The following is a 64,663-nucleotide window of genomic DNA, read 5'->3' as shown; positions in this document are numbered from 1 at the left end:
TATGAAAAAAAAAAAAAAAAAAAATTTTAATAGAAATTTTTAAAAAATACAAAAAAAACAAGACAACAAAAAACAAGACAATACGTCAACAAAAATTAAAAGATTGGAAGAACCGTAGGACAAGAAATATTGTAAAAGAAAAGATGTTATGGATTATGTTTATTCACTTTCATCGAGATTACCATGCATTGAGATTATCTTTATGATTGTCATCAATTTTGTGGCACAAAATGGTGTGGTGTCATATTCTCGGTGATATTTTTACAAAGATGAATTTTTGTGATTTTTACTTTATGTTTATGTAGGAATAACTATATATTTTTTCGTAAGTGGAACAATATTTTTTTTACCACCTTTTTTTATGTCAAGGTTAACAAAACTTTTTTCAACCAACCTTTTTGTCATTGGAGTAACGATGCTTAATTTGGCCATCTTTTTTCAGTGGTATACAAAGATTTTACCACATTTTTTGTTGCCGTGATAAGCCTTTTTGGACCAATTTTTTTTTCATCAGCATAAAACTTTTTTGACAATGTTTTTCATTGGAGTAACATGACTTACCACCTTTTCCATCTTGACTATTACTTACCCAAAAATTTTTTTTGTTTTGAGTAAATATAAATATTTGTACAATCTAAAGGGTGTTCTGAAAGGTTTGTTATTCTGAATAAAAAATAACAATAGGGGAACAAGTAATACAGCAGTACAAAATACAGCAAACATTAAAGATCGCAACCAGAGCAGAAAGTGATAAAATTCCCGTATACTCATTAAAAATGATTTTATGTTGTTTTCCTTACATATTATTAAATAAGAAATCGTTTCAATTTAAAATCAACTTAGTATTATGAACGGAAACTTGAGAAAAGCAGTGTCAACATTAAGTGAAATCAAAATAAGATGGCAACTGAATTTAACCTGACATGTTATTTCATTATTGAGATAATGGATTAAAATGATCCCCATTAAAAACATAAAATTGTTGCCCTAAAGAAAACAACACTACAGCTTTATTTTAAAGCTTTTATTGAAAAAAAAACAATTTTGGTAACTTGATTATGTAATAGCACTAACATCTTCAGCCTCAATCATCACCTCGATACGAGTCCAGGACTAGAAGCATGCCTTATCCACAATCGCCAGTGGGAACTCGGTAAATAGTCAGCAGATGGTGGCAATCAGGCTGGCTTTGGTGTTGTGGGAAGTCATGTTGGTGATGTTCTCAATGTATGACCGAATGAAGTAGTCTAGCAGTTTCAGGTCAGAGAAGGAGGTGGGGGCAGTGAAGGAAGAATACAAAATCATAGTACTCTTTCTGAGATCAAGCCTGGGTCTTTTGAACTTGTGGGCTAGCGGCAAGTTCTGCTGCCACACGTAGTGTGTGCTAGCGGCAAGTTCTGCTGCCACACGTAATGTGTGCCAGAGGTCACGTGATTGCACCAGGGGATGACCACACTCTTTGGCACATCCAGTTACACTTTGTTGACTTTCAAGCCGACTTCAAACATGTGAGGTGGCATGATGTGGGCCTCACTTGAAACCACACCAAAGACTATGCCTGGAAATTTTGTTTTCATCACCCTGGGCACATTCCTGTTATTTGTGACAATCCAGCAATGCATTTTGAGGGTGCTGGCAATGGTCCTGTTGTTATAACTTGGATTGGTACAGAGCATGAGTTGTACAGTGGGGCATCTCTGATCTCGCTCGTTCAACATTGTGTCACTTTCAGACATAATAGAAGGCTCTTATCGCTCTTGGGATTTGTACATAACTGGCCAACTAGTAGAGTAAGCAATAAAAACAAAAGGAAACCGGTTTTCATCAAACGGAAATAAGTCGTGTTTTTTAGGGCGACAATTTTATTGTTCCACTCTATGCAAAAAAACATCAACATAAATAATTTTTAATACGGAAGCTTTCTCATATTGAGCTCTAGCTGTGACCTTTAAAAACACATTTGTTTGGATTTTATTTAAGAATCATGGTCATGGTTACGGCATTCCCCCTGGGTCAGCTCTTTCCAACAAGTTCATCACGTCCTGAACGCTGGTTGACCAGGCATAGCGATTCAAGACTGCTTCTGTCATGAGTGTAAACCATTCATGATTCAAGCAACAGACCCTGAAAAGGTGATGACCCAGAATCAGTTCAACATCCTGTTTCACTATCTTGAGTCAGGTTTTGAGTTGGCTGCCGCACGATTTCTTCCAGCCTGGTGGCGATGCTGGATCGATAACTTCTCAGATGAAGTCACCTAGGCATCATCGAAGGGTGTGGCTGAACTAACAAAAGTGTTTGATTAAGAGAGATTTGGATCTTACAACAAGTGCGAATTGTACTGTCGGGGATAAATTTAGATTTAAAAAAAAAAAAATTTGCACAAACATTAATCATGGTAAAAGGGAGTTTTTGCCAGAACGGATTTTCTGGGATAACTCTGGTTGCACTTCTAGGGTAAATTATAGGGGTAAAATTGCCCCAAATCGTTCATCCGTTCACATTTTTTCATTAACCATACCTTCTATTTTTTTTTTTTTTTTTAAATTTTGCACAAACATTCGTCATGGTGAAAGTAAAGTTATCATTTATGGATGGGGACCCTGCATGCTCAGCTTGTTTTGTTTATTATTAGTCGTTTACTTATTGTTCCAAATGCAAAATATTTTTTTACGGTTTTCCAAAATCGAACAGCCAATTTGTTGAAAGGTTCGAGATTCACATTAAATACAAGGCTGGTTTCACAAAATAGACATATTGTTTCCTATTAGAACAGATACTACACATTGATCTTACCAAAAATACTGCAGAAGCACTCAGGATCATAGCGTTCTAAATCGACATTATAAAAATATCCACTCCCTGCAAAAACTAACATAATTGAAAATCTTGCGACTGCTTGTGAATTTTATATCCCTTGAAACTTCATCCTTCAGAAGAAGTCAGCTAAGTTCAATCAAGATAGGATTCCTGAATGTGGAAGAGTTGATTACTAGCTAAAGTTATAGCATAGATCCAGAGCATGACATGCAAGTTGAAATATAACACGAACGTGTTCATATATTAACGATCTTTCCACATTCTTTGTTTTTTGTTTATTTCTTTACTCTTTCACACCAAGCAAGACATATTGTCACTTGGATATAAAAGACGATCTGAAATAGTAGCCTAACAGTGGACTGTTGGGAGTTGATGAGCAGGATATCTATTCATATTCAGCCTCAATCATTGCCTCGATACGGGTCTGGAACTGGGAGCATGCCTTTTCCACAAGCGCTAGCGGGAGCTCAGCAAATACTCGGCGGATGGCAGCGATCAGACTGGCTTTGGTGTTGTAACAGATCTGTTGTAACAGATAAGAGGGCATGACTTTCGAAAATATCGGTAAAAAAAGCGACCTCTCCTTGTAGAAAAGTGCCCAGTTGAGGGTGAAAGAATTAATGTTCTTCGTTAATTTTTTGATATTTGTTGTCTGAAGGGTCGAGCTTCAAAACGATACCAATCTCGTGAAAATTTGTCACTTCTGTCGAAAGTTTTAGGCATACAGATGGTACTTGTACAGTTTAGTCAAGACATTAAAAAAAATGAAAATATCGAAAAAAGGTTATATTTCACATATCCGTTATGAAATGAAGTTCTCCGAAAAAAAAATGTCACTCAATTTCATCAAGTAGTTTGTTTTTTTTTACAGCGAAAAAACAATTTGTTATGATACCGAGCAAAAGTTCGATTTTTAGGAAGAAAAGCTAGAATTAATGATGGGAAGGGAGTGTCAGCACTTTACATTGAGTTATCTCCCCATGGCATGTTGTTGTTTCAGCAAATTTCACAATGGCTGACTTCAACGCGTTCTCATAAGAACGTGTTTTTCCGCTGTAAAAAAAAACAAAAAAAAACTACTCTATCAAATTAAATTTAATTTTTTTTTCAGAGATCTTCAGTCCAAAACGGATACGTGAAATATAACCTTTTCTCAATATTTTCATTTTTTAATGTCTTTACTAAACTGTACAAGTGCCATACATACATACATACATACATTTAAACAGACAGGTGAGATTTATATAATAGATATCCACACATTAAAAAAAACGCTTTGTCTATTGACCAGTTTGAACTATTAATAAATGTCCTCATTCTTAGATAGTTAAGGCATAGAAAGTATTTTTATGTAGTTCTATATCTGAGCTTTTTATTTATTTTTTTTTTACAATCTGGTGTTTTTTGTTCTTTTTTTTACATTTTGTCTAGATATTCTTATTGGCACAATTGCTGCTGGCAATTTTTATGAGCAAAGTGTGTCATTTGTCGAAGTGATAATCAAATAAAAATTTAATTTAAAGAAAACAAAAATAATTTCATTAGTGCAATACTTTTTCTAGTTATTGTTTTTTAGCATTTTATCCACAATGACACGTTATTGCAACTTGTTTGCTTTTGTGTTGGAAATTTTTCTGAAACTTAATTTTTCCTTCTTTAGTTTGATGTTGGTTGGTTGGTTGTTTTACAGCATATCAATCCTTTTCAGGTTATTTAATGCCGAATCCAGTGATTTTGAAGAAATTTTTTTAATACAATATATTTGCTGTTTTCAAATCCGTTTCTATTTAACCCATAGTTGGGACCCTAACAGGTACTACCACTCCGGGTCAGAGTGGACCTGGGAGCAATGGCAATTAAACGGTGGCTCCACACTCCCCAAAGCCCGCAGGCTGGGGCCTCACCACTGGATATAGTTTAAGGTCATATCCAGGACCTGCTTTAGTTTGACTCAGTACAATTGATACAGTAAGTTAAAAATTTTGCAAATGGCATGCCTGAACTGCTTGTAAAAATTATAAATACTGATTATCGTTTTTGTGGACAGACATCCGTACATAAAAAGCAAAACGAATAAACTAGCAAATTTCTCAAACAAGGGAAATAAATCAATTGCTTCGACAAGTTACCTCCCGTTTTTCCTTAATTATTTATTTTTTTCTATACATATGGAATGAAGATAACGTCAAATGGTAATGCGGCCAAAGAGAATCACAAGATAAGTTAATATCAAATAAATTTGAAATATTCAATTATATGCAGATAATGAGTGTCCATCACATTAAAAGAAAATTAGGGTAAAAATGTCCTAAAAAAAAAAAAAAAAAAAAAAAAAAAAAAATATATATATATATATATATATATAGAATACAATGTCCAGTCTGATGTTGGATTTATGATCGATAAAATAATATTGCAAAATAATTTATCTCATGGGGATTCTAACTACACAAGATGATATAACAATGCGTAGAATGAAGAATAAAGTGGGTTGAATATCTTCCTCCAAAGGATAAAGCTTCTAGGGAATATCAAATTCACAAACAGTTCCCTGTTTGCTGCATATCTCGGCCAGGAGAGATGGCAACCTTTTTTTAGTTTTTGTAGTTCTTGCAGAGAGGTGTCAATGTCCTCTAACATACAGCACCTGGTATTCTCAAATGGTTACCCATCTGGTACTGACCAGACGCGACATTGCTTAATTCTGGTGATCTAACATGAACCGGTGTGTCAACATGATTATGTCGTATATGACTTGACACATGGGGACAATAATGACAAGACTATTTCTGCTGCAAAATCTGAAAAGCTCAAAACAAGGACAAATGACCACCAAACACGACAAAAAAATTATAGATGACAGAAGGCATACTTACCTTAATGTGACCTTTGACCTTCTTCAGGTGCATTTGGTTGAACTTGGAATCTGTATAGAATTTCAAACAGAATCCTACATAATCCGCAGGGAGATCTTGTTCTCATTGTGGCAGCCATGATCAAGTAGAAGTGTTAAGTAATTAGTAATTGTATTCTTAGTATCACTCGCACTGAGGATTGAGCCTTCAACCTTCAGAAGACTGTCACTTAAGTTTCAAAGTCATTGTGGACATAACTTTGTAAAAAAAACATCCAAGATGAAAACAATAGTCCAAATTTCTACTATTCTATAAAAGTTATGTTGACACATCGGTTCTTGCCAGATCACCAAAGTTAAGCAACATTGAGCCTGGCTAGTACCAGATGGGTGACCATTTGGGAATTCTAGGCGCTGTATGTGCTCTCCGCTCATCTCGACATTGTTTCCAGTCGTCCTGTAACTTCACTTGCCACTGGTATGCAACAATGTTGACTCAGGAGAGGCGTGGTTGGTGACTGCATAACTCTTGCCACACAAATTTCACACACAGGCACCTTTACAGTGGATATCCATAATCTGTCAAGACTGAAGGAAGCCACCACTCTGTGTGTGTGTGTGTGTGTGTGAGAGAGAGAGTTCCTTCCTTATAGGTTCCGAAACAGGCGAACCTATCTTTTTCAAATTTCGCACAAAGGTATAGAGTAGAAAGATAAAATTGTCGCACTAGATAAAACAACATAATTCCATTTCCATTTGATAAAAACTGGTTTTCTTTTTTTGCATCTACTAGTTGTCCAGTTGTGTACAAATCCCAAGAGTGATAGGAGCCTTCTATCATGTCTGAAAGTGACACAATGTTCAACGAGTGAGGTTGGGAATACGCTGCTGTACAACTGATCCTCTCTATCGATTTAAATTAGGATTATTGTCAGTACTCTCAAACTGCATCGCTGGATTGCCACAAATAACAGGAATGTACCTAGGGTGATGAAAGCAAAGTTTCTGGCCACGGTTATGGTCTTTGGTGTAGTTTCCAGTGTGGCCCTCATCATGCCACCTCACATCTTCGAAATAGGATTGAAAGTCAACACCAAAGTGTACCTGGATGTGCCGAAGAGTGGCAGACCCTGGGTGTGGCAGTGGGACTCGGCCCTGCCCACAAGTTCAAAGAAACCCAAGCTTGGCTTCAAAAATAGTGTTACGACTTTGTACACTTTTACTGGCCCTCCCTCTTCTCCTGACATGAATCCGCTGGACTACTTCGTTTGATCATACATCAAAAACATTACCTCTTTTCGATTGACTAGCCTTAATTTAAATCTACGTCACTTCCGGTTTGGTGATGGGCACAACAGCAAAGATGCCACTTTTTTTTTTACATTCTTTTTCTCCTTTGTTCAGGTTCGAGCCTGCCTGCCTAATACCACATTTTTTTTTTTTTTTTTTGCTCAACACACACCTCCAAACACCCAGGCTAGTATAACACAAAAGGAAAGGAAAATAGAAGAAAACAATCAAAATATATAACTTTACTTTTATTAAATATATTTTTAACAGATAATTTTTCTGATGCAAGAAACATCAACAATTTTCACATTGCAGCAGCATTAAGTACAAATAATAAAAAATGACATGGCTCAAATTTTTGATCATGGTTTCTTTAGGGTGGTGGGGTAATTCTAAATATAAAATTTTTTAAAAATAAAAAAATTTATAAAACAAAATCATCTTTCATTCTTATAATTCTTAAAATGTTAGAATTTTTATTAATTCTATTTTAATCAAAAAATATTCCTTTTTTTTTTTTTTGTTTATTGCAAATTACTCTAAATCACCATATAAAAAAGATATATACTTTTTTAATAAATTAATAAAAAATCCTAAAAAACAAATCTACTTGCGTCTTATGATGCAAAGGTTTATGCAAGGATTTATACATCGACATTTTGAGTGGCAGAGAAAATGAGGGCCACATTCAATATTTTTTTTAATTAAATTCTAATTTTTTCTGAAAAAGAAAAATTCTAATTTGTTTTCTTAAAAAAATTTCAATAGAATTTTTTTTTAGAAAAAGCAACAGAAGGTTTTTTTTTGCTTAAAAATAATTTTTTTTTTGAAGAGATTCTTTAGTATAAAACAATTGTTATCACGCTAGTTGTTGTTGTCGAAATGTCTTAAGGCATATGATCAATTTGAAACATGATAAATAATGATCTTTAAGCAGAAACGCAGGCACTTTTTTCTGTAAGAACAATTTGGCAGAAGGCAGCAAAAATATGAGTATTTTTTTTGTTATTAATATAATGGCAGTGTTGCAAATAATAATAATAATGCTGAGTATTGTAAATAAGCCCCATAGTACACATTGGCTTAAGACTAACAGTTATGATTTGCATGCATAAACAATAGAGCAGGTCGATTTTGGAACTTTACATTTGGACGCATCTTGGTGGTTGGCACACAAAGGCTTACAAAATATTTTATTTTGAATTTCTAACATCATTTGAGGAAATTAAAAAAATAAAATGTTCAAAGTTGATAATATTGCAGGAGGGTTACTTAAAACGTGGACCAGACCAAAAAGAATACAATAGGAATAATCATACTCAGTTTAACATTTATTTTTGTATGCTGGTATGTGTTGGATGGAATAGCAGAAAACAATTATCAAAAAAATGTTATGTATGAAAACCCTTAGAAAATGTCGATGAAATTGAACACTTTTCATCCAATAAAACAGGATCAATGTTTCAACAAAACAAATGGCTGCTTGTTAAGATAGATGTTTTTTTAAATATGTCGTTTTAAGCAAAACAATATCACATCTTAAAACAAGTTCTTGAGGAGCCGTTTCGCATATGTTAACAAATTTACCGAATTTCCATTACTAACGATTACTATATTGTCCAATTGACTACTGTACACTCTTTAACCCCTATCCTCGAGTGGCCTCTGGGCCTTGATAAGTAGTGACGCCTATGCAAAAAAAAAAATAAATAAATAAAAAATTACATAACTGTCATGCCGAAAATAGTAATATATCCAAAAATGAAAATTCATTGCAGAGAAAGTTATTTATAGTTAAAAGTAATTTTTTTTTTTAAATTTGGTAAAATTGCATTTTTCCTAAACGTTATAAAGTAGACGTTAAGAGTCTACACCTGGAAGGAATATTTTAGATTATTTGTTCATAGCTGCAATATTTGTGGTGCATAGCAATAGACTTTTTTTTTTTTTACTAAAAACACAATAACAGTTGTTCTACTCGAATTTTCATAATTTTTGGATATATTACTATTTTCGACATGACAATTAAGTAATAATATTGCTTTTTCTTCAAACGAGATATTTTAAAAAAATCGATTTGTTGACAATCTTAACAAGCACCAATAAAAGAAAAACATTTTTTAAATGCATTTTAACTGTTGATTATTAATTTTCATTATTAGGTTTCTTCAAATGATGGTAAAGATTTTTCGTTATCAGTTATCTCATTAAGCCCTTCTACTAAATCGACTTGTCCAAAATAGATTTATATAAAAAAAAAAAAAGGTGTAAAATTGACCTGCCCTAATTAACAATAAGATATTTGGTGGGAGGGGGTGGAGCTGTCATGTTTCTTTTGTCCGTTTTACCTCCCCCACCTTTGAAAATAAACAACAAAATGGCCAGCAGTCGATCTCTAGTAATTGGATATACACAAGTCATTAATTATCTGATACAACTAATTACTAGTTTAACAAAAGAAAAATTTGGAACTTCTATTTCTTTCCAAATCGCTTAGCACGTTCTGTTTTTCTTGCAGCTGGTTCCGGCTCAGCTTCTGTATGACGTTCATACAAACTGAAAACAAGACAGAAAAAAAAGTTATTGGTGATATATATTTTTATTTATATAGACAAATATTACATAGTCGCTACACTGAACATGCTAATGTTTCGGAAAATTGGTTGGCAAAAACCAAGAGTCCTATATATATATATATATATAGATAGATATGTTAGAAAAGCATTTTATCCAAGGCATGAAAATTATTCAATAAAATGTTTTTACTATAGGCTTTAAAAATAAAGGTATAAGATTCAATTTGAAATTTATTTATCTTCAAAGTGCACTTTTATAAATTTTACAAAGTAAGGCATAAAAATTTAATTTAAATTGAATCAAAAAAATTACCTTGGATTTATTTTATGTAATGTACATTCTGTTGCACTTTTAAAAAAAAATCATTGAAAATTTTATATCTATATCATTAATTGCTAGATGAAAGATAATGTTTTTAAATTGCAACAAAATATACAAATTGAATCTTGTACCTTTATTTTTAAAGCCTGTAGTAAACACATTTTGTTTAATAATTTTCATGCCTTGGATGAAATGCTTTTCTAACTTGTATCTGATCTTTTTACGATTATATTTTAAAGCTCTCCTTCTCTCTATTTCAGTTTGTATTTCTCCTCACACCACAAATCATTTTTGCAACCCTGTATTATTATAGGTCTGAATATTCTCTGTTTCAGTTTGTATTTCTCCTCACATCACAACTAATTTTTTGCAACCCCCTTTGTAATACAGGTCTGAATAATGAGAAAATCTGAATTTTTTTTTAACAAAAACTTTAAAATAACTTTTTTAGATTAAATTTTTTAAAACTTCTTTCAGAATAGAAATTCTTTAAAATTTAATAAGGAACATATTTCATATAGGTTTCATTAACAAATATTCAGTACATAACGAAAAAAATAGAGATGAAAATTTCAAAAGGACTGTATAACTGGTTAAGGTCAATAGTAGTCCTTGCCAGTAAAAGTCTTTGTTATTGTTATTCTATTATTATTATTATTTAAAACATTTTGTGTCCTGCTCTTTCGTGTGAGGACTATATATATATATATATATATATATATATATATATATATATAGGAAGGTTGTTCCAAAAGTAAAGCCTCTCATTTCTTTTTAACTCAAAAAGCTTAAGAGCTATAAAGACAAAGCTATAGCTCCATGTTTTGATAGGCTTCTGGGATTGACCTTTACTCCCGACCTGAAATGGAACACGTACATCAAGTCTGTTGCTAAGGTTGCTGGAAAAATAGTAGGATCCTTCTACCGCTCAAGAAAATATCTCACTGCTCATGCAATTCTCTATCTATATAAAAGCCAAGTACGTCCAAGGATGGACCGTATCTAGGCAGGAGCTGCGAAAAACAGCCTATTCTGCCTTGACAGAGTACAAAATAGACTTCATGGCTTTGTGGAGGATGCCCTTTTCTCTTCCCTGCAACCTCTCTCCCACAGAAGAGAAAACACCCGTCAGCTGAAATCAGTCAATAATTTCCCTCATTCTTTATCCGTGCCAAAATCAAAACGTAGATTCCATGAACAAAGCTTTTTTCTCAGAAGTGCACACCTGTGGAACTCTTCCGTTTGCCTGTTTCCCACCTGACTACAACTTAGATGTCTTCAAGTCCAACATTAACAAATTCCTGATAAACTGCCCCCTTAAGTAAGACACTTTATCAAATCTCCATAACTAACGATTACTACGATATTATCCCATTGATTACTGTACACGCAATAACCCTTATCCCTGAGTGGCTACCGGGCCTTGATACATGGTGACTACCATGTAAAAAAAAAAAAAAAAAAAAAAAGAGTGGTACCATTAAAACGAGCGACCTTCTGTGCTCCAGAATTTACTTTTCTACACAGTCACCACCATTCTCAATGCACTTTTCCCAAGAATTCAATGTCGTATTTCTGATTCTGATACACATTTATGACGGGTTGTTTTCTTAGAGTCTTACACCATCAATATCTGCAACAGAGAGACAAAATTTTCAGGTCAAGAATGCATAAGTTCAGTCATCATTACAATGCAATTTGCAATCCCCTTTGATCTATTTGGGCAGAATAAAAAAAAATAGGAAGCATTACTTTTGGAACGATCCTCGTATATACAGTAGAACCCCGGGATACAGCATTAAAAACTAGTAACAAAATACAGTACAGTATTTAATACACATGCATATAATCAAATAACATTATAAATAACATCGTAAGGCGAGGCAAATACCATTACCAGGAGCTGGAAAAACATCATATTTCACATTGTAACCTCAAAAAAAAAAAAAAATTATCCTAGGGCTACCGTATCCCGGGGTTCTACTGTAAACAAAAAATAATTCACCTTCTAGTGATAAATAATTTAGCTCTTAAGTATTTTCTTTCTTTTTCATATAAAACTTACATTACTTATCTATTATCGGTGTCTGTGTGCATATCAAGCTAAAACTTTATAACTAAAAAAACAAACATCCACAAAGTTGGTATTTTCTTGATTGGTATTGCACTGGATTAATAATATTTAAAATTTAAGAATAATTATTCATTCGTAAGGTTCATTTTCTAATTATTTAATGTGCTAATGGGAAGCAACTGATTTGTTCTGGCATTAAATAACTCAAGAAGGGTTGATATGCCATCAAGTAAACAAATCCAGTCATAGTATTCAGTTTATCTTTAATAATCAGATATTTCAGTAAGTGAACAAAATTGCCAAAGTATTATCATTTAAGTTTAATATTAATTCAAGAATAAAATTACTGTCAATGGTCAGAAACCCAATCAGATATTACGACAGAATAGTGAGGTTATAGAATTAAAGAAAAGATTCAGAAAAAAAAAAAAAAAACATTCAAGAAAATTTTATGATAGAAAGTGAAATCATGTTAGAATGATTTCAAAACTAAGTTTTAAGGAAAAACAATGGAAGATATATATATATTTATACAACTTATAAATATTTGTCCAAAGGTGGAAGATATATATTTATACTTACAACTTATAAGTATTTGTTCGAATGTATTCAAACACATGAGATGCTCCAATTTTCATTTGGTCTTCAATCATCGTCACCCAAGGATTATTTTCAGCTTTAAAAAGTTGTTTCGTTCCACACAAATCAAGTTGACCTGCAATTCAAACTGAATGCAATTCAAGTGTTCCCAACCTTTTCATGCAGTTTTGTTACTGTGTTTTTTTGTCAAAATGTTGTGTTATTCATAAAACTAAATGGATTGCTAATCGAGGTTTGTTTGAAATCCGTACAATACCTCCACAATAGACATAAACACAAAAGTTGCTTGCATTTTTAAAATAATACATAACAGTATATTATTTTTTAAATAATACATAACAGAATATTATTTTTAAAATAATACATAACAATATATTATTTTTTAAAATAATACATAACAGAATATTATTTTTAAAATAATACATAACAGTATATTATTTTTAAAATAATACATAACAGTATATTATTTTTAAAATAATACATAACAGTATATTATTTTTAAAATAATACATAACAGAATATTATTTTTAAAATAATACATAACAGATTATTTTTAAAATAATACATAACAGAATATTATTTTTAAACTAATACATAACAGAATATTATTTTTAAAATAATACATAACAGAATATTATTTTTAAAATAATACATAACAGAATATTATTTTTAAAATAATACATAACAGTATATTATTTTTAAAATAATAACAGGAATAAAATGACTAAAAAATAATGTTTATTTTCTAGTGACAACACAGAGTGATCACAGGGTGGGGTGTGTGTGCAGAATGACAGAGATAATGTGTCCGCTTTACTCTCTCATGGTCACCGCTTCTCTTCTCTCTCATCGTTGTCTGCTGCCTCTATTTCATTAGTACAAATGACATCAGACCATTCCACCTCGTATTATCTGAAATGTCGGTCAGTCCTGTTGACCTATCCCCGGGGATTCTACGTCCTCTATTTTGAACTTCTTCAACGTATTCTCGGAAGCACCTGGATCCAAGATCGCTGCCTTAACGTCATATTCACATGTCCATTTCTGCCACCTACACCCCCCCCCCCCCCGTAACAAGTTGAGTGTGTTCAACACAATAAGCAAGAGTTTACTTCTTTATTAAACCCTGGCCAAAGAAAACATTTAAATGAATCAAGATATCTAAATTTCTATTACAATGTACAAGAATTATCCTCTTTTTCTCTTTTTTATACAGCACCTGTCGAAATCCGCCTCCTATGGAAAGAGAAAATGGAAAATGTTGCAGGTGTCGAAAGAGTCAATAAATTCACCTACCTAGGTAACACAACTGATTTCAGTGGCTGAACAGACACAACTATAAGACAATATATATATGCTTCAGGCAGACATCAACAATTTTAAAAAATGGAAGACACCATTGTATGCTAGAGTAAAAACATACATGTCTGACGTGTGCTTTTGTATGGTTGCAAAACATAATCAACAACAAAATGTCAGACTGACACAATCCCATCTTCAACGTATCGAATGGAGAAAATTGGCAGTCCTACCAGCTTCTGTGAGAATGTATGTCACATAACATCTCAACTGGTTTGGTCAAATCCCCTGCCATCAGTCATTCAAAATGTTCCAAAGTATGTCCCACATTGATGTTGATGGCCCAAAGCTGATATTCTGTTTAAATCATGAAGGAGATCAGTGGATCACAACCTGATCCAGACTGGCAACACGAGCACAATAGACACAGACTCGAGACAAGACAAAAAATGAAAATAAGGGTTTGTTTTGTTTTGTTTTTTTTCATTAAAAGTTGAAATAATATAATTGCTTGAAGAAAGAGATAGCCAAAAAGGCAGAATAAATGACAAAGTTATATGAAATGAATTCTAAAACACCAAGAATAGAAATGCTTACCAAGTTCAGGTGGCAAAATCGAGAGCCTGTTGCCTTGAATGTGCAGTTCTCTTAACCGTTGGATTTCTCCAATCTCTTTTGGAAGGCGAATCAGATCATTATCTCGCAAACAAAGCTAAAGAAACAAAAATAAAAAATCTTTTTTTTAATCAATCAAAACAAGATTTTTTTTTCAATAAAGCAAAGAAACTCAATCCTTATTATGTCATCTTAACTTGATATGCAACGTAGGTATCGTCGCAGGAACAAACAAATAAAACAAATAAACCCAACGCAGCAGTTTTTAAAGCAAATCATTTATTAACGTTACTTTCCAAACAATGCTTGCTTTTTGTTTTTTTTACTGTTCATTTTATCTGCCATGAGATTAACAAAACAGTCTCTCGCTGCCACCGCAGGGCTACACATCCTTCTTTTGCGACGTGCACTTTGCTTCTCTCGATCACATGGTGTCTTTTTTTTTTTTACTTATGACAAGCCCATGCATACTTGCTAATTTGCATAGGTGCTTTAACGGCTGCGGCTAATATTTTCACGTGCACACTGTTACAGATATTCTTCATCAAGATCAAGAAAACATCTGATCTGTTCGAGATGAAAAAAAATTACAGATTACAAGAATCAAATTAACTAAGCTGTTAACCAATTCTTATAAATGGAAGGTCATCTGGCGTTGCTCAGGTGAAGTCAAATCATTTACTTTTACTCTGTTTATCATGAGCCAAGTTTTTGTTTGGCTTGGTTTATTTTTGTGGTTATTTAATACTGAAATCAACAATTTTGAATGATGTGTTGTAGACGGTACATAAGTTGCTACTTTAGTTAGGATTGGGTAGGGGTTCATACCTTTCTAATAATATTAGTGCATATGTAACAGAGCTGCTGATGCTGGTAACAATAGCATAAAAATATGCAAATGATCAAGTCGACTGCACAAAGTGACGTTACAGCAGTGTTTGAGAGAGTGGTGTCTGAAGGGTTGTATTTGGGAGAGTGTTAGGGTAAGTGTTAGGGCTAGTGTTAATGTTAGGGTTAGAGATGCAATGAGGGAAGCACGTGTTCGAATTGTGGCCAGTGTTCGGAAAAGCATGTGTTCAAGACATGTGGATGATGTCGCAGCAGGGATGAAAATTCAAACGCGACCGGAGAAGAAATCAACTGTTTAAATATTTTTAAAAAATGTATTGTTGGAAATATCAGATATAAAGGATTTAAAAAAGAATGAGTAGAGTTTTTTTCCTGTCCTCCGTTTCTTTGATATAATGACTACATTACATATAATTGAATGCAAATATCCGATAAGACTTAACTCTCATAGATAGCCATAGTCAATAATAGTATTCAATACACTGATTATTAATGCCTACCAATTCCAGAAGAAAGAAAAGTCTGAAAAATTATAGAAAAGGTGAAAATATCAATTTCTATTCCGTTTAAAATTGTCTGCTTTTTTTTTATATCTAGTTTCTGCTCCATAGACAGGACGACAGTGACATTAACGATTATCTTCCTCTCAAATAGTTGGAAAGCTTCATCTTTCTCCATATTAAGAATGGTTTTCTTGTCCACTTGGACCATGTCTAATTATCCAACCAAATAGACAGCAGAAACTGGAAATCAAAAAGAGCAGACAATCTTGACCATAAGCTTTAAAAAAAAAATTTAAAAAAAAAAAAAAATTAAAAGTATTAAAAAGTTACTTACAACTTGCAGATTCTGAAGTTTACCTACTTCATGGGGGAAAGTTGTAAAATCATTATCTCCAAGATATAAGGCACGAAGGGTTTCTGAAAGAAAAAAAAAAGGTGATGGCTTATAGGAAGCTAATAAATATCAAGAAAAAGATATAGCAATGCAATAAATAAAAAATAAATTTTTTAGATAAAGTGCTGATTCCTATGTTAGTACGACCATTATTCTGTTATTATTTGAAATCATAGACTTGCCTAAATGCAAAGAAAAAATATTTATCAAATGTTACTAAAAAATTTTTTTTCAAAACGTAATATTACAAAGAATTAAATCATGTTAATTTTAAAAAACATCCTTTTTTAATCATTAGGATACGATATAAAATATGCAAAATATATCTTGGAAAAATTTTAGATATTAAAAAAGAAAACATCTAATCACTCTTGCATAAAATATAGTTACATCTACGGAAAGCAATATTATTAAGTTAATGATTAAAACTGAATAAAACAAAAATGAAATGGAAATAATAAATTTTCTGTAAATATATTTTTAATCTCTGAAACTATTTTTTAGAAAAATTGGTCTTCTAAATAGCTTGAAGTTTGTCGTGTTTATGTTCATTTTTTTTGTTTTTGTTAAAGTTAAGCATCCAATACATTTTTAGTTACATTGTACACTACAGCAATGGTGTATCGAGAACTTTTTGTCCAATTTCAGTTTGGCACTTGTAGCATGACACCATGTAGATTTACAGGAGACATGTCAACAATTTTCATACAGAGATATTTTCTTGGCGTCTTATTGTATGATGCATCACCTAAAGCATCCTCATCAATCGCAGCTATTGCAGTCTCCCTCACTTGTGTCGGAGGAGCTTGAACTGAGGATGTTTTTGTAAACAGTTATGCATTAACGGCAACACACGTAACCTGGTTGGACATTTCTTTTTTGTCACTATGTCCAAGATAATTCTTTTTAATTCTTTGTTTTTTGTTTATGAATCTTTAATATAGCGCAGCACTTGGCTGCAGGTCAATCAAAGACATTACCAAACACTTATTCATGATGCAAACAAAGTTCCAACAAACCTGCTCGTCACAAATAAATAGTTTGAGCATCATCATTGAGAGAGAGAGAGAGAGAGAGAGAGAGAGAGAGAGAGAGATTAGAAGAGAAATGAATACTTGGGTTTGAAATTTTAAAACAGTTTTCTTAATTGTTTCTTACCTATTTAGAATCTCACATGAATTTTAAAGTTATTTTCTCCATTAAAAAACCGCATCTAAACTCTGGAAATTGCAGTGCATCATGTTGTTAACTTAATAACAAAGGAAGATTCCCTTAAAGTTGATTCTTTCATATCTAATATTAGTATTGCTCCACCTTAATTATATTAAATATTCAATTTATTTGGAAGAATTTCTTTTGTTGTTCAGAATAAATAAAATGTCAGAGAAAACAAACATGTGGAGCTTCATTTTACCAGATTTTGTGGGTTGGAACAACTTGTTGACTATGAAAATAGTCAAGTTTTGCATTATTATTATTGTTATTCAATTCTGATTGGTCAACCAATCAAATATTAATTTAGCAAAAGAGGAGATAACTCTATTAATCAAATTTAATGCATTCATAAATTAGCTAGCCATCCTTACCTAAACAGAAAAAATTTCCTGGTAAGCTGGACTCATTCAGATTGTTGTAAGTGAGGTCAAGAACCTCAAGGACAGGAAAGGCACCAAAACCACGAGGAAGAGCTTTCAGCCGATTAATACTTTTAGAAGAAACAGAAAGAAATATATCAGCGAATTAATTGTTATAAAAAATTAAAAAAAAAAAAAAGATATTCTTGCGAAACAAACTTTAAATCCAGTGTAAAATCGGTACTTGTCCAGAAGTTCTCCTATATTAAAAAACGAAAAAAAAATCAAGAAAAATCTGTTTGATGTATGTACCCGTAATGAAATAAAAAGAAATATCATACTCCAAAAATCACGTAAATTGGTCTAGTAGTTTTATTTATGTAAATTAAACAGCATCATTGGGGACACTAACTTCTAGACTGTGCACCGACATGAACATTTTCACGAGTTTTCTACTCCTTACTACTTCCGTGCTGACTTGAGACAAATTTGAAATGGGTGTTTTGTTTGTGGCAATATCATTAGAAGACTGTTTTACAGAGTTAATGGACTATCTGGTTTTGGTTTTTCAAAAAAGTTTTCTTTTCTTAGATGAATTACCTTCACTACGGCTGAGGAGTTACCATATGTCAACGTGATTATGTTGTATTTTAATCTATTCATCACCTTATTTGGTTTTACACATGTTTAGCACATGTAGGTTTGTGTTATTGCACAGAAAAAAGAAAATTATAAAGAAAAACAAATTTGGTATTTATAAATTGTTCGTTATAATCTATTATACTATCTGTCAACCCATTGGCCCTTGAAGAGTAAGAGAAAAAGTATTCAAAATAAAAACTGATTTTGAGACTATGTTATCTTTTATTATTTTAACAATAAGAATATGAAATATCAATTCATAACGTTTTTTTGCAATATAAATTATTGATTCAAAACACATTTATCTCTGATAATATAATGAAATAGGATCAATTATTCCAGTCTACAAAATGACATCATAGCGAAAGAAACACTGGGGATAGACTCAAATTCAATTTTTGCTTTTTTAAATTCTAGTAAATATCTATATTATCTTCTTTATTGTTATGCCCATTTTGCTGACCATGATGGAAGAATTGTTTTTAGTCTATCAGACAGCTCAGGAGGGATGATAAAATCAACAGTAGGTTCTTTTATAAGACAGGGACGCATTTGAAATAAATGTTTCTCTTTAAAGCATAATTCATACTTGACTTTTTCATTTTAAACTTTATTTCAAGCCATTATATAAAAATAAATACATAAAATCAACAGTAGGTTTTCTATAGTGCAATGTAGACGAGAATGCATTGTAGACTAATGCATGTGAAGCTTCCTCCTGGTGCACCACAGTGTGTCTCCGACTAGAGCAATCAATCAATTTGAGTGAAAAATGAGTGATTTCACGGATTTCGATGACAAGAAAAGTATTGGGAGTGTGAAATCTTGGGAAACATTGGGTCTCCCTACTAGTATACATATACATTCCATTTTAACCCATAGTTGGGACCCTAACAGGTACTACCACTCCAGGACCCGGGAGCAATGTCAATTAAGAGGTGGCTCCACACTCCCCAAAGCCCGCAAGCTGGGGCCTCACCATCAGATATAGTTTAAGGTCATATCCAGGACCCTCTCACAATGTGATTTTACTATCTGTATTAAACTATGTAGCACAATGCATGCGTCATACGACGTCGTAACCTCATTTAGTTTAAAGATTAAAAAAATTATCTAATTTTGTGTACGTTGTGTTAGGTCAGTTGGTTAAAGCGCTGGGTCATTATCTAAACGTTTTGGGTTCGAATCGTGGTGTGAGAGGTCTCTTTTTTTTTTTCAATTTTTTAAATTTAAATATTGAAGCAGGGTTATTTAAGTCATTTTTCACGTAACGTTTGTTTTTCTGTTTTTTTTACTTTGCTTATTCTTGGGTTTTCATTAACACCTCCCACCCCCGAGCGACCACGCACACCCAAAAACACCCGGGCAACACCGGATACCTACCGATTTTTTAAATTTTAATATTGAAACAAGCTTATTTAAGCCATTTTTCACATGTTTTTTTTTTTTGGTTTTTATTTTTCAGATTTTTTAAAGAAGTTTCAACGTTCGTTTTTCTGTTTTCTTTTTCCGATTTTTACATTTAACATCGTTCGTTTGCCTTACGTTAGTTTTTTTATGTTTTTTTTTTCGATTTTTTAAAGTTTTAACTTTTAAAAATATTTACTTTGCTTATTCTTATGTTTTGATTACCCAGGGTAACCCCCGCTTTATTTTTCAGATAAGTTTTAACGTTCGTTTTTCTGTTTTCTTTTTTTTTTACTTCGCTTATTCTTATGTTTTGATTAACACCCCCCACCCCCTATGACCCCACACATCTCCAAACACTCGGGCAACGCCGGGTACCCTCCTGCTAGTCTATAATATAAATCTCACCTGTCTGTTTAAATGTATGTTTGTATGTCTGCCTAAAACTTTTGACAGAGGCGACAGATTTTCACGACATTGGTATCGTTTTGAAGTGCGACCCCTCAGATGACAAATATCGAAAAATTAGCTAAAAACATTAATTCCTTCACCTTCAACTGGGCACTTTTCTACAGGAAGGGGGGGAGCGTCGTTTTTTTTTTTGCCAATATTTCCGAAAATCATCCCCTCTTTTCGACTGACTAGCCTTAATTTAAACCTATGTCACTTGTGGTGTGACCATGAGTGCAACAGCAAAGACATCACGGTTTTTTCCTCCTTTGCGGTACGAATTTGAGCCTGCCTACTACCACTTTTTTTTTTTCTTTCAACACACACCTCCAAACACCCGGGCAACGCCAGGCACCCAGGCTAGTTAAATATAAAAACAATACACTCTTTTCTGTATATATAAATTACATTGGATTCACTCTTCCCTTCCCTGTCTGTTTGCATCATTCTCAACAAATCTATTCATCTACCCCCCCCCCCCAAACACACTCCCACACCGTATGTGTAGGTAGGTGCGCACATGCGAATGAATGGGATGGCTGCTGGCTGGGCATGATCATTTTTTTGTTCACATATTTACATAAACAAAAAACAGGTAAGTAGCAAAGCATAGATCATGGTGATTACATATATTAATATACACAATGTGATTAGGCACTTACCAATAACCCACATCTCCACTTGAAAAAAACAAATATAAAGAAAAACATTTTTTATGATGGACGTACCAGTGATGGAAAGAAAACATAATATACCATAAGTCACACAAATTGATTTTTTTTTTTTTTTTACAAGGAGGTCACCACTTATCAAGGCCCGGAAGCCACTCAGGGATAAGGGTTATTGCATGTACAGTACGTTGTACGTTAGTGTTGAGATTTCATAAAGTGTCTACTTAAGGGGGCGGTTCATCAGGAATTTGTTTATGTTGGATTTGAAGACATCCAAGTTGTAGCCAGGTGGGAAACAGGCAGACGGAACAGAGTTCCACTGGCGTGCTATTCTAAGAAAGAAGCTGTGTTCATGGAATCAAGTAGTTTTAATTTTATAAAGAAAATCACTTGTTAGCAAATTTGAGTTTTACAATGGCCACCTCCTCCCCTTCTCTAAAATTTTGCAAAAGTTAAATTATTTGAAATTATCTCCCTTGTTCTGCAAAAACGGTATCAATAGTCATTTAGTCATAAATTTAATTTTCTTTTTTTTTTTTTAAATAAAACGTATTTGCATTATTTGAACTACTGTTCTTACCTTGAGTGTGATTTTCATATTTTGATCGATGTAACCTCCGACCTTCTTCAGGTGTATCTTGTTGAACTCTGAAATCTGCACAAAATTTCAAATGGAACCCTTTACTTAATGCAGGGGGGTAGCATGCTCTCATTTCATCAGCCATGAATGGGTAGAAGTCCTAAGTAATTTGCAATTGTATTTTTGGGTCGCTTGCACTGAGGATTAAAGTTTCAACCTCCAAGAATGTAACTTTTCTGTTGGAAATTCCATCCACTGATTCCCGAGTTTGACAGATTCCAAAATTCGGCAGGATATATCTGAAGAAAGTCAGAGGTTACATCGACTGGAATGTTGTGCAAATAACACTCAGGATGAGAATAGTAGTCTGAATACTCTAAATAATAGGAGTAATCAACCCTTATCTCCAAAATTCAGAATGGTAAAATTGATCAATTTACATGATTTTTGGTGTACGATATTTTCTTTTCATCACAAGTATAAACATCAAAGAATATACACCATAAAGATTTTTAAAAAATCTTTTCATTGGGAGGGGGGTTTATATCTGGTTTGATAACCAAATTCTAATAAGTTAAGGACTACTAATCTAATAAAAACTTAAAAATAAAGAAATTAGAAAAATATACTTACGCTAGATTTAAGGTTTTCAGTTTAGTAAAATCACATATAGTACTTGGTAAGGTCTGCAACAAAAAATAAAACACTTTATAATTTCCTTTCAAATAAATAAAACATTTTGCTAAGTAAATATAAACAAAACTAAAAGTTGCTGTAAGATATCACCTATCACAGTTCTAAGAAAGAAGCTTTGTTCATGGAATCTAGGTTTAGGTTTTGGCATGGATAAAGAGTGGGGGAAATTATTGATAGTGGTTTCAGCTAGATGAGTGTTTTTCGTGAAAGTCAGGACAGGGGACCATAGGTTGGAGCTCAGACGAGTACTTGCCATGAAAATAACGATAAAAGCAAAGACTCGCAATGTCTCTTCTATGGGAAAGAGTTTGCAGGGAATAGAAAAGGACATCCCCACGACTAGGAAGTCTATTTTTAACTCTTTCAAAGCAGGATAAGCTGCTTCTGGGAGTTTCTGCCCAGTACAATTTTCCAACAGCCTTGGCAACAGATTTTATGTACGTGTTCCATCTCAGATCAAAAGCAAAGGTCAGACCTAGAAGTGTGTCAAAACATGGAGCCTCCCCAAGACGAGAGTCATTCATTTTGATTGATGCCAGATGGGATCAGAGTGTTGATGATGGAAAGATAGCAGCTTGGTTTTAAATGCATTAAAAGTAATCAGTCACCTCTTTCCCCATTGCACCACATGATCAAGATCAGATGAGAGAGAATCAGAGAACTTGGTTGTTTACGGCCTTTGAAGTGTTGCCAGCATAAATGTCTACAAATGATCTTAGGATGTGATTTGGGAAATCATTTATGTAGATCAGGAAGAGAGTTGGGCCCAGGATGGTCCCCTGAGGGACTCCAGCATCAATACTGTGAGCTTCTGATTTCTGCCCATCAACCACTACTCTTATGAACCTATCAGAGATGATAGTTTGGAGGTTGGAAATTGACAAATAAAATTATTCTATATCAACTCTGTTTTATTTATTGTACTTTCCAATAAAATCTTTGTAAACAAATAATATATATATATATATATATATATATATATATATATATATACACACACATATATATATATATCATTCTTTTATTTTTCTTTGTGATTATCTGTACTTAAAAATTAGACATTACTCTTGAATGATAACTAGAAAAATATTTGTTTACAAAAATGTTGAAAAAAATGATCAATAAAACATGGATAGATTTGAAATATGAAATGATTTTATTTGTCAATTTCCAACCTCCAGATGACGGTCCCTTAAAACTGATTGACTAGAAAATAATTTTTCATACCTCAATATGATTATTAAATAAGTTCAACTTCTCAAGATTCACCAAATGCACAATGTCTTCAGGGATTTCTGAAAAACAAAATGGTGGAATTTATAAAAAACAAATTGTTTTTTTTTTCAACAACTGTACAATGTTAACTTGTATAGTCAAAATACTAAACCGTCTTATGCTAAAACAGACTTGTTTAAATGTTAAACATAGTAATGGAATAATTCCAATATTTTTCACAATTCTGATACAATTACAGATTCTATTCTAAATTCCTGATTCTAAATCTTTTAAAACCTCTAAACATTCAGCAATAGATTGTTTTTTATTTTTGGATAACTGTAAAATAAAAAAATATTTTTGGATAACTGTAAAATAAAAAAATATTTTTGGATAACTGTAAAATAAAAAAATATTTTTGGATAACTGTAAAATAAAAAAATATTTTTGGATAACTGTAAAATAAAAAAATATTTTTGGATAACTGTAAAATAAAAAAATATTTTTGGATAACTGTAAAATAAAAAAATATTTTTGGATAACTGTAAAATAAAAAAATATTTTTGGATAACTGTAAAATAAAAAAATATTTTTGGATAACTGTAAAATAAAAAAATATTTTTGGATAACTGTAAAATAAAAAAATATTTTTGGATAACTGTAAAATAAAAAAATATTTTTGGATAACTGTAAAATAAAAAAATATTTTTGGATAACTGTAAAATAAAAAAATATTTTTGGATAACTGTAAAATAAAAAAATATTTTTGGATAACTGTAAAATAAAAAAATATTTTTGGATAACTGTAAAATAAAAAAATATTTTTGGATAACTGTAAAATAAAAAAATATTTTTGGATAACTGTAAAATAAAAAAATATTTTTGGATAACTGTAAAATAAAAACAAAAAAACAATGTAATATATACATTTTTCAAATGTAAAAATACACTTGTGAGAGAGTTTATCTGTAGATTTTAGTTTTTCTGATAATTTATAAAAATCAAATATCATTTTATCATTAGTAAAACCAAAGATAAATTAAGTTTTATGCAAAAACAGAAAATTAAAAAGAGTCATTTTTGGCATCAGAAAATATGCACAAATTTGTTCGATTCCGATACTCTAAAAATTTATGATTTTTTTTCGATTCAGATAATTCATCCCAAGTAGTAAAAAAAAAAAAAAAATTGACCTCTGAGAGTTAAGAAAAAAAAAAATCTGTTTTTCAGCTGAATAATTATCATGTAGGAAGGATGTGTTACTGATAAAAGTTAATTACACAACAGATGAGAAGGCAGAAAATGACAGAATAACAGACAATTGCTGACAGTTTTTTGGGTACTTGTGCATTTAACGAACCAGACGTAACTCAGCATTTGCTCGGCTTTGTCCGGCGCATGACGTCAACAGCCGGATAAAACCGAGCGTTGGCGATAAAATAAAAACAATGCTACAACAAAATAACTGTACAATGAAATTGTAAAATGTAGAAACATAAAAAAAAATAAATAAGTAAAAAGCAAAAACCTACCGTTCATTTGTTTTTTTTTATTATTATTGTTTGAAATTGTTTTCTGTTTTCAAAATAAATACATATAAAACAAGTTTTTTTGTTAAATAATAGGAAACTTTTTTTTGTCTGAACTGTTTTTTTTTTTTTTAATTTTTAACATAAAAAAAACATTGTCTATGTCTTAAACACGTAAAAGTTAATATTTTTTTTTTTTGCAACTCTTTATGTCAAATAAATGGAAAAAGTCTTTAAAAAAGAGGGCAATAAAAAGCATTGGAGGGGGGGGGGGAACAAGGATTATTTGTACATTTTTTTTTTTTGCCAGAAACAAGGATTTCTTTTTATTTATTAGTGAAAGGAGGGTTTCGGCGTTCCTATTTGGTACAGTGACCAAGAAACCCTCCTTTTCGGCAGGGTCGTATCCAGACCGGTGTCAGAAGTCTGCCGACGTTGTGTTTTCTGCGGTTAAAAACGGACTCGTCGATTTCTACTGTATGGCCTGGGCCTCCAATCTGCCGGCGATTCCTAAGAAAATAGTCCCTGCACCCTGCATATATCACGCAGGAAATTTTTACAATCCACAATTGTGTGGCGAGAACGTAACCCACATTCGCGATGGAGATTTTTTGTAGATGCCATCTCGAACGCCCATAAGTATATTATTTTTATTATACATGCGATGGTTAGTCGGGATTTTGAGAAGAAGGTCCCAATCCTAATTCTCGTCTGCTTAATCGGCAACGCTCGGTTATATCCGGCTGTTGACGTCATGCGTCGGACAAAGCCGAGCAAATGCTGAGTTACGTCTGGTTCGTTAAATGCACAAGTACCGTTTTTTGCCCTCTAGAGATGGGCAAGGAATGCACCTGTTCTGCCCTTCCTCTTCCTATTTCTATGGAGCGTGCATCTGTAGATAAAATAAAATATTGTCGTTTATTTTGATGAACCAATGAAAATCACCAAGCTATGTCTGATAAAGAAGTTCCAGAGAGAAAATACCAAAGTTCTGGATCCCAAACAAGCCAAGACATTCTTTACTATCATACTTCTTAACGTTACAAAATAAAGCTAATACTTAGGATCAGTGAAACTCTGGCGACAATGCAGATGAGAACATTTTGTCAAAACTTCAGTTATTATCAACCGAAACATAAGAGGCTGTTTTGGTTTACAGCATATTAACTCTTTTTGAGTTATTTAAAGCAGAATCTAGAAATATGGGAAATGCTTCAAATTGTTTATATTTTTAAATATTTATTCATGGTGTTTGGTTTGGTTGTTTTGGTTTGGCATATCAAATCTTTTAGAGTCATTTAATGTTGGATTAGGTAATTTGGGAAAATGGTTTTATGCTTCAAGTTCTTTACATCTTTTACATCTTTTATTTTTTTTTTTTTTTACATAGGCATAACCACTTATCAAGGCCCAGAGGTCACTCGAGGATAAGGGTTAAGAGTGTACAGTAGTCAATTGGACAATATAGTAATCGTTAGTAATGGAAATTCAGTCAATTTGTTAAGTGGAACAGCTCATCAAGAACTTGTTTACATTGAACTTGAAGACAACCATATTGTAGTCAGTTGGAAAGCAGGAAAACAGAACACAATTCCACAGGCGTGCAGTTCTAAGAAAGAAGCTTTGTTCATGGAATCTACATTTAGGTTTAGGCACAGATTTTCTTCTTTTTTCTTCTTTCTTTTTACTTATTAAAAATATATATTTATTATTTGGTTGTTTTAGATAGAAAAATTGTTTTTGCTTTTTGGCTTTGTAGAACATGACTGAGTTTCAACATTTATTACGAAGAACAAACAAATATACTAAAAAAAAAAAATGGTCAAAATAGGTTATCACGAGGGCTATGACAACAGCATATTCTTTTCATTGTTTTTACTCTCGAGTAGATATCCTACACAGTTAGAGACAATTAATCAACTGAGAATCACATCACTCTACATAAAAACATAAGATATCAATGGATATATACCTGTCATAGCCCTAGTTATCACACATTGTTGTATTTAGTGACTACTTGTTCACATGTAATCTGTTAAAATATTTAAAAATTGTACTTATCTGTAAGTTTGACTTAAGTTTAAATTCTGTTCTAATTGCCTTTTTATGGTCAAGGAGATGATTTCCATTTTTATTGTTTTGTTTATCAGTTTGTGGTTGCTGTAGTAATAGTTTTGATAAATTATTTTATTGGCTTTTCGGTTTTTAAAGTTTTGTACTTTTCACAGTTATTTTCTTTATGAAAAGAAATAAAGAAAACTATAAAAATGCTTTACTTATATTTTATTTCCTTAAAAATAATTTTAATCTGAATAGTGATAAAAAAATACAACAATTAACTTGTATGTTCTTCAAAATTCAAAATTAAATAAAACTTACCCGTAAGCTTATTGTGGCTCAAGGTTAATCTTGTTAAGTGTTCCAAAGTCACTGAAATAAAAAAATTTTAAATTATCAATAAATATACATTTTTAATAAATAAAAAAGAAAAGAGAAAAAAAGGATAACTGTAATCTCAATAAAAGTATAAAAATGTATTCTTGTGAAAAAAAAAAAAAAATCTACCACATTATTAAGTTATCTTTGCATCTCTACCACCAATAGCAATGGCCAAGAACACATTGCCTGAAAGTGCTTCTTTTAAAGTCCTCGGCCTAACGTTTACAGGGAATATGAACTGGAATAGATACATTGAGAGCATTGCCAAGGCTGCTGCAAGAAAGGTTGGCTCCCCCTACCGTGCTAGAAAACTACTTACGTCTGAAAGTATCCTGTACCTCTATAAGGCCACCATTCGCCCATGTATGGAGTACTGTTGTCACATCTGGGCTGGTGCATCTGCTGCTTGTCTCTCGCTCCTGGACAGGGTTCAAAGGAGAGTCGCCAACCTGATAGGTCCTGAACTGTCATCTAGGCTTCAGCCTCTGTCCCATTGACGAGATGTTGCATCCCTCTGCCTGTTCTACAAATACTTTAATGGTGAATGCTCTGACGAACTGCAAACACTTGTACCTCCTCGACGTAACTACCCCAGACAAACCCGACAAGCTACTAAGTCTCATCCTTTACAGTAGAGATCCCTAGGTGCAAGAAAGCCTTTTACTCCAATAGTTTCTTCCCCAGAACTGCAGGTCTTTGGAACTCCCTTCCGGGATTCTGCTTTCCCAACTGTACTGATATGCAGAAGTTCAAGTGTAATATGAACAAACATCTTTCTACTCATCTCCCTTCATAATGCCCCTGCAAATTAAGTCCCTGATAGTAGCCCCCGGCTTCAAAGTTGCACTGTGCCTTGTTTGGGGTGAAAATTGAATTAAAAAAAAAAAAATTTTTTTAAAATCAACCACTCGATACAATTACTATTGGCTTGCATTTTTACATCTAACCAATCAATATTTTATTTGAGTTGTACCACATTTTTCAACTTTTCATTCGTCAAGCCTGGACTTCATTTAGAATATCTTTTAGCCTATGCATTTAGTTTGAATTTATTTGCTAATCAGCAAAATTATAGCATGCCTATGAATAACAGTTTTATTTTGTTAACTATTTTCCTCTGAGGATAAGTGCCATTCTCCGAAACTCCATGAAATAAGGAAAATTTTAAGTCTTCAACTTGTCAAATCGTAAATTCTAATTTACAGAGTTTAAACTGATTTTTTTATTCACTATTATTTTCCAAAAGCCCAAAAGATGGAATTAATTCACTCATAAAATTTTATAATTATTTTTTTTTTTTGGCAAATACTTAAATTTCATTATAGTACGTCTTACACATGTTTTGTTAAATAGCAGAAAATCACTAAACAATTTCTCAAAGAATTAGTTTTTCTAGAAAAACTTTATTATAAGAATGAAAAACATTATGAGAAAAAGAAAAGAGAAAAGTAGATGGAGATATGTAAAATCTGTAAAAACTGTTTAATTAAAAAAAAAAAAACAAAAAAAAAACACTTATTGTAATGTTTATAGGCACCCACTTCAAAACACATGGTTAACCTCTCATTTTATCGTATTGGATTTCAGAAAGATCCAAGACATAATTTCAAGATTTCATATTTAGAGTCTCTACTTAGCTCTACTCACATATTGAGCACTGTTAAAGTAAATACTGAAAATTGATACACAACTATATCTCCTTAAAACATTTTATATGGATACATGAAATAATATATTTTTTAATTATCCGCAGACACACGTTTTGTCATTTACGCCTCATGAACTTGGCTGAAACTAGTGATATTCAAAATCAGGGCCCCAAAATCAAAAGCCTGAAGATTTACCATTGAGCTAACTTGAGCTAGTGCTGGAATGTATTGCATTAAAAATATATGTTGCTCTCCATCTGGAGGTATCACATTAGTGAAGGGTAAATTATTCTCCTACTTACACAGCCGTAAGGTAAAAAAAGGCTCTTTTGTATAAATAATTGAATGCAAAAAAAAAAAAAAAAAAAAAAAAATGGAATCTTAGGAAGATCTCCATTATTCTAGTTATTATAGAAGAGCAACTGAACTCAAAACAGAATTTCAAAAACTATTTGGCAACTATACCTGGTGAAAATAAAATAAAATAAAAAAAGTAAATAAAGAGATTAATCATAATTATAATATTGCTATCAAATTGTATAGATGCAAAATTTAAGAAAATTTGCATCATTTTAACTAAAATCTAATTTCTCTCCATGCAACGCATGCCTTCAACTCTCATTTGATAATCTATATATATATATAAATAATAATTATGAGAATTCCTACCAAGAAAATATGTTTGGGATGGTTTTCTTCATCTTAGCTCTCTTTTTGTGTGACAAATGCTCAAACCATTTAAGATGTCATTGCAATAAGACAGACGATGGAGATATTACATTGTAGTGTTGGTGGAAGACAGCCGTTATGATATGCTCAACTTGCCAGCAACGCAAACGGCAACATAAGTAGTCATTGTCAAAAGCTTCTAACTTCTATCAATTAACCACTCTCATTAATCATGTCTCATAGCCAAAAGGGAGGAGTGACCAGATGATAGATTGATAGATATACTCATTTGTTAATAGAGATCTCCTGACCCCACCATAAAAACCACTGGAGGCACAGTAGCAGTCTCGACAATCAACACCTTAGTGTTCAATGTTTGAGCCCCAGGTTCAACTCCTGTCTTAATTGAGTGTAAACACCCTATTGGCTAGTTTAGTCATGTGACATAGGTTTTGAAATGAGATTTCAGTTGCAGTTCATACATTAATGTGGAAACAAGTAATCTAATATCCTACTAGGTAGGGGTTTCAGACACCTTACATCCCACCTGAAGATAATCAGAAAGAACTCATAGTTTAGGAAAATGGATCGATGATAATTTAAGATAACATGGTTGTACTTTTCTTGTTCACATACGAACAGATTCTACAACTTGTGAGAAAAGTATACATACATTGTCTCCCACCTGTTCCCCCAAGAAGCAAACAGCTGCCATTAAAAAGACGCTAGCTGCTTTGTTCAGGTGAAGGAAGCTAATTTCAACTTATATATGTGCATGTAATTTTGGAAATCACTGTATACAAGAAATCAAGCTACTTGATGTAAGAAGCTAATATATATATATATATATATATATATATATATATATATATATATATATATAAAGCTGAATGTGTGTGTGTGTGTGTGTGTGTGTGTGTGTGTGTGTGTGTGTCTGGTCACGAATAGGCTCCTATATGGTTGACTATTTTAAAAAACTGATTACATATAATGATAGGTGTATCGAGACACAGAAATGGGTATGTTTGATCTGGCAGAATCGTGGTTCATTAAAATTGTGGGGTCTGCGTATGCGCCTAGTCCACAAAGTATGGAAATAAAAAATTTAAAAATTAAAAAAAAGCGTTTACACGTGTTTTTGATATAGATGTACATAGAAATACTTTGATAAGTATGTTTTAACTTAAATAGGGAGGGTATAATAAAATTGTGGGGTCTGCGTTTGAGCCTGGCCTCCATAGAATGGAAATAGGCACAAACTTTAATAAAGACTTTTCATATCTATCTGCGTAAGTATACTTTGATAATTATGTTTCAGTTTGAAGAAATATGGTATAAATAAAATTATGGAGTGTTCGTTCGCACCTGACCTCCATAGAATGGAAATATGTCACAAAGTTTAACAAGGTTTTTTAATATAGATCCACAGAATATTGTGATAAGTTTTTCAGTATGAACATGTATGGTAGAATAAATTATGGGGTTTATCTATTTTATTTTTACTTTCATCATATTTTACTTTGGTTTTGATACCCCCAAATTCAACCCAAATTTACAACCCTTCCTTTTCATAAGCTATCATACTTTCATAAATCAGAGTCCATTTTCTGTAGGCTGTTTTTGAACCCAGTCAAAGACGGGTACTTTTGCTAGTGTATATATATATATATATATATATATGAAAATGTATAAAAACAGAATACAAAACGTATAAAAGTTTATAACTTGTCTTTATTCGTTTTCTATTGGTGATGTGTAGGAATACAAAATATTAATTTATTTTATTGCGGACTATTATACTCATCTTTTTTAGTTGTTGTTTCACGACGTTTCGGCCAACTATTCCTCTGGCCTTCATCAGTTGGTAACCACGACGGGATAGGAACTCCGAATCTCCTAACTGCATCCTCAGCAATTACTGCCATCCATAGTTGTTGTTGTCTCACCACGTTTTCGACTAAGTAAGCCTCTGGCCGGCTTTGGGTAGGATTGAAAGCGCTACCTTCAGACAATTCTCACCTGGAATTGTAGAGATTCAACGTCTCTATCCACTGCGACCAATAGAGACGTTGAATCCCTACAGTTCCAAAATATGGTTGAGATGACAACAACTATGGAAGGCAGTAATTGCTAAGAATGCAGTTAGGAGATTCAGAGTTCCTATCCCGTCGCGGTTACCACCTGACAAAAGCCAGAGGAATAGTTGGCTGAAACGTTGTGAAACAACATCTAAAAAAGACGAGGATAATAGTTTGCAATAAATTAATAAATAATACTCACCTAATAATGAATATAATAATGAATTCCAATTAAATAATATAAAAATATTATTACGATAATGAATTCCAAGTTTTTTTTACAAGAACATAATTTTTGACTGATCCTTTCCATTGGGAATAAAATAGTCGTATTGGGAGTGATTGTGGCAACTAGAAAAAAGAAAACACTTATCTTTTGACGATTGATTTTTTCACTGACAATCTTCCAAAGCTCATTACTGTGTGAACAAGTGAAGCATGCATGCCCCACCCCCCGTGAGTACACAGTGATCAAAATGATTAAGTACAGCATCCCCCTCCCACACTGAGTCCCAAAAGTCCCCAGAGGACGTCAAATCCTGGTGAAAATGAACAAACGGTGCAGTTTTAGGCCTTAACATATGTAAATTTGAGTTCTGCACCATGCAAAACTGCTAAATATACATACAGAAAATTTTGGACAAATATGGTAAAATAATCCCAAAAATGGAGTACGTACAGACAAACAAAATTATATAGAAATCAGTTAGTTACAACTTGTCAGAAATTTTTATAAAAATCCAAGGCATCAATATTTTTAAATAAGCACAAAAGTGTCAATTTTTTTCATTTTAACCTGAAAGGCACCCCTAGGGGGACAGCCGGATTTTTCCCCAGAAAATCTGTTCTGTTACTTTCTACTCATATCATGTTTAATGTTTGTGCAAACAACAAAAAATTCCAAGGTGTAGTTATTGAGAAAAGTGCAAACGAACAAGGGTGAATTTACAGGTCCACCCTCCTTTTGTCGGGGGACTAAAAATGCTTTTCAATCTTTACTTTTTCTTTTAATAAAACAAGCAAAGTCAAATTATTTAAACAAAGTTTAATAGAACAATATACTCTTTTTATTTAAGGCTGTTAAAAAAAAACATCTGAAGAAATTCAAGTCTCAACATAAAATTTGGTGCGTATGTAGAATTGCATTTCTTTAAAAATAAATAAAATGTAGAAAAACTTTTATGATATACATATTCGTCAGAGAATAAAGATGTCATATTCCAAAAGTCATGTGGGTTTTACTAGTAGCTTTTCTGTTTGGCTGGTAAATGAAAATATTTAGTTGTCAAAGGTCAACAAATGATAAATTTGTCCATAGAGGCCCATATATATTACTACACTGTCAAAAAAAAATAGCCAACCAACAATAAGTGTTTGATAGATTCCGACCCAGAAAACAACAATTCTTTCCCCTTTGTTAGAAATATTTGCTTATGGAATGTGAGAACTAAAGGAAAAAATAAGGGAAACGAGTTAAGACTGTCAAAAGTAAACCCAAAATCCATTTTCTGGGGGTGAGGAGAAACACTTGAAGATAAGGGTTAATGAAATTTTTTAGTTGGACAATGAACACCACTACGAAAAGATTGGAATTAAAGGGGTGGAATGGACAGAAAAGATTGGAATTAAAGGGGTGGAATGGACAGAAGATTACTAAAGAGGAATTTATTATCCAAGGCAGCGGCTCAACAAGTATTTATATATATTAAAACTTGATGACGACCAGGCTGTAGTTGGTTGGGAAGTAACCTTGTGATATTCTGTTTCACGGATGGAATGGTCTAGGAAAAAAAAAACTTTGTTCATGGAAGTAACATTTGGTTTTTGGTACAAAGAAGGAAAAAGGAAAAGATATTTCTGTGGCTGTAGCAAGTTCTCGTTGGTAATGTTTTTCAAGGATTGGAGTTCTGTCAAACATAAACAGAATGATATAACAGAAAAGAGGCTAGCAGTATGTTTTCTGTGCGAATGAGGCTGCAAGGAAGAGAAGAGATGGAAACGGTGTGCAACATCGTAGTTGACCTAGATTTTCATTCTATTTTAAAATAAAACATTTACTGCTATTCTCACTAGAAAAAGATTAAGAATTCTAACCCACTACTTACAAAATACTTTTTTTTATTTTGTTTTGCATATTATTTATAGCTTTACTTCATCTAATAATCAGAGTGAATATTATAAGATCCACAGCAGAAAGATTGCCACACCTAAACAATTGATTGAACCAGAAATGCAATAATGGATGTTATCATCCAGAAACATTCCTAATTTTTAATTATATTAATAGGGTTTCAGAAAATAATTTAACCAGTATGTGAAGGGGGGGGATTAGAAAATATTAACAATTTGGTTGTTTTATGGCATATCAACCCTTTTCATGTTATTTAATGCCAAATTCAGTCACTTTGGTAAAAGTGCAATGCAGTTGCATAAATTATTAGACTTAAATTTATTTTTAATTGTTTTAATAGTATTTCTAATAAGAATAATCATAATAATCTATATATATTAATAGGATTTCTAATAAGAATAATCATAATAATCTATATACATTAATAAGATTTCTAATAAGAATAATCATAATAATCTATATATATATATTAATAGGATTTCTAATAAGAATAATCATAATAATCTATATATATTAATAGGATTTCTAATAAGAATAATCATAATAATCTATATATATTAATAGGATTTCTAATAAGAATAATCATAATAATCTATATATATTAATAGGATTTCTAATAAGAATAATCATAATAATCTATATATATTAATAGGATTTCTAATAAGAATAATCATAATAATCTATATATATTAATAGGATTTCTAATAAGAATAATCATAATAATCTATATATATTAATAGGATTTCTAATAAGAATAATCATAATAATCTATATATATTAATAGGATTTCTAATAAGAATAATCATAATAATCTATATATATTAATAGGATTTCTAATAAGAATAATCATAATAATCTATATATATTAATAGGATTTCTAATAAGAATAATCATAATAATCTATATATATTAATAGGATTTCTAATAAGAATAATCATAATAATCTATATATATTAATAGGATTTCTAATAAGAATAATCATAATAATCTATATATATTAATAGGATTTCTAATAAGAATAATCATAATAATCTATATATATTAATAGGATTTCTAATAAGAATAACCATAATAATCTATATATATTAATAGGATTTCTAATAAGAATAATCATAATAATCTATATATATTAATAGGATTTCTAATAAGAATAATCATAATAATCTATATATATTAATAGGATTTCTAATAAGAATAACCATAATAATCTATATACATTAATAGGATTTCTAATAAGAATAATCATAATAATCTATATATATATATATATTAATAGGATTTCTAATAAGAATAATCATAATAATCTATATATATTAATAGGATTTCTAATAAGAATAATCATAATAATCTATATATATTAATAGGATTTCTAATAAGAATAATCATAATAATCTATATATATTAATAGGATTTCTAATAAGAATAATCATAATAATCTATATATATTAATAGGATTTCTAATAAGAATAATCATAATAATCTATATATATTAATAGGATTTCTAATAAGAATAATCATAATAATCTATATATATTAATAGGATAGGGTGTGTGTTATTTATTTTGTGTGTCACGCTTACAGTCGAGTGACTGTCGTTTAATTGTTATGGACTTCCATTTCTTGTAATAAATAATTTTACCAAGAATTCTCCCTAAGTTTTGGTTTCTATTATAGATGATGGCACTCCAGTAATCTATGTTTTTAATAAATTTGACCAAGAATTCTTCATAAATTTTGGTTTCGATTATAGCTGAAAGAACTCAAGTTATGTATATTTACATACATTTTTTTTCATAAGTTTTGATTTCAATTTCGATTCAAACTGATGCACCCAAGTCATATGGATATATATTTTTTTATTTTTGAAATTGCAACTTTATAATATATAAAAATCAATAGAACATTAACTCTATAATAATATATATGAAATCTGCAAGAATTAAAATATCATATTTAAGTGTATTTTATGACCGAGATACACCAGGCACCCCTGCTAACTTAGACAAATACTTTTGCAGTTTTAACAAAAGAGCTACAATAATATCCTAGCATGTCCATTTATGCTGAACATCTACAGAATGCCAACATTAATATATTACATATGAATAAGTCTGTTGTGGAATTTTCACAGGTCCCACTAGTAATAATGAAGGTTTTATTTAAGTCTATGGGTCTAATGAAAAAAAAAAAGAAGCTTTCTATGGGTTTATGCAATTCTAATAATAATAATAAAAAAGATGGTCGTCAATGCTTGATATAATGTGTCAATCTTGTACATTGGGTCTGATAATAAATTATAAAACTAAAAAAGAAGCTATTCTTTGGGTCTAATAATGTGTTTTATCAACACACCTCAATAATAATTTACGCACCTGAAATGCACTTTTACCAAATTTTTATCCTTAAATTCTTAATATCTTTGCATAATTTATTTATAGTGTTTATTTTTGTTTGCTTTGTAGTAATTTTTTTATTGTTTTATCATTCAGAAACATTCCTTATTTATAATTAGACTAGCAGGGGTACCCGGTGTTGCCCAGATGTTTGGAGGTGTAAAAAAAAAAAAAAAAAGAAAAAAAAAAAGTGTTAGTAAACAGGCAGGCTCGAACCCGTGACGTGAGGGCGGAAAAGAAAGTGAAAAAAAACATGACATCTTACCGCTACGCTACGAGGCCATAGGAACTGAAAAGCGTTCAAATTTCAAATAAAAAAGTTGACCTGCTAAGTGAATACACAGATGCAGAAATGAAGGTTGGCTGAAGGCCAGTTCAGCTTTCCGCTGTTTCATTTATTTGTTTCCCCACGATGTTGGGGAAACCAAGCTCCCCCGAAAAAGGGGGAGCTCTCAAATGAATAGCAATTGTCTGATATGAAGGGTATTCTCCACATTGATCTGTTCCCTGTGGAATTTTGAGTGCATCATGTGCTTTTTTTAATCATAATCTTAGATTATTTTGAACTTTTAGTTTCAGAAATTATTAGAAATAATGTTTACTTGTATCAAAGAAAGAATATATCTTTATCTCGAACATTATTGACATTATTACCTTTGCTTTAGCTTTGGTTTCAGGGAACTTAAATTATTAATAATAGAGCATTACTACTGTTGATTAAAAGATGTGTATGCAGTGTTATGAAAGTGAAAATTGACTAGTGAGATTTGAGGACATGTGTTGCATGAAGAGAGATGGTATAATATATTGGATGCGTAATATAATATAATGTGAATTTTAAAGAAAGTTTTAGATCTGATGACCTCAGAGACAGATTAAATCTAGATGATGCGTGTAAAACAGAAGATGTCACTGGTTTCGTCACATTGAAGGAATGAATGGGAATGCTTGGGTTAGTAGATGTAGAGCAGTTGAGGTTGCAGGGTCAATTGGTCCAGGAAAACATGGGTGAAAGTGATGAGGCTCAACTTGAGAGATAGACGCATAAATAAAGATAGAACACAGATAGGTTGGTCTGGACGTCAATTTCTAAAAACCGTTCAACACATGTAAAACAAGTTAAAAACTGAATTTTTTATTTTTTTGCTTATTCATCATAAACAAGGCACAATGCCACTTGGATGGAAAGAGTTACTATTTAGGACCAAATTTGCAGAGAGTTGAACAGTAAGATGTTTGTTTACATTACACTTGAACTTCTGGATGTCAGTACAGTCAAGGAAACAGGGACCCAAGAGTGAATTCTAAAGTCTGGCAGTTCGAGGAAAGAAACTATTAGAGTAGAAAGTTTTCCACCATCTAATGATCTCTACTGTGTGGGGGTGCGATTTTGCTGCTTGTCGGCTTAGTTGGATTATTCACATTGAGTGGGTACAAATGCTTGGGGTTTGTCGGAGCATATTCCATTAAATTATTTGTAAAATAGGAATAGGGATGCAATATTTTGTCGATGGGACAGAGGTTGGTGTTTGGTTGACAGTGCAGGACCTATTAGGTTGTCCACTCTTTTTTAAACCCTGTTTACATGTGAGAGACTAGCAGCAGATGAACTAGCCCAAGGACCTTGTACAGGATACTTTCAGGGGTATGCAACTTTCTAGCACAATAAAGAGAGCCTACCTTCTTCGTAACAGCTTTGGCAATGCTTTTGATGTACTTGTTCCAATTCATGTTCCCTATGAATGTTAAGTCGAGGAGTTTGAATAAAGAGCTTTCAGTTAGTGTATCATCAGCCATGGCAATCAGTGGTTAAGAAGGTTTCTTGTAATTATCAAAGGAAAGAAGCTTAGTCTTGGCAGCATTAAATGTTACCATACATTTATGTTCCCATGCCACTACAGACTGGAGCACTTCCTCTAATATTTCAGCCATGAGTTTCAACTTATTTAATGGCGAAAAAATAATAGTATAATACATAATTTCATTGACCGGCTTCATTATTTCACTCATTTTGTGCATTATTTAATTTTGTGACAAAAAAAAAATAAATAAATAAATAAATAAATTAAAAAAAAAATTAAAAAATAATGTAGTTTTAAATGTTTCATTGTTTGTCTTGTCAGTTTTATGGAAATCGAACACTTTATCTGTTATTTAATATCAAAAGAATTCATTGACCTGTCATACTTTGAACAACTTCCTTCCCGCGACTTAGATTAATTAAAATTCTGATGTCAAGCAACAGACAAAGTACACACCGACAAAATCATTAACCATTTTGTCAATAATAATCCTAAGCCCTATTTTCATCTCCATCTATCTAACACTTATGCTTCAAAAACCAATGCAGTTTCATGACTTTCGAAAATATTTTTTCATACTCACATTTATTAAAGCATAGAACAAACTGTCTACATTGGTTATTGTATCCTTTACATCAATCATGCTTTTTGAAATCCACCAAAATTACATCAGACTCAATTTCACCAAAAAACCCTGTACTGCACCTGAGCACTGCACACACTGATCGCATCATCATTATTAGGGTATTTAAAATACATTTGATCCTGATCTCACCCTCCTTTGCCAGAATGATAGCAAGGATGTATCTGCAGCTGGTATGAACCAGTCATTCAGCTGCTGGATGCTAAGATGATGTAACCTTGAAAATGCCCAGCTTCCATCAATACATCCAAACTATACCCTATGCTTCCCTGCCATTGTCATACATAAATATATATCATGACTCATGCATAGTTCATTTTCGTAACCATCATACATTATCACATGTACTGCACATGCAATTTTTAGTAGTTGTAGCAGGCCTTAGCATTGCACGCAATGGTATTATTATCACAATTGAAGCAGAAAATAATTTTAGAGATTTATTTAAAGTTCTGCTTATAAATTTTCTGAGAAGACAATTTTACTAATAATGAATGCTTTTCTGTTTGTGTTAATCTTGAAATTCTTCACCGATCGACATTCATTTGAATTCATATTGATGTTTTGTTTAGTACTGTTCGTATGAAAAGATTACATCTCCACATAATCGTTGTGTTATAGAGAATTTATTTGAAAAGAAAAATTATATTGTAAAACAAATATTTTTGTAAATATTTTGTTTTAGAATAATTTTTTTATGGAAATCGCTTCAGACAAGGATATATATATATAAGCTTCTTACATAAAGTGGATTCATGCCTTGTCTGAAGCGATAAGTGAGTTTGTCTGTGTGTGTACATTTCCCTACCTAATTACTCTGTCAATTTTCAGTCTGCAGACTCGAGGTTTGACATAAGGGTTATTGAGATTTGAGAAAATCTTTTTAATCGATTTTTGGCCAGAAATTTGGCTGTCAAGGGGTCAAAGTTCAATGATTTGACCTTTGAAAACTCTACCAAACTCCTCCACCAATTTTGGTTTTAAACACTTTAAATTTTAGATGTAGGTTCCTTGGACATGTGTCAAACATTTTAACTTAATTTGAGCCCAAAACGATAAATATTAAGGGGGTCAAAATTGGGGTCAAAGTTTTTAAAAATTTGACATTTTAGATGTAGGTTATCTGGATATCAGTCAAACTTCTTCATATATATATATATATATATATATATATATATATATATATATATATATATATATATATATATATATACTAGCAAAAGTACCAGTCGTTGACTGGGTTTAAAAACAGCCTACAGAAAATGGACTCTGATTTATGAAAGTATGATAGGAAGGAAGGGTTGTAAAGAGATAGCTTTGAATTTGGGGGTATCAAAACCAAAGCAAAATATGATGAAAGTAAAAATAGATAAACCCCATAATTTATTATACCATATCTGTTCACACTGAAACACTTATCACAATATTCTGTGGATCTATATTAAAAAACTTGTTAAACTTTGTGACATATTTCCATTCTATGGAGGTCAGGTGCGAACGAACACTCCATAATTTTATTATACCAGATTTCTTCAAACTGAAACATAATTATCAAAGTATACTTATGCAGATAGATATGAAAAGTCTTTAATAAAGTTTGTGCCTGTTTCCATTCTATGGAATATTCAATATTTTAACCATGAATTAAACATGCACCATGAAATTAATAACAATCAATTACAAGAGTTATTTTATATATTAAAAAATATAAAGAAAAAGTAAGTCATGATTAATTCAACAAAAATGCAATAACATCAAATTTCAAGGGAAATAACATGTTTTGTTTATCTTTTGATATTCATTTTTTTTGTTTTATTTTCTCTTTATCTTCGATAACTCTTTAAAATTTAACATTTTTTTTGCAGCTTTAATCGCTAACTGATTTTTATTCCACTTTCTAGAATATTCTTATTTTTAAATTTCATTTAGAAATAACTAAATCTTTGATTAAATTTTTAGCCTTTTATATTCAATCGTCTCAAATTATTCCTATTTATTTATCTGACTTTTTAAAAATATTCTTAACAATATTAATGTGATTTTTTAAAATCTAAATAAATTGGTTCGTTTCTATATTTATTTTTATTATATATAATTATATACTTATCGTCCTTTAATGTTTATTCTTATTCAATGTCTTATTTCTATATAAAAGAGTAAAGTTTTGGTAATTGTTTATTTCTATTGTTAAATAAAAGTCATTTATTGAACTTTAGAAATCGCCTCGGCCTTAATGCTGTTTCTGACAACCTTTTTATTTTTTGTTAGGGGTTGGGAAACATTTACCTATGCTCACATGAAGACTACTATGATATCAGGCATCAGTGAATGTCGACCAAGCTCCTACAGTCCTTTAGTTGAACGCCTCCAAGTGACTAGTTAGTTTGCAAAGTCAGGGTTCAAAGGATTTTTAAAAAAAAGTTAATTTTTTTTCCTTTTTTTAAATAAATTTTTCACATTTTTTTTTGTTTTTGTTGTGCAAAGAAATTCCAAAATAAATGTGTAATTGCTTCATTCACAGAATATTTTAATGAAATGTAAATTTCAAAAAGAAAAAAAATTAAATTCACTTACTGGACTTATTTAACAGATAGCAAAATGATTCTTTTTTTTTTTTGTAGTTTTCAAAAGACCTTAAGCGGAACCGTCAGTAGGCATAATATGTAGTTTAACGTTTTTGTTTTGGGATACTTCAAAAAAGCTGACCAACTGTCAAAGTTTTGCAAACTGATACCACGTGATCAGTTTCACTTTGGTTTTAGAAATATTTTCTGTTGACTTTGCTCGTTTTATTTTTTAAAAATATAAAGGTTGACAAGACATTTTTCATTCACTAATGAGATTTTTCATTCATTTACTAATGGAAGAGTTTCGGTAAAAAAAAAAAAAAAGCGCCCCCTATCTTTATTTATTTATTTTGTTTATTTTTAGTCATCAGTTGGAAAACAACACTGATTTTTAACATGATTTACTCGCAATGAGAGCACTGTAAAATCTTTTTTCTCTAAGAGTTAAGTATTCATCAACTTTTTCATGGACTTGACATAGTTAGGCTGCTTTATACATAAATAAACTTCGCTCACAAATGAAAACAATGTCACTTCGCAGCCCCTAAATTTCGCAACAGTGCAAACAGATAACTAATCATGGGCCTCGAAGTTTCGAAATAGACAGACAGCACCTATGTATATGACGGAATAAGAAAACTCATTAAGATAAATAATTACCTTTAAAGTAGTTAATAAAATTCTTGTATATCATATTAAATATGTTATGAAAAGTTCTATGACGTTTTTATCATAAATTTTTGAGAGCATTAATCTCACTTCAAACAAACAGTTCAACTTAAAAATATGAGAATCGTAATGAAAGAATCATAAATCTAAGGTATTTTTTAACGATTCTGATTCCCCTCAAAATACACGATTCTGACGATTAACGATTCCAATTCAGATTAATTGTTCCACCACTAATTGAAAGTAAATTCAAAATCCACTTTCTACTCCTTAAATTTTAACATGGGGTCAGGTTAGTAAGAAACCCTTGAGACCTTGAGACTTGAACCAGAAATAAATGTCCGATCATATTTTCTCCATTATTCTCCCCCACATCTTCATTATTTTTCATCCCTTCGTCATTTGTTTTAACTAAAAACAAAAAAAAAACATGCACTCTTCTAATCGATCCGCTTTGAAAAGATAATGTTGTTGTTTTTTTTTGGTTTTTTTTTAATTATCCACAGCATTTAAAATAAAAAGTGAAAAGCATGTCTAATGTACAAGAATTTAATTTTTCCAACTCAAATTATTTTTTATACAAGACTTTACATCTTTCCGTATCAACTATTCTTCGTCTTAAGTTTGATATTAATTAGCTTTACAAAGATTCATCTTGGAAACACGCTAGTGTGTCAGCTAATTAAAAAAAACATTTCATTTTCCTATTTTATACATAATGTTTAAATAGATTTTAATAAATTTAGCATGTTATATCCCCACCCCCCACAAAACAAGTATTTTTTAACTACCACATTATATTTCTTATAAAATTACATGGGCCAGGAAAGTACATGTTTACTAAGTGTTTTAATGTTATTTATTTATTATTAAAATTATGGTTTAAGTTAAAATAAGTTGTTCAGCAAAACACATAATTTGGGTGATTGAAATAGGAAATTAATATTTACTATTTAATAATACTGATTTAATAATTGTTTGTTTGTGCCACAAGAGAAAAATAAAAAATTTCAATCATATAAGTCATGGCTAACAGGGTTCCTTCCGACATTTCTTTAGTAGATATTTGAAATATTTTGTCATTCAGGAAGAAGGAAAGTATTTCCTAAAAAAAAATTTTTTACATGTAAATTTCAAACACTTAAAAAAAAAAAAAAAAAAAAAAAATGACAATTTATTTAATACTTTTGTTTCAACAGCAATCATTGGGGCTTTTTGGCTAGGAGCAAAGTGTAGTATCTGCTTTGATATTACACACCATCCTTTCTGTTCTTGGTCAATGAGGAGAAATTTTTCTACACTGGGACAATTTTAATTTTTATTCTAATCCAATTTTTTTTTGGGGGGGGGAGGGGGGAGGCTGGATTTTCTGCACATGAAAAACCAACCCTATGTCTAACTGCCTTCGTGGGGAGGCAAGTAAATAAGAACAAAAAGAAAATGAGTGTAGTGACCAGCTAAATCAAGTCGCTCGTCACGTAATCAGAAGAATATATTCAGTCGGAATTTATTCATTTCAGGAGCAATTTAATTTTGTCATCATTCACCCAAGCAGTTCTGTTAGCGCGTAGAAGAGTGGTTGTGACACATTCTTTTTACACACAAATCCATGGGACTATATTTTTGTCTATTTGCGTATGTAGACGGTGAATGGGTTGGAACATTCTGGAAAGCCAATATAAAAGGGGCCAGTATAACAAAAAAAGACAGCGTTTCCGCAAGTTCCCATCGCCGCTGCCTGTAATTATCACTAGTGTCTGACTCCGTCTGAAAGACGTTAAAATAGCGCATTGCTAAGAATACCAAATTCAAACTGCAATGGATAAATTACTCAATCCTTTTGTTCACGCAAACAACAAAGACAAATATTTTTCCTCGCAAAACTCTCATCTTGCTGGTATACTTTCATTCATAGTGTTTCTTCATAAGATATATTGATAATAAAAATTTCCTCAGTCGCGAAGGATTTCTTCAGCCATGAAAGATTTCTAGCCAATACCCTTACAATTACACAAATATTCGTTTTTCACTTTATTATAATTATGGTCTTATAAAAATGAACATTTTCCAGCTTTATTCATGGATTTTAATCTTTTTAATTTTATACTCATGGAGATCACAAACATTCAGGATTGAATCCAACTTGCATTTCTCCCATACACAAAAATAAACTATTTCTGGTTAAATAAAATTTATTGTTTTAAGTTTTAGAATTTGTTTCAGAGTTGTTGCTAATTTACTTACGCTTTTTTTGTTTTTGTTAGGGAAAAGCATTTCGACCTATGTTCCCATCGCCATCATGAATTCGGAGGCCAGTTGATACCCCTTCACCCTACATGAGCCTTTCAAAGATGGTGATTATATTTTGTTAGCCTAGTTTTCATTTTGGCGTTAGTCTTCTTAATGTTTTTGTTTTTCTTTCTTCGGTCTAAGTAAAAAATGTGAGCACATTGAGATTGACATTTAGATAGAAAGTGATAACAAAATGTGTATAGATATGTTTTTTTTTTTTATATTAAATGAGGAACAATTTCGAGTGAAAATCTATTTAGTATTACGCATGTAATCTGAAGAAAAAAAAAACATTTTTAAAATATGTAAATAGGGTAAAAAATTAGCAATTTTACAAAATGCAATCTTACTGGGACCAGAAATAGTTTATTATGTCATTTTAAAAAAAAGAACCAGCGTTAATGTTGACCGAAACGAAGCGATCACTTTCATTATCCCAGAAAGCAACACAGAATTTTATTTTCTAAAAATAAAGCTACGCCACAATTTAGTAACTTTGTCTCAATTTTAATAAAATTCCAGAATAATAATTCTAATGGCTACTGCTCTAAAAGTGTTAATATTTGTTTTTATTGAGATAAGTGTGGGGAAAAAAGAAAATAAGAGAGGGGAAGAGGAGTGCAAAGAGTAGAGAAAGGCCAAGAACAAAAATAGGGAGTGTCCATCTTGAAGACTTTCTATTATCAGGAAAGGGGGAAATTCATTCACTCGACTAGCTAAGAGGCTAAAAACTTAAAAATTACTCAAAAGACTGGGGTCCGACAGGACCAGGAACCACGTACGCCATGCTCAGGCAAGGAACGCATACTCATACTTGACTCCTCTTCTTACACACAAGTTTACCACTCTTATCCACCGTATTTCAAACTCCAAAAAATGTAATCTTTTTCTATCAAATCCAATCTTGATCATCAGCTGGTGCTTGAAGAATACGATCAGATCCTGATCAGCAATAGGTTCAATCCCTTGGTCCACTGTCAGGCGCAACGTCCACACCACCATTCACGCTGTGGCCAAGATTGTGAGAAACACCATTCGTCTCTTCCTGTTTCACAGCAGACCGACATTGGTAACATAGGTATTGTTTAATGGGTGAGGATGCTGGGGATTAATATGAGCTGTCACCTTGCTGACATACTCCTATCAGAGTTAAGAGCATTTGAAGCAAGCATACTCAGTCGTTCCATCTTCAAACGAACCACAGCAGAAGCAATCTGGCGTCTCCACTATTCAAACACTGTGTTGCATCGCATAAGGAGACAATGCATTCTGGGCCAGTCGCCAGATGAGCGAGATTAGAGTTGTTGAGATGACTTAAACCTGGCATCCAACTCTATTGGATCTCCTTTGACTATCCATCCAAGGCGTCCACACAAAGAATTATCAGTAGCCCCCTCCCCACCTGATTAGTTCCCTGTGTAGTTTCTTTGTGGAAAGCCATGAAAGGTCATTGGACCCCAAAAGCATTTTCAGCACTGCTTGGCACTCTCTGAAGGACTGCATGTCGCCCCTTGGCTTACGCCTACCCTCGACTGAATGGCTGAGGATGAGGTTAGGAAAGGCATTATCAGCCTTGGGGTTCCACACAGGTTCGACTCAGGAAAGCCAGTCTCTTAGAGTCTCAGTAGTGTGCCTAGTCGGGCGTCCCCAAGCCTCTGTCATATGAATGTTCAATACAAATCTGTCTGAATCCAATGCCTCTTCCTGTCCCAGAGAAGCGAGGACAGGAGGCTCTCGAGGGCCTTGAGGTTTGCACAGGAAGAAATACAACCAATTGGTAGAGGATGAAAGGAAAGACATAATTGATGTATGCCTCTGCTCTGTTCTTTAAGAAGAGTTTCCTTCAAAGTCAATCAACGCTTCACCCTTTGATTGTATCTCCAACCAATTCCTTTCAAGCTAGAGACCCAGTTTGAACAAGATGCCAAGGATTTGAACTGGCCATCTGTCCAGCAGAAAGGAGCCAGGTGATGGTGACAACACTCCAGGTATCCAACTGCAAGCTGACTGACTTGCTGCAGTTGATTTTGGCTCCTGTGATTGCTTCATAACACGTGAGCGGCTCTGTCACTGCCTCGATATCTCAAAAGCACTACACAAAGACAGTGATGTCATCGGTGACCGCAGAGACTGTGGCTCACAATCCACCAGGCAATGTGATTTTGAGCAGAACTGAACTTGCCTCTTCGCTCCTTAGTTTGCGAATGCAATGCAAATATATAGAGCAGGAGCAAGAGCATAGCCCTAACATATCGCTCGGGAGTTAGCAAAGGATTGCGAACACTTTCCATTGACTATTGCCCCTAGTGCGCAGTAAAGAACGGAGATCTATATACAGTTTAAAATCGGGGGTCTCTAAAACAGATGACAGGAAATGATGGTCAACCCTATCAAAAACTTTGGACTGATCCAAATTGATCAGCGTGGCTTCTGTGTCATCTTCTATCCCTCCTTCTAGGATCATACAGATCAGATGCAAATTGTTTTAAATCAATCTCCACTTTGCAGCACAATTTTGCTCAGGTTTGATCAACTCTCAGATAACTCCCTGCAACCGATTCGCTAGGATCTTGGCCAAAATCTTTAACTTTATATTTAAAATGCATGAGTTTATTTATTTATTTATTTTTTCATGAAAATAAGGCATCATACAGGGAGTGGAGTACCCCAAACCTGTTTTCCTTCTTTCTAAAATAAAATAAGTTTCCTAAGTTTTTTTTTTTTTTTAGTACTTTTTCATAAACAATTTTTTAAAACTAATCTATGAAAATCAAAGTTTCCTGTCGTGACAATGTTAGACCAATTTATAGTAGAGAATCCAGCTACCTCACAAAAAAAAGAAAAAAAAGAAAAAAAAGAAAAAAAAAGAAAAAAAAAGAAAAAAAAAGAAAAAAAAAAGAGTAGCAGTTTCAGACACTCGACAATAAACTACCCACCTCTCTCCAAAAGGAGAGAATAAAACACATAGTACACTTTGATCTAGTCAGATGATCCGAAAATCTAAGTACTGCAAAGTGGAAATAGGATGACATTCCTTTCTTATAAAATAAAAAAAAATAAAAAGAAATGGCTGTGACCTACAAAAATAGAGTATTAACACCATTAGTTATTCCCACACACACATTAATGAGATACTTCTTTATTTTTACGATTACTGATGAACAACGTGGTGGAAAGCAAGAGAAATGATCTTCCATAAATATAACATTAGGTACAGGCATTAATGGTGGAAAAAAAGATAGGAGGACATAGTTTTGAAGGCCGGGTTATCATAATTTTTTTGTAGGTTTCCAGTTACTTTTTGATTGTATTTGAAAGATACAAACCTAAAGTTAATTTTCAAAAGGAAAAATATATTTGTACACATGAAAAAAAAAAAAAAAAAGATTTATAATGAAAAATGTTTTCACGGCGATATTCCAAAAACGGACAAGTTCAGCTAAATTTTGAAGTAAAAATCTTTTGAAAGATAAATATTAGTTTTCTGGGTCTATTTCAAAGATAATTAGTAATATAAAATCCTAAGATATTGAATTATATAATAATGATTAAAAAAAAAAAAAAAAACGACCTTGTTTGTACAATAAAAATAGCTTAATTAGCCCCCAAAAGCGAGAGATTCTGGCTTCACTCAAACAAAACAAAGTCGTCTAAACATGGCTTCTACAGAAACCAAAATGTCAGAAAAGACTGTTTGAAAATGATGTCAGGTAGTTGGAGGGAGGTAGGTAGTGCTGATTTTTTTGGGGTTTTTTTTTTCCAAGCCATGCATCTGGATATTTCTATTGTGAACGTTTGTATAATTTTTAACATTTGTTAATTTAATTATTTTTCTTTGTTCTTGCTTTTAGATTAAACAATTTTTATTTTTCGTGATCATTATTTGATAAATACTAAAAATTTCATTAAAATTGGTTAATTTCCTGATATTTGGTGAATTTGTCAGTAAAGGGGGGAATCAAAATGTTGGAAGATTTGCCGTTTAGTTGTACAAATATCCTCGAACCATGTAATCACTAAAAGGAACTCTTTCAGTCAACACCGATAACTCGCTTAATGTAAACAGAATGTAACTGTTGTATATAATCATAATTGTTTAACAAATAAAAAAAAAAGAAAGAATGCAAGATGAGGTTTTAAAATGAATAAATGTGTTTTATTTTATAACTTAAAATGCAAAAAATTGAACAATAAAAATAATACATAATTATTTTAAAACTGTAAAATTAATCCAAAATTTTATTGTCTAATGATTTGCATTTTAAATTATAAAATAAAAAACATTTATTCATTTTAAAACCTCATCTTGCATTTTTTTCTTTTTTTTATTATTTGTTAAACAATTATGATTATATACAACAGTTACATTCTGTTTACATTAAGTGAGATACCAGTTTTGACCGACAGCGTTCCTTTTAGCAATTACATGGTTCGAGGATATTTGTACAACTAAACGGCAAATCTGCCTAAAATGCAAGGTAAATAAATAAATCGGTCAATATCGTTTTATTATTATTTTATTTTTTTATTTCTTCCTTCGTTTCAGGAAGGTAATGACAAGTTAACAGAATCGAGGTTTTTGGTCAAGCATACAAAGAAAGCCTCAGTGATTGTCGCGAAACGTCGGATGTGCTTCGAAGGATTTAAACTTTCCGAGATATATTTCAATTAAATCCAATTTACTTCCACCCTTTCCACCCAACCATCGGCCCTTCCTTCCAAAAATTGAATGTCAAAATGAAAATAAACAAAGTTAACATGTGTTATTGGTTTTCACACAAAATGGCATAAAAGTTCCGCATTCAATCTTTAACAACGCCAGGTATCCCTGCTAGACTTCTAAATAAATAAATGCAAAAGTTGCATCCATTCTCGCACTTCAAAGACCATTTCAAGTCAGTTCTACTTTACACGATTGACACATCTTTTTTTTTTAATGCATTTGTGATATTAGTCACAAAGTTGCATATTGCTTTTGAAAAAGGACATTTTATTAATTAACTATTATTTGCCATTGTTTTTAATTATTGCTTTGATTTTAGCATAAATACTTCTATTTTTAGCGAGGAATCACCACTTATAAAGGCCCCAAAGCAACTCGAGGTTAGTGAGTGTACAGTGGTCAGTGAGGCAACAGCATATTGACCGTTAGTGGTGGTAATTGAGTAGAATTTGAATTAATTAAGAAGATGGCTTAACAAGAACGTGACTTGGACTTGAAGACGACCATGTTATAGTCGGTTGGAAGGCAGGTCAGCGGAACAGAGTTCCATTGGCAGCAGTTCTATGAAAGAAGCTTTGTAGAATTTGCGTTTCTATTTAGGCACAGATAGCGTGGGGGAAATTATTGATATTGGTTGTAGCTAGAGAAGTGCTTTTTGTGAAAGTTTGGCAGGGGTGGGTGGTTGGGCACAGATTGAAGCTTAGACGGACACTTACTATGAAAATAACCGTTTTGAAATATTGTTTTATTTTCTGAACAAATATTTTAGCATTTGTTTTCAAATATTTGTTTCTTAAGATGGACCTCGATTTTCAACAAGCTGTGATTTCTAAATTGCAAATTGATTACTTTTTTTTTGTTGTTTATTATTTTTTGTCCCAAATAGATTTTGTCGCAAATAAATTACCAAGATGTTAATGTTTATCAATATGAATAAATGACAGGTACATGTAAAAATGACCATAATCTACTGGTAGAAACACATCCGATAAAAGTCACGGATCATGAGAAAATATCATTTTCTATTCAGTATTTTGTTTAATTTTCGATTTTTGAGCGATTAACAATGCTCAAAACTTGCTGTTAGAACAGCACTAAGTGTATCAGAAATTTGGAGGAATTTTCGACACCCCTAACAGAAAACTGTGAATAAAATATAAAAAAACTCGTAACTTCTCTTTTTAAAGTGGGTCGTTTATTTTCTGTATGGAATATACTCCCAAAATAAACTATTAAAGTTGTTTAAAAAACAATAGAAATATTATTTTTTATTTTTTAAAAACAGTGTTCACAAAATGTTTACAAAATGCCGGTGTGCCTTCATGCAGTCATTTTTTTACGTAATAAAATCAATAGAATTTTATAAGTTAAATATTTTTCAATTTTCAAACTTAAAAAATCTATCAAAATTTTTCTATGGGTTCAATTTTTACGATATTTTCAAGGTCAATGTGAAATTTTATGCTCTTTCCAATAGACCAAACATAATATTTTAGAGAAACGTTTTTTTTTCAAACCCCCGCCCCCATTTTGAAATGTCTATTAAAATTTTAATAATTTATGTGCCAAAGTTTTATATATCACAAATTTAAGATAAAAGATCAATAAAGAAAATATTCTAATTTAAAACAAAAAAAAAAGAATAGTTTTTTGGAAATTTACCTGTAAAGTCCAAAGTGTAAAACCTTTTTTTTTAAAACCACGTTGATTTTTTTTTTTAATGAAAACTCATGTTATGCTTACATCGTCAAGTAAATACCAAACGCTGACGGCAAATATTTCTATTTCATTGAATGTTTTCTTTTTTGTTAAATATTAAAAAAAAAAACAACAAAATTTAGTCGATAAAGAAGTATTAAAATATATCAATCAAAACTCTTGTATTTCATTAAAAGAATTAAAAAAAAAAAAAAAAAAAATCGACAAATCGGATTTTTTGTTCTAGGTGAAAAACTTATAAGTGAATGCTTGTTTGCTTTTTAACTTCGGAGGATGAAAAATACTAATTTTGGTTAACACGCGCAATGTTACAAAAATGCGATTTTCTAGGACCCTCGCTTTAAAAAATCCTTTTATTTAAAAAATACATGGAATTTAAAATATAAATATGGATAAATTCTTAACAATGAAGAATGGAACTACCTATTTAATAGCATATTTTTTAAGTGATTTTTTGGCATTTGTATATATACATATATTTATAAGCAAGTAAAAATATGATTTTCTTTATATTTTTTTTAAAGAAAACCGCTTTAAAAACAACAAATATTGCATAATTTGCTATTAAGCCTGTGATTTTTTTTTTAAATTTGGTCTTTGCCCCTTTAATTGAAAAAAAAATTGGGGTTTGAATTACATTTTTCAAGTAGTTATAAGCTTCGAAAAATAGTAAGTTGAATTATTAAAGTTCTGATCATCATTTTTAATGGCCACTTTCTGATACACCTAGAACACCACCATTTTTTTCGTTGAAACTCAACAAATTTGGCACTACTTGTGGTGCTAGTACGCTTATGGATCCATGTTATTCTTAAATAGTATTTTATTTTTCAAGTTAAATTAATGTTTTATATCTGTTTTTATTAAATTGTAAAGTTAAGTACAGAATAGGTAGCAGTATCAGAATTTTTGTAGGAATTTTTGACACCCCTAACACGAAACTGCGAATACAATATAAAAATCTCGTAATTTCTCTGTTAAAAGTGGGTTATTTATTTTCTTTATGGATTATACTTCCAAAATAAACTATTACAGTTGTTTTAAAAGTAATAAAAATATTTTTATTTTTTTTTTAAAACAGTAATGAATTTTCCGAACTCAATATTTTTCAATTTTTAAACTCAATATTTTTAAATTTTTAAATTTTAAAAATCTATCAAAATTTTTCTATTGATTCTATTTTTACGATATTTTCAGGGTCAATGTGAAATTTTATGTTCTTTCCAATAAACCGAATATAATATTTTAGACAAACGTTTTTTTTAAATTCACGCCCCCCCATTTTCACGCCCCCCCATTTTCACGCCCCCCCCCATTTTGAAATGTCTATTAAAAAGTAAATAATTAATTTATGTTTAATAGGTTTATATATCACAAATTGAAGAGAAAAGGTCAATAAATAATATATTCAAATTTAAAACAAAAAAAAAAAATCAGTTTTTTAGAAATTTACCTGTAAAGTCCGAAGTTTAAAACCTTATTTTATAAGAACACATTTTTTCTTTTTGTCTTTTTTTTTTTTTTTTAATGAAACCTTGGTCCTTGCTCCTTTAATTGAAAAAAAAAATTAGGGCTTGAATTACATTTTTCGAGGAGTTATAAGCTTAGAAAGATAGGGGGTCGAATAATTTACGCCTCTCATTTTGAAATGTCTATTAAAAAGTAAATAATTAATTTATGTTTAATAGGTTTATATATCACAAATTGAAGAGAAAAGGTCAATAAATAATATATTCAAATTTAAAACAAAAAAAAAAAATCAGTTTTTTAGAAATTTACCTGTAAAGTCCGAAGTTTAAAACCTTTTTAAAAAAAAAAAAACACATTGTTTTGCTTTGTTTTTTTTTTAAATAAAACCTTGGTCCTTACTCCTTTAATTGAAAAAAAAAATTAGGGCTTGAATTACATTTTTCGAGGAGTTATAAGCTTGGAAAGATGGGGTGGAATTATTCACTATTTTCACGAAATTTCTGACACTGCTACAGAATAGGTACAAAACACCCTACCCATATTAAGAATGGCTTTCTAAATAATAACATTATTTCAGCACGGCCACTGCATTAGTGCATTGCATTAGCACCTTACTTTTTGTTTTTAAGTAAAATAACACTTTAAAATAAGTTAAAACGCATAAAAATATCCAGAGTAATTTAGTTTGACTTTTGTAACATTCGTTGTCGTATATTTATTTTTGATGCACTTATGTTATCGTGCTGAAATAATAGCGTTATTATTTACAAAACCATTCTCAACATGAGGAGGAGGGGTGTTTTGTATCTATACTGTACTTCCGCTTAACAATTTAATAATAATAAAAAAAAAAGATATCGTGAAACTTCAATTTAACTTTAAAATACTCTTTAAAAAGTAGCACGGTAGCATAAGTGTATGGGCACCTTGTTTTTTTTACTCACCCCCCCCCCTCCTTTTGCTTTGTAAGACTATTTGAAAAAATAAATGACCGATCCACTAAATGTAAAAACATTTTGGGGAGCGAAGAAGCGATCATTCATTTTGTACGTACCTAATAAATGAGAAACATTGTTTTGTGTTTATAGCAAAAATGATGAATGAAAATGCTTGTTTATAGGTATGTTTTATAATAGTCAACAACGAAAAAAGTAGCGAATGAACAAAGACAGCATATATAGGGAGGAACGATAAAACTGTCGCTCTAGGAAAGACGGCCTGATTCCTTTTCCGTTTGATGAAAAACGGTTTCCTCTTGTTTTTTTTTTTTGTTGCATACCATTTACTAGTTGGCCTTGGCCAGTTATGTACAAATCTCAAGAGGAGCCTTTTATCATGTCTGAAACTGACACATGCGCTGCTGAGTGCTGCGCTGTTGCGGTGCGCCGCTAATGCACTCTACTGATTCAAGATATGACAACAGGACCATTGCCAGCATCCTCAAAATGCAAATTAACGCTTGAGGACACATCTTAACGAAGTTTCCGGCCACGGTTATGGTCGTTCGTTGGTGTGGTTTCAAGTGAGGGCCACATCAATACCACCTCACATCTTCGAAGTCAGCTTGAAAGTCAACACCAAATTGTACCTGAATGTGCTGAAGAGTGCGGTGTGAGCCCCTGGTGTAATCAGGTGGCCACTAGCAGACCCGGGGTGTGGCAGCAGGACTTGGCACCAGCCCACATGTCCAAAGAGACCAAGGCTTGAGTTTAGGAGTGCTACAACTTCTTTCACTGCCCGGTTTCTCTCCCCGATCTGAACCCGCTGGAGTGGACTGGACTACTTCGTTTGGTCATACGTCGAGAACATCACCAAAGCCAGCCTAATCGCTGCTGCTGCCCCTGCAGTCCTGCACCGCCGAGTATCCGCTGGCGCTTGTGGAAAAGACATGCTCCCAGTTCCGGACCCGTATCGAGGTGATTGAGGCCGAAGGCAGCTACAGTCAGGTCAGCTCTACTACATAATCAAGTTACCTGAATTGATTTTTTTCGATAAAAGTTTTAAAAATAAAGCTGTAGTGTTGTTTACTTTAGGGCGACACTTTTATCGTTCCATCCTGTATTTAATATTAGACTAGAGACAAATCTGACAACAATAACAGAAAATAACGGAGGAATAAAAAAAATAAAAAGAAAGAAAGAACCAATGTTTTTACAAATCTTTATTATTTTGTATAATCTGGAGAGATTTTAGTACTTATAAAGTTTTAAAGAATACGAACCGTTCTGAAATTATAAAGTTATTATTCAGAAATCAATCTTGAACTTGAGAAAGGTTTTATTTTTTGAACTAATCTGTACTTTCACCTAACAATTTAATAAACAAAATATACTGTACTGTATGAATTGAATCTCACTTGACAATCCTATATATATATATATATATATATATATATATATATATATATATATATATATATATATATATAGCACGGTGAGTAATCTGCTTAAGACATAAAACTAAACATTAAACAAATACCAAACTAAAATAATAATAAAATCTAAAACTTTCATCAAAAGAAAAAGAAACTTTTACAAGAGGATTTAAAAGTTTATTAAGTTCACGAATTCTATTTTTGGCTTGGGTGGAGGAATACTAACTTGTAAGTTTTAAAATAAAATATATATTAAGCTATTCGACAAATCAAATAACTTTAAAACAAATATAAACATTGCGATTTAGTCGTTAAAAACAAAATTTGAGAAATAAAATAAATTCTTACACAATCCTGGCACGTCGTAAATATGAGAAATAGAACGATCAACCAAATCAAGTTCCGCATTTTGGTGCTCCTTATTTTCTTCGACGATTTTTTTTAGTTTGTTCGACATTTTCGTTTTATGGAAGGAAGAGTTGATGTTTGTCGACTAAAGTAATCCGTGTTTCGATAATTCCGTCCCGTCAAAGTCAATTGTTGAATGTGTCGACCAATCGCGAGGGTGGAGGCGCCGCCATTACCATTGATGGTAATATTGGACAGACCGGAAGTTATTGTTCAGACCGGAAGTATAAAAACAACTCTGCAGACGTCGACATTCTCGAATGCTGATTGGCCAGTAATTGACATCAGTTGTGATTATCAACTTTGTCAATCGAGTTGGGACATCTGTTGCTCTTTGATAAGAAAAATATAAAACTCTCAATGTTGAGTCACTATTTACTTTCCTTCCCATAGGATAAAATAAGACACACGTTCGACTTTTAATGTATTCAGTTCTCAGAAAAAGATAGATGTATTGAGAATAAAATTTTTTAGGTGTTTCTTCGTTATAATAGTGAAATTCAAGTAAATTGTATCTATCTGTCATGTCGCAGTGATGAATATATCCAAAAATAACGAAAAATGATGAGGTAGAAAATTAATTATTAATGAAAACAGTTTTCGAAGACAGTTACCGATAATTGAATTTTACTATATATTATATTTCGTAAAATAATTATCTCCCTTGTTATGATTCAAACTCTCTGGTTTGCTTCTTTTCAATTTTCGCTAATTGTCTTTGAAAACTATTATTAATTTTCTATCTTATCATTTTTCGTAATTTTTGGATATGTTCATTACTGCAACGATACAAGTAGATAACATTGGTTTTACTTGAAATACAGTATTTGAATCTTTCAATTTCGCTATTATAATGAACAAGCGCCAAATTTTCTTTAGTCAAGAAGGTTTCTTCTCCTTTGATTGAGAACAGAGAAGACTAATGTCCTAGTTCAAACTAAGTAGCTTCCATTCCGAACCGCCACAGAATTTTTAGTACTTTGTGTACATTCTGTTGTTTTAAACCAACGCATTTCAGGTGAAAACATTACGCACTTACCTGGCATGTCAGAATTAGTATAAATTCTGTAAAAAATGATTTAGTAAATGTGCAAAATGTATTTTTAAAAACAAATTATTCACAATTACGTTATGAGATTTTGTGTTTTAAATGGTAGACCATTAATTTAAATCAAAGGAGATAAATCAGTTTGTCATACTGAATTGGTTGCACAACTCTTCCACACTAAAACATACAATAAAACTGTAAGAATTTTATTCTAACATAGTTTAGAACTCTTGCAGAGCGAAAAATAGACACAACATCGAAAAGCGCACTTACCTGGTTGATTAAGGCAGGTCATCTCATCTTCTCGATGTTAAATTATGTTGTGTCATTTTGCTGCTCAGCCGAGCCTGGTATAGAATAAGAGACAACGAAATGGAGTTTAATTCTATATTCAAAAGCAACTTTATTTGTTATCTTTGTTAGTAGTGTGTACAAGATAGAAACAGGTTAGTATAGGTGGAAGTGTTTTGTGTAAAGATAGATTTAATATCATGCCGGCTGGTTGAAGGAGAGAATAGTTCAGTTTACACATATTTGTAGCCAGTAGTCGTCAAGATGAAGGAGGCTGGTTAAAAGAGAAAGAAAGGGAAAGGTATTCAGTGTGTTTACGTGTTGTCGTGGGTGTGTGTGTGTGTATCAGTGTATCGACGAGAGCAGTTCTGTAGCATGATAAATAAAGTTTTCGTGGGTACTGCATGTGGAAATAAGTGGGAGTTTGAAGAGAGCCATGTTGGTTTGTTATACTTATGGTGAGCTACGATATTCACTCTTTCGCTGCCGGAAATTCAAGTGCCCCGAAACGTTTTCTGCGCATGCGGCTAGAGGCGCCTTTTTACTAAATTACTTTAAAAATTCAATGTTTTGATTTTCTGACCAATCAGAGAATTTTCTAAGCTGTCGGAAATTCGGTGTCTGTGGGAGCCGATGAGAATCTTTAAAAGAGCTCTGTATTTGCCAAAAAAAAAAACAGTTAACAAAAATTCAGAGATAGTGTTGGGAGGCATATATCACTACTGTCTGGAACTCAACTCTAACACGACAACACTTTGAACATAACAGTCAGCTAATCAGACAATGTAGGCGAACATACAGACACAGAAACAGTAACTAACTTTTGCATTCCCCCTTTTATTATCATATGCTCACTTGAAATTAAGTTTATGAAAATAATTATTTTAAAACTTCTCACATTTTTCAATGAACCTTCCAGAGTGATTAATTAACTCTACTCAAAAACTTTCAGTGAAAATTATTTTATATAGTTGAGTGAGGAAGTTTTCTTTACGATTTACAGACCCGTGAACTAATCACGGCTCTTGAATTATCAACTAATACTTCCTCGAAATCTCAAACTAATTTCCCCTATTTGTTCACTCATAAATGAACTATTATTTTCAATGAAAATATTTCCTAAAATGTAATAAATCTGTTTCCTTTTATAAATTGAGAGTTAACCTTGTTTGTTTTGTTGATATATTTTCTACGAAAGAACCTCGTAAATTCTACTCTCTGTCTCGCTCTCTTTACTTCTTTTCCCCACAATAATAACATTAATTAATAATACTTAAACAATAAAAAAAGAGGAATAGGCCAAATACTCACGATGTGTACTGCCGAGCAGAGTAGGGAGAAAGAGAAAGAGGGTTTGTGATTTTGCCTTTTATGTACTTGGTCAAATGATTGAGAGCTGGCTAGTGATTGGACAAGCCAGGGATAAAATTGAGTTAAAATCTCGAGACATGATAATTAGCTCCTGCCTGTGATTTTAGAAAGTTTTGACTGCTAGACTGGTAGTTAAAACTTTGTAAGAAGTGGTAGGGAAAAGATCTTCTGTGAAGATTATAATTATTCATTGGCTTTAGGTTTATTTAAACAATGTTCCAATAGAAAAAGACGAATAATTCCATCAAAGAGGTAAAACCAAAATCAATATTATTTGCTGATTAGAAAGACGATATTACATCAGTATAAGAACACCTAACTTAGTAGGTTAAATTGTCTCAAAGGTGCCATAACAATACTGGGTACCAAAACCCTTAAATCAATAAAAATATTAAAAATGAGTCCGTCATGCATGAAAGATTTGCTTGTTTTCAGTTTAAACATGCCTGTGCTTGCGGTTTAAAAATTCAAATCAACCAATGAGAAAGGCTGTAATTAAAACAATGTGTTAAGCTAGTCAACCAATCAAATGACATGATTCAAGTCATGTAATTTCTCACAAAACTCGATAATTCAATAAATCCTATTTTTACTTGTAATTATTTTTCTACTGAATCATTTTTTGTAATTTTTTGAATTTATACTAATTTCGACATGAGACATAAATTTTTTCACCCGAAAATGGTTTAAAACATCACTAATGTACACACGCACGTAATTTTTGTTTTTTAATTTAAATCGCTTAAAAATAAAAAGATAATGTGTTGTGGTATCGCTTTACCACTCTTTTTGTTTAGATTGAAAGGTTACAAATTCATACAAACCCTTTTTTATAGTTAATTAATTGCGACCCAGATGCATGGCTTTCTTCATTCATCTGACTCCTGGGAGTCACTACCTACAAGGCCCAAAGGCCATTTGAGGATAAGGGTTAATGAAAGTAAGGTGGTAGTTGAGTAATTGTTAACAGTGTAAATTGGGTAGAATTTCATTATTTATGGGGACAGCTCAACAAGAACTTGTTTACATCGGAATTGAAGGCTACTATGTTGTATTCAACTAGGAAGCAGGCCAGCGGAACAGTGTTCCACAGATGGGCAGTCCTGAGAAAGAAGCTTTGTTCATGGAATCTGCGTTCAGATTTAGGCAAAGTGAGGGAAATCGTATATAGGGTTTGTAGTTAGTCAAGTGTTTTTTTGTGAAAGTTTGGCAAGGGGGGACCATAGATTAGAGTTCAGTGGAGCACGTGCCATGAAAATGACAATAGAGCAGAGACAGGCTCACAACATTTCTTCTGTAGGCAAGAGGTTGCAGAGAAGAGAAAACAACATCACCTACTAGGTTTTGAAGCCGGTTTTGAACCCAGCAGCTCCTGCCCAGATGTGGCAACAGTACTCCATTTTAGGGCGTTTCTGGCTCTTATACAGATAGAGGATTGCATCGGCAGTGAGATTACCTTCTGGAAGTGATCCAACTATTTGAGAATGTGAACCCCAAGGGTTTTTTTTTCATTGATTGACATTTCACCCCAAACAAGGCACAGAGTGACAGTCATGAGGGGCTACTATTTGTGACCAGATTTGCAGGAATACTATTTATGGAGTTGGGCAGCAAGGTCTGTTCACATTACACTTGAATTTCTGCATGTCAGTAGTCTAAGAAGTAGAGGCCCGGAAGGAAATTTCAAAGTGCAGCAGTGGGGGGGGGGGCTATTCAAGTAGAAGGCTTTACAGAATCTAAGGAACTCTACAGTGTAGGGGCGAGATTTTGCTGCTTGTTGGATTTGTCAAGGGTATTGTCATCAAGAGGTTATGAGTGCTTGGAGTTCATCAATGCACTTGCCATTGAAATATTTGTAAAACAGGCACAGGGATGCCATGTTTCGGCTATGGGACAGAGGTTGGAGTTTAGTTGATAGTCCAGGATCTATTAGATTGGCAATTCTTTTTTTTTAACCTTGTCTAGGAGCGAGAGACTAGTGGCAGATACACCAGCCCAGATGTGGCAACAATACTCCATGTATGGGCGAACTATGGCCTTGTAGAGATACAGGATACTCTCAGGTGTGAATAGCCTTTTAGCATGGTAAAGAGAGCCCACCTTCCTCGCAGGAGCCTTGGCAAGTGTATTTGTTCCAATTCATGTTGTTTGTGAATGTTAACCCTAGAAACTTGAGAGAAGTACTTTCAGACAGGGTTTAAACATATTACTCTTTATCTATATTGGCATTGTTATTGTTTTTAAGTAGAGTATGTTAGACAAAGCAAGTGTTCGTTGGATGTCAGTAAGCTCACATAAGTAGACTATTTGCTGAATCTTTATATATGGGTTGTGGCCCACTGAAAATAAGTACATGCTCTCTTACATGTGCAACATGGCTCTACAGTTATCCCAATATTATACAACTGTTGATAGGGCAGTTGCTTTTAGCATTAATATAGGACCTCTGTAGTACCAGTCAGAAACAGTAGCCAGACAATGCACAATCATATCTATCTGTCTATCTATCTGGTCGGACTCCTTGCCTGGACCAATGTCTCTCTCTCTCTCTCTCTCTCTCTCTCTCTCTCTCTCTCTCTCTCTCAGCTTCCTCAGATCTTCAGGATCACAGTTGACGTCATGTGCAATTTGCTGGATGTATGTAGATCTAGCTTGTCCATAGATGTCATTAGAAGGACCGAATGCAGAAGGACCGAATGCAGAAGGAATTAGAGAGTAAAATCATTGATGTCTATGAAAACAGACCTTATACATGAAGAAGAAGAAGAAGAAGAAGTCAATCATCTGCAGCACTGAATTGTTATAATTGATTCTAAGAATCAAAATTTAATCATATTATTTGGATTATTCAAACTACTGTTTTTATGTTTGCTATTTTCACAAAATTTCAGTCAATAGAACCTCTGACTTTCCTCAGGTGTATATTGTCAAACTCAGGAATCTTTCGACAAGGATTCGTAGCATAATGGATAAAGTCTTTGATAAAATTCAGTTGTAAGTGACACTTTTCTGGAGGTTGAAGGTTCAATCCTCAGTGCAAACGATACCCAGAATACAATTTAAAATCACTTAGGACTTCTACCCGGTCAGGGCTAATGCTATCGCACGGATTAAATAAAAGAGTCTGTTAGACATGATACACTTGTAGAAGGTCGGAGGTTACATTGGCTGAAACGTTGTGGAAATAACACTCAAGATGAGAAGAGTAGTCCAAATAATCCAAATAATATTAATAATTAATCCTCATCTCAAAAATTCAGAAAGATATTTTGTTTTATCAACATTCAAACTTGATACAAGTGGATTAAATTCAATCAAAATACAAAAATAAAATAAATTGTAATATTACCTACCCTTTTCTAGTGTATTGTTTTTTGGACACTTTTTTTTTTTTACTCACGTTCACCCCTAAGAAGACATATCGCTACTTGGAGGTAATGGGCTACTATTTGGGAGCATGCCTAAGAAAGATTAACAAGATGTTAGTTTATATTACATTTGAACTTCTGCATATCAGTACAATCAGGGAAATCGAAAGCAGGAAGGGAATTCCAACGTTCAGCTGTTCGAAAGGAGAAACTATTAGAGTAGAAAGCTTTCTGGCATTTAGGGATCTCAATACTGAAGGAGTGAGATTTTGTTGCTAAGAGAGTTTGTTAGGGATATGTATGTCAAGGGGGCACAAGTGCAACGAGTTCATCAAAGCACATTCCATTAAAATATTTGTAAAACAGGCACATAGATGCAACATTGCAGTGATGGGACAGGGATTGGAGCTTAGTGGACAAAGTGGGACCTATTAGATTGAAAACTCTTTTTTGGACCTTACCTAAGAGGGAGAGACTAGTGGTAGATGCACCAGACCTGATGTGGCAACCATACTCCATGCATGGGAGAATGGTGGCCTTGTAGAAGCATAGAATACTTTCATTTGTGAGTAGTATTATAGTATGATAGAGGGAACACACCTTATTTTCAGCAGCCTTTACAATGTCAAGTTCCACAATTGTTCCAGTTCATATTGTCTTCTAATTGTAAAGAACAGCAGCTTAGTATTACTAGCATTAAATGTTACCATTCATTTGCAGCCCCATTCCACTACGGTCTGGAGGTAATTTTCTAACGATTCTGCCATTGTCTTAATTTTGTGTATATCTTTTCTTCCCTCATAAATGTTATAGAGTGTTGTATCATCATCAAATATACCCATCTCGGACACAATATTATCAGGGAGGTCGTTTATGAATATCAAGAAGAATAGTAGTCCAAGGATCGACCCCTTAGGTATTCCCTCATTAATGTTATACAGCTTGGATGTATGTCCATCAATGACAACCTGGATGCTTCTATTGTGTAAGAAGGATCTAATTATATTTAGTATACGTCCAGTTATACCGTGCAATTTAATTTTCATTAGTAGCCCTTCATGCCAGACTTTGTCAAATGCCTTGGATATATCAAGGGCTACAGTTAACTGTTAAAATATCTACAATAGAACGACATTGCCTAAATTTATACTGTTTGTCAGAGAGAAGATTAGCTTTTGTGAGGTGGTGGACTACACTGCGTATCAAATTATAAATGAGTTTACATTTTTTAAATATTTAAGGAACGAGTGAATAAAAATCCATAAAACTTTCAGAAAGTGCTTACAATACTATTCAGCTACTCCAGTCAAAAAATAAAAGTATTCAAAGCAATATTAGTGAAACTATGGTAGAAGATAGGAATATCTGTTGATTTTAGTGTGTCAAGTTATTAACAAGGTTGAGAAAAAACACAATATACCCATAACTTGTTTATTGAAATAATTTTCAAACATTAAATGAACTAGGGAAAATCCTTAGAGCACAATAACTACATAGCGATTTCTTTGTTGACATAATTAGTAGAGGATATGCGATTCTTTTTTATGAACGACCTGTAAAAGAGGTTGGTCCACAGAATTAGTCAAATTTGTGTTTTCGTCAACAGTTATTCCTCACGATACCAGAACATCCCACAACTCCCTGTACCTCTTGGAGAGCATCCCACAACTCATCTTTGCTCTTAAATTGGCGTCCACTTGCATAGAGACATCGCTTCATGATACTCCATAGGTTCAAATATGGTGAATTCGCAGGACACTACATCTTCCGTAGCCCAGAAAACTCCAGTTGTTGCAAACACTCTGTTTTTGTTTGCTGCATGCGAGTGAGCATTATCCTGCATAAAAATCATGGTTCTTCTGAACATCAACTTTTGCTTCTTCAGCCATGGTTCAAAGTGCTCCTTCAGAAAAGCTATGTAAGCATTTGACGTCATTTTTATGCCTTCTGGGACGCTCCATGGGCCAACTAACGTACCTCTGATAATCCCAGCCCAAATCATTATCCCACTACCATCTTGTTGGTGCCTTAAACACTGATGACGATGTTGTCCATCTAGGACCGATCCCTTGCTCCAGCCTTCTGGGCCATCAAAAGTGACACTCACTTCATCTGTGAACAAAACTTTGGAAAAATCCATTTTCATTTTGTCCTCTGCCCATTTCAATCGGTTTTGTATGTGATATTGCTTTAATGGAGGCTTGTCACAGACGTAACAGACTGTGCCACTTCTTTCAGAAGGCGACATTGAGTACTTTTTGAGACATTCTTCAATCCGGCTTGGTCAAAGACTTCTTTGACTTTTCTGGACAGGGTTCTTAACAACTTCACGTTTAATTTGGAGTAGAGAATGGCACGAAACAACTCTAGATTTACCTTTATCAGCTAATCTTACATACCTTTGTAGGGTCCTTGAAAAAGTTCTTCACAGTTTGATGGTACCTTCCTATCATTTTCGATATTTTGATGGTGTTTTCCCTTTTGCTAGCTGTTCTGTAATAATACTCTTTTCAGAACTACTCAAACCACCTTTACGACCCATTTTATTGACGAAACAAACCGCCTTGTTAATAATTTGGCACACCTCAAATACCGTGGATTCAAGAATTATGATGGCAAGTTGTTTACATTGCGTGGAACAGTACAAAAATGTCACAGTACGCACAGCTCAGCATTACCTACGTTTCCGAAGCTTTTGATACAAAACTACGGGTAAATTTCTGAAACTGGTAAAAAAAATGTTATCTCGTTAATAATTTGACACACAGATTAATGTCTCAAATATTTTAGGAAACTGATGGGGAAATAATTGGGAGGGCCAGTCCTTTCACCAGCTGTTAGGGAAGCAAGATTCAGCAAGGCATTTATTGTAGAGCTTGGAATGTATGGGGGCAAGGTCAGCTGAGCATTTCTTAATTAGTATAGCAGGGATGACATCATCTAGTGTGGACCAGTCTGCATAGGAAAATTTGTGAGGGAGTTGCTTCTTGACCAGTTTGGGTGATTATCAGGATGCTTCTGGCAAGTTGGGCAAAGCCATAAGCACTACAAAAGGACAGCAGAAATGGTTCTAGGACAGCTTCAGTTTGTATTCCGGCTCATGAGAAAACCTAACACAAAATGGATGTTCACAACATACTACAAATCACAAGGAACACAAGAGGAAATGTGGTATTCGAAAAGAAAGAGCAATCAACACTTCTGCTACAGAATCATGTCAAGGGTGCTCTACATATGGGATATATTTCAGAGCTTGAATCAGACTGATGAGCCATCTCCAAACTCAACAAAACAACAAGATCATTGTCATCTTCACAAGCAATGGATGAACGTTATGTTTCTGGTGGCATATCTCTTGGGTTCATTGAGATAAAAAAAGATCTCCATCACAGAAAAAGTGAGAATCAGATAATTATCTTGTATCAAACTTAATTTTGGGGTGCAAGTAAACATTTGCTAATCGGAAGTAGCTTTTCTGTTTTTATTTAGTTTTATTAGGGAAAAGGGGAGACGATCTAAAATTCAATGATTTTTAGACTTTTATTTTTTTTTTATTAAAGGAATTTATCATTTTCAAAAAATTTGTAATTTAACTTTTT

The 64,663-nt window shown here is 32.5% G+C and overlaps 1 protein-coding gene across 1 annotated transcript; it reads right to left on the bottom strand.

Moving 5' to 3' along the window:
- Positions 1-8,796: 8,796 nt before the first annotated feature.
- On the bottom strand, positions 8,797-55,215 carry LOC145284449 (ras suppressor protein 1-like). Its single transcript, XM_080133271.1, has 9 exons — positions 54,927-55,215; positions 27,340-27,390; positions 23,444-23,511; positions 22,154-22,206; positions 17,783-17,901; positions 16,137-16,219; positions 14,433-14,547; positions 12,519-12,651; positions 8,797-9,520 (listed from the first exon to the last, which is right to left on the bottom strand). Exons 1-9 carry the CDS (start codon positions 55,033-55,035, stop codon positions 9,439-9,441), a joined length of 813 nt encoding a protein of 270 aa, XP_079989397.1. The 5' UTR covers positions 55,036-55,215; the 3' UTR covers positions 8,797-9,438.
- Positions 55,216-64,663: the final 9,448 nt, after the last annotated feature.

This window comes from Euprymna scolopes, chromosome 9 (genome assembly GCF_053919585.1).
Source record: "Euprymna scolopes isolate OS-2025 chromosome 9, ASM5391958v1, whole genome shotgun sequence".
In the NCBI taxonomy this organism is placed as follows: domain Eukaryota; kingdom Metazoa; phylum Mollusca; class Cephalopoda; order Sepiida; family Sepiolidae; genus Euprymna; species Euprymna scolopes.
This window is presented reverse-complemented; position numbering and strand designations above follow the sequence as displayed.

Bases quoted from the DNA above. Each gene is read 5' to 3' on its own strand.
- LOC145284449 (XM_080133271.1), bottom strand. From the start codon at position 55,035: ATGTCGAACAAACTAAAAAAAATCGTCGAAGAAAATAAGGAGCACCAA. The intron at 22,207-23,443 runs GTATGAAAAATT...TTTTTGTTGCAG, and splicing joins TATTTAATAATCATATTGAG to ACCTTACCAAGTACTATATG. The intron at 14,548-16,136 runs GTAAGTAACTTT...TTGTTTCTTTAG, and splicing joins AACTTCAGAATCTGCAAGTT to CTTTGTTTGCGAGATAATGA.